Source organism: Euphorbia lathyris, chromosome 2 (assembly GCF_963576675.1).
Source record: "Euphorbia lathyris chromosome 2, ddEupLath1.1, whole genome shotgun sequence".
Lineage (NCBI taxonomy): Eukaryota > Viridiplantae > Streptophyta > Magnoliopsida > Malpighiales > Euphorbiaceae > Euphorbia > Euphorbia lathyris.
In genome coordinates, this window is record NC_088911.1 from 13,529,920 (window position 1) to 13,602,008 (window position 72,089).

The window sequence follows — 72,089 nt, forward strand, 5'->3', positions numbered from 1 at the left end:
CCGTTTGAAGGCGGCTAGGGTGGATCCGGATGTAGGGAAGGTGAGCGGCGGGGATCTGGTGGCGGATGGGGAGATGGGAGGGGGAGGAAGGGGAGCGTCGGACTGCGTGTGGCGAGGTTTTGGCGATTCGGGTGGTGATGGGTGTTACCGCCACTCGGACCGGCAGGGAGGTGAGGGTTTTGTGTAGGGGTTTAGCGGCAGGCGGGATGGGAGAGTTGAGGGAGGAGGGCGAGTGGGTAGGGAAGGGATGGCGTTTGTCCAGGGGGATGATTTTGGGAGCCATGGGGCAGGTAGCGCAATGACTAAAAGGGGGGAGGAGTCTGCGGCAGCAGGTGCTGCCTGCGGGGCTTCGGGCTTGCCCTTGGCTGCCGAGGAAGATCGTTTGAAAGGGTGTGCAGCGGCCGTCGAAAGGCCAACTGTTCTGAAATCGATTTGTAGGCCTGATGGTGATGTAGTGAATAAAAATAAATATGAGCAAGGATTGGGGAAAAGCTCGTGGAGAGATACGGCCATGGGAGTGGTCGAGGAGGATCCTTTGGTAGACGAAGGATTTTTAGAAGGTGATTCGGATGAGGTTTTTTCAGATTCAGATGAAGAAGATGGAGAGCCTGATGATCCTTTATGTCCCGTGATTCGGCTTTCCTCGGCCGATAAACGGGCCCTTAGGGCTAAATGGAAGTTATCCTTAATAGTAACAGTGCTTGGGAAAAGAATTAGTTTCAACTATTTCGCTCAGAGAATTCAGGCACAGTGGGCAAAAAAAAGGGAAAGTCACGATTACTAACTTAGAAAACGACTATTATGTAATTAAATTTACCCGAGCAGAGGACTATAATGCGGTAATTAATGGGGGTCCATATATAATTTCTAATAATGTCCTGGCTTTAAGGCCGTGGGTCCCTAATTTTAATCCACATGATTGTTCAGTGAATAGAATTCTGACATGGGTGAGATTCCCGGGCCTCCCAATTGAATATTATAATGAAAGTTTTCTTAATAAGATTGGTGGGATCGTGGATAAAGTTCACCACGTGGATAAAACTACCATTGGGGCAATTAGAGGTAAGTTTGCAAGAGTATGTATTGATATCGACCTTGCTAAGCCCTTTTTGTCTAAATTCTGTGTTCAGGATACTGTTTATTTTATTGAGTATGAAGGTATTCATAACATTTGTTATGAGTGTGGTATGTTTGGTCATACTTTTGAAGGTTGTTCTAAGAGGGTGAAGGTGGTTGAAGAGGTGGTTGAAGCTGTTAAGGTGAGAGAAGAGGGATTCAAGGAGATGGGAGGATTTTCAGCCCTTGGATGGTTGCTAAGAGGACGGGAAGACGAAGGCCTCGTGCTTCTATTGCTCAGAATCGGCCTCCTGACATCAACAAGGATATTGTGATGGTCCAAAGCAATCCTGGTGTAAAGGAGAGGCTAGACCCAATGATGAAAGAAGGTTCAGGTGTTGCCTCGGTCGTCAGTTCAGGGTCTAGATTTGGGGTTCTTTCGATTGAAGATGTTCATGACTCCGACCATTCTGATGAGCAACTTGAGCTAAGCATGCCAGGTTTAGAGTCTGTAGAACCGGCGGCTATTAATGTGGAGGCTATTAATCCTCTGTTTGAATTCAAAGTTGAGGTCCAAGGTTGCTCCCAGGCTCGGGCCTCAAGTGTGAAAGAGAAAGACAATGAGGTTAACATCCCAAAAATCTGTGTCGAGCCTAGAAATGGGAAGGATATGGGTGTCAATAAAATGAATATGAAAAAACCTAAGGGTAATCAGAAAAATAACCAAAATTCTTTGGAATCTTTGGCAAAGAGGGGCCTGCTGGTACCTCGTCTAGGCTCATAGGAGCCCCTAATAAGTATCTAGCTTAGGTTTTGGGCCTGGGGTCAGTAGCTTTCCGTTTTGATGGATTTGTTTGTCTGGAATGTTAGAGGAGCGGCTAGCAAAGCTACCCGTATCCATGTTAAAGATTTAATTAAGCAGTTTCACCCTTCTTGTTTTGCTTTATTGGAAACTAAGATCAGTGGAGCTAAAGCTGATGAGGTGGTTAAAAAGTTTAGAAGCTGGAATTGTGTCAGATCGGAGGCTACTGGCCGGGCTGGTGGGATTTGGCTTTTTTGGAAGCCAGATCGTGTTCATTTTGATATCATTAGTATGGATAAACAGTTTATTCATAGTAAAGTTATATTTCCTCGTAATAATCCTTTCTTTATTACTTTTGTTTATGCTGATCCGATCCTGGCCAATCGTAAACGGCTGTGGGAGGTTCTTTATACTATGAGTGCCAGTATAGCAGATTCTTGGTTTGTGGGTGGGGATTTTAATGATATTGCCCTTATGAGTGATCAAAGAGGGGGTGGTAATCACTATGTAAATCATTGTCTTAATCATAAACAGAGTATGGACTTATGTGGGCTTTCGGATCTGGGTGCCGCTGGTCATAAGTTTACTTGGAAATAAAATAGTACTTTTGTTCGTTTAGACAAAGTTTATGCTAACATTTCAGCTCAAAGTAGATTTCCTGAAGTGTCGGTGTTAAATCTCCCTTTCCGTCACTCTGATCACTGTCCTATTTTAGTCAAGCTGGTGAGAGGTCATCGCCCTAGAGGGGATATACCTTTTAGGTATCAGGTGGCTTGGGAATCTCATCCCGAGTTCAAAAACTTTGTTAAGGATAATTGGAAACCTCATTCTAATGTCTTACAAGCAGCAAAAGGCTTTAGAAGTAATGTGGTGGGTTAGAATAAGAATATCTTTGGCCATATTATCAAAAGAAAGAATAAAATTTTGAGAAGAATGGAGGGTATCCATCGTATTTTGGAGGGTAGGTTTGATCATAGCTTGGATGGTCTTCTCAGAACTCTCCAGAAGGAATTGGAAGCTGTACTTAGGCAGGAAGAGTTACTTTGGTTTCAAAAATCGAGGAAAGCTTGGATTAAAGATGGAGATCGTAATACCAGGTATTTTCATCTTTCTACTGTTATTAGAAGACAGAAGAATCGGATTGATGCTATTACAGACCCGAATGGAGATTGGGTTTATGAGGATGAGGATATTCGTCACTTGGCCCTTAATTTCTATAAAGAGTTATTCAAGAAGGACCTTGTGGAGCTGGAAAAAGCTCTGTCTAGGTCTATGTTTCCCATTTTGGGAGATGATAAAGTTCTGGAAGCTTTCCATCCTATCGACCAGAAAGAGATTGATCAGGCTTTCTTTAGTATTGGGGCTAATAAAGCTCCTGGAGTGGATGGTCTGCCTACTGGTGTTTATCACAAACACTGGGAGACTGTTAAAGAAGGCATTTATAGTTTTATTAAAGGAGTTTTTAGTGGTTCTGAGGATATTCGGCTTGTGAACAGAACTCTTCTGGTTCTAATTCCTAAAGTAGAGAAGCTGTATTCTTTCTTACAAATGAGGCCTATTAGTCTTTATAATGTGCTTTATAAGGCTATTACTAAAATTGTTGCCAATAGACTCCGGTGTATTCTCCCTGATATTATCAGCCAGAATCAAGGTAGTTTTGTTCCTGGGAGACAGATGATGGATAACGTGGTTATAGCCCAAGAGATGGTCCACTCTATGAAAATCAAAAAGGGAAAGAGGGGTATTGTGGCTATGAAGTTGGATCTGGAAAAAGCTTATGATCGCCTTGACTGGAGTTTTCTTCTTGATAGTCTGAAGAGAGCAAGGATTCTGGATAATTGGAGGAGTCTAATTGAGGTCTGCATTTCTTCGCCTGTTTTTCAAGTTTTAATTAATGGGGATATGTCGGAGGAGTTTTCTCCTTCCCGGGGTAACCGTCAAGGGGATCCTATGAGTCCCTTCTTATTTGTTATTGCGATGGAGAGAATGACTCACCTTATCCAAGAAGCTGTTGGTAATGGGAGTTTCCATCCGGTGTCCATCAATAAATTATGTCCCCAGATTACTCATTTGTTCTTTGCTGATGATGTTATGATCTTTGTGGAAGGCAATGAGGAGCAAATTGGTGTGATTATGGATATCCTTAACTGTTTCTGCTCTGCTTCTGGACAAAAGCTGAATATCCAAAAATCCCGAATGTTGTGTTCTAAAAACATGAGTCAGAGAGTTTGTAAAAGGTTGAGTGAAATTTCTGGTATTCCTCTGACTAACTCTTTGGGTAAATACCTGGGGATTCCCCTCCATAGTGATAGAGTCTCTAAAGCTTCCTTTAAGGAGACTTTTGATAAAACTAATAGTAAATGCGTTAATTGGAAAGCTAAATCTCTGTCACTTGCTGGCCGCCTTACTTTAATTCAGTCAGTCAATTGTGCGGTTCCTAATCAGATTATGCAAGCTTGTCGCCTGCCTGAGCCTGTGCTTAATGATCTTGATAAAATCAATCGTCGGTTCCTGTGGGGGGACTCTGATAGGGGTCAAAAACCCCTATCCTCGGGTACGGTTTTAGGACGGGTTTTAGCATTATTTAGTTAATAAGCGAGCATTTCTCGCATTTAAATGCTTTTGTGTGAGTTAATTAGGAATTGGAAACGTTTTATTTATTTTTCGTTGTTTAGGCTCGTTTTATGACCAATTTAGGCAATTATGGCCAAAATAGCATGCATAGTGTAATTCCGTTATCTTTTGAAGCTAATTGGTCCGTCAAAAGTCGCACCAAACGAAGCGTTTGCTCAAAATAAGCGATTGACGGATCAATTTAGCTTTTGGACTAATGTTATCTGGAGTTTCTGTACGTGCGCAGGTGTAAGTTCGGGCGAAAAAGGACATCGACGACATTCGGCAAGCATCGAGAACATGCCGGGCGAAAACGCTCGACGAGCGGGCATCCGTGGGCCATTTCTGCTCGCCGAGCAGGCCGCCAGGCGCCTGCTCGGGCAAGCAGGAGCCTGCTCACCGAGCAGGCCACCAGGCGCCTACTCGGCGAGCAGGGGGGCTGCTCGGCGCGAGTAGCCCTGCTCGCCGAGTAGCTCGCCCTGCTCGGTGAGCAGGCCTGCGGGAATTGGTCAAAAAGACCAATTCCGCCCCCACGAAGCCACGATGGACCCCACGTCTTCCTACACCAATAAGGACACGAAAATAGGTCAAAAAGAGAGCCAAGACACGCCTATAAATAGAGTTTTTCCAATGTAATTTAGATATCTTTTATCTTTGTAATTTTCTTAGTTTTTCCTCTTGAGAAATCCTCTCCACCTCCTCCATATCCTTCAAACCTCCATTGAAGACACCTCCGAAGCTCCGTTCACCGAGGATTGCTCAAGCTCCATCCTTAAGTCCTAGAAAGACGCCTGCATTGGTAGACAGGTTCCCTGAAAGGGATTTTTCTTCTTTTACATTCTGTCTAGCCTCTGATACATGTTATGAATTCTAGGCTTATTGTAACTTCGTGACAATATTCTCCATCTTTGATATATATTATAGTTCTTGTTCATTCAATTGTTTTAATGCTTTAATCTTTGTCTTACGCTTTGTCTGATTGGTTTAACTCATTCGATAATCCCAAAATCAAGTTGGCACATATTGCGAGCTGAATCTGACCTAGTCAGTACCTATAGGATTGACGACCCTATAGAAGATTAAGCCCAAATTGCTGAGCCTTAGAGCTAGTTTCGGCCTTACAAGGGAATCACGAACTAGGAACTTTAGGAGGATAGGTCGGGTTAATCGCCTCGGACACAAGTGACTTAGATTTTAATTCAATTACTTAAACATTCTATTTTCATTATCATCGTATCCCTTCATGTTCCTTCAGATAATTGCATTGGTAAAAGATCACTTATGAGTAGTTTAACTTAATTAGGGGTAGAGTAACTTAATTAGGCGTAGAATAACTTAGTTAGAATCAGATAACTTAGCTAGGAATAGTATAATTCAACCTAGGAGTAGATTAACTTAGAAAAACCAACTCAAAACCCCCTAAGCCTAGATAACACCTGAAACCAAGTAACTCGATACTTGCAGAAATAAATCCTGTGGACGATAACCTGGACTTAACCAGAAATTTATTACTTGATAACGACGGGGTACACTTATCCCTTAGTGAGTTCTCATCTCTAACTTAGGTGAGTGCGCATCAAGTTTTTGGCACCGTTGCCGGGGATTGATTTCTTCTGCAATATCGAACCAAAGGTCGATTTGTTAGTTTAGGCATTCTTTGTGTATATTCTTTGTTTATATCGTTTATACTCGTTTATACTTATACTTATATATACTTGTTTATAATAAGGCTCTGTTCTTTATTACTGAAAAAAACTGAACTGAACTGAACTGAACTGAATGCTACTGAACTGAACTGAACTGAACTGAATGATACTGAATACTGAACTGAACTGAATTTAACTGAATGCTACTGAACTTAACTGAATGATACCGAACTTAACCGAATTTAATCGAACGTAACAATAATGATGATATTAGACTTTAAAATAATTTAATGATAATATTGGACATTAATAAGCTTATAATAATAATAATAATAATAATAATATTTCTACCAAAAAAACAATATCAATAATAAATAAACATATTATTAAAGATTAAACTAAATTAAATATCAAATAAAATCTAGGCTCGATAAAATCCTATGACATTAAATAAAAATGAGTCTAATTTAAATTAAAAATATAAATTACATACAAACACAAATTTATATATAATTTAAAGCCTATGAAATTAAATACAAATTTTTATATGAATACACACTCTTAACTTTTTATTACAATTAAGTATTAAGGTACAAAAATACCTTTAACGTTTTGGGTCCGGGGTTATTTTACTCCTAACGTCTAAATATGAATTTTCATATGAATACAAAATCTTGACTCAATTTATCAATGTTAAGGGTAAAATTGCTATTGGCTTCTAATATTAGGGATAAAATTGCACTATTTGAGATATTAAGGTAGTTGAGCCAGTTAATTTTTTAGAGCATTGTAATGTAAACGTATTAATATAATATTTATTTACTTTTCGCAAAATTTGCAAATAAGTTGCACCAAATAATTATAATTATAATAAATAATGATAATATATATAATGACAAAGCATAAATTATATATAAATATAATTATAATGAAAATAGATAAATTAATATATAATAAATTATAATAATTATAATAAATTGCTGAAATTATAAATAAATAATGATAATAATAATAAATTATATATAAATAATAATAATATATAATAATTATAATAAATAATGATAAATTATTGAATACTGAAACTGAATACTGAAACTGAATACTGAACTGAACTGAACTGAACTGAACTGAACTGATTACTACTGAACTGAACTGAACTGAACTGAACTGAACTGAACTGATTGTTACTGAAATTAAGTAATAAAGAACAGGGCCTAACTATACTTGTTTATAACCATGATACTTGTTCATACGCATCAATACCATTTATACTTGCTTATATACATTTGTTTATATATACTTGTTTATGATAGCCATCCTTGTTTATACTTACACTTGTTCATATTCGTTTGTACGAACGTGTAGTTATACTTGTCAACTTCATCTATACGTGTCTATATGTTTTCATACCGGTCTTATACTTGTACAAAATTGTGCAACCTTGTATGATGTGTATGATTTTCCTTCCGCTTTCATTTATTTCTGTATTTATCTTTTCTCAGCGTATGCCTACGAGATCAGCGAAAATACCGTGTGTCCCTCTTAACCCTGAACTTGAACGTACTCTTCGCAGGAGTAAACAAATCGGAAAGCTGAAGCAAGACGAGATCATCGAGCCTATCAAGCCTATCAAGATGACTGACAATGAACGGAACAATGAGCGGAACACTGAGAACACCGGACCAGAAAATGACACTCGTCTGATGAGTGAGATCCTGGCACCGCACCGACACCAGCATCTGTCCGGCATTGCTGCTCCAAATATCCTGGCCCACACGAGAGCCCGAATGATCATCTGGATCGCTTCCTAATGTGCGCAGACACTGCAATAACAAATGGGGTTCCCCAAGATGCTGCTAGGCTGAAGTTGTTCCCGTTTTCTCTGACTGGGCAAGCTTTGGAATGGTTGAGAACACTGGAGCCCGGATCAATCACGACTTGGGCAGGATTGGAGAAGGAATTATTGTCCTACTACTTTCCTCCCTCGAACACAGCAATGCTCAGAGGTGAGATCACATCCTTCCACCAACGCGAGCACGAAGCGCTCCACACATCTTGGACCCGATTCAGAAAAATGCTGCGCATGTGCCCTCATCATGACATACCCAAGCATCAATTGGTAAGCGTCTTCTATCACGGACTGACTCCCACCAACAGAGCTATTGTAGACTCCGCAGTGGGTGGAGATTTGTTTAGGAAGACAGCAGCAGAGGCATATGACATGATTAATGAGCTGGCCAGGAAGAGTGTGCAATGGCAAGAACAGAAGCTCGCTGGCCCTTCAAGACAGCGGGTATTTTCTGTGGAAGAACAAGAGCAAAATTCGAGTGTTGCAGATATAAGTAGGAAGATGGACGTCCTGTTGGCTCAATTCAGCCAACCTCCCACCTGTGTGCACTGTGGCGGTGACCACCATGGAAAGGAATGTCAAGCAGGTAGCCCTTTCACTAGAGACGGGATGGAGATGGTCAATTACGTTGGGGGACAACCTAGGTACAATCAGAACTATAACAACTACAACCCCAACAACCACAACTCCTACAACAACAGCAACAACTACAGGAGGCCTCAGCACCCGAACTTGTCTTACGGGAATTCAAATCAGAATGTGCTTCGACCTCCTAGCGGTTTTGTTCAAGAGCATAGAGAGCAAGGGCTTGGCATGCCCCCATACCAACAGCAGAATCAAAGGCCAATGCAACATCCTAAGGAATCCGACGAGGTGATCACTCTTTTGAAGGAGATCTCGGCTAGGCTTGCCAACAACGAAGCCTTCTGCAAAGATTTGAGCAATTAGGTAGCTCAGATCAATAGGGACAGGCAGGAAAGGCCACAGGGTTCTCTCCCGAGCACAACAGAGAAGAATCCAAAGATCCTGAGAAAGGATTGAGTAAGGGGGAGAAATCGGGTTCTCCTCGGTTTAAATTCAAAGCTTGAACAATTTAATTATGCATTCCCTTTTCTTTTGTTTTTATTTTTGTTAATTTTGGTTATTTGAATTCTAACAAAAACTTGATGCGCACTCACCTAAGTTAGAGATGAGAACTCACTAAGGGATAAGTGTACCTCGTCGTTATCAAGTAATAAATTTCTGGTTAAGTCCAGGTTATCGTCCACAGGATTTATTTCTGCAAGTATCGAGTTACTTGGTTTCAGGTGTTATCTAGGCTTAGGGGGTTTTGAGTTGGTTTTTCTAAGTTAATCTACTCCTAGGTTGAATTATACTATTCCTAACTAAGTTATCTGATTCTAACTAAGTTATTCTACGCCTAATTAAGTTACTCTACCCCTAATTAAGTTAAACTACTCCTAAGTGATCTTTTACCAATGCAATTATCTGAAGGAACATGAAGGGATACGATGATAATGAAAATAGAATGTTTAAGCAATTGAATTAAAACCTAAGTCACTTGTGTCCGAGGCGATTAACCCGACCTATCCTCCTAAAGTTCCTAGTTCATGATTCCCTTGTAAGGCCGAAACTAGCTCTAAGGCTCAGCAATTTGGGCTTAATCTTCTATAGGGTCGTCAATCCTATAGGCACTGACTAGGTCAGATTCAGCTCGCAATATGTGCCAACTTGATTTTGGGATTATCGAATGAGTTAAACCAATCAGACAAAGCGTAAGACAAAGATTAAAGCATTAAAACAATTGAATGAACAAGAACTATAATATATATCAAAGATGGAGAATATTGTCACGAAGTTACAATAAGCCTAGAATTCATAACATGTATCAGAGGCTAGACAGAATGTAAAAGAAGAAAAATCCCTTTCAGGGAACCTGTCTACCAATGCAGGCGTCTTTCTAGGACTTAAGGATGGAGCTTGAGTAATCCTCGGTGAACGGAGCTTCGGAGGTGTCTTCAATGGAGGTTTGAAGGATATGGAGGAGGTGGAGAGGATTTCTCTAGAGGAAAAACTAAGAAAATTACAAAGATAAAAGATATCTAAATTACATTGGAAAAACTCTATTTATAGGCGTGTCTCGGCCCTCTTTTTGACCTATTTTCGTGTCCTTATTGGTGTAGGAAGACGTGGGGTCCATCGTGGCTTCGTGGGGGCGGAATTGGTCTTTTTGACCAATTCCCGCAGGCCTGCTCGTCGAGCAGAGCGAGCTGCTCGGCGAGCAGGGCTACTCGCGCCGAGCAGCCCCCCTGCTCGCCGAGCAGGCGCCTGGTGGCCTGCTCGGCAAGCAGGCTCCTGCTCGCCCGAGCAGGCGCCTGGCGGCCTGCTCGGTGAGCAGAAATGGCCCACGGATGCCCGCTCGTCGAGCGTTTTCGCCCGGCATGTTCTCGATGCTTGTCGAATGTCGTCGATGTCCTTTTTCACCCGAACTTACACCTGCGCACGTACAGAAACTCCAGATAACATTAGTCCAAAAGGTAAATTGATCCGTCAATCGCTTATTTTGAGCAAACGCTTCGTTTGGTGCGACTTTTGACGGACCAATTAGCTTCAAAAGATAACGGAATTACACTATGCATGCTATTTTGGCCATAATTGCCTAAATTGGTCATAAAACGAGCCTAAACAACGAAAAATAAATAAAATGTTTCCAATTCCTAATTAACTCACACAAAAGCATTTAAATGCGAGAAATGCTCGCTTATTAACTAAATAATGCTAAAACTCGTCCTAAAACCGTACCCGAGGATAGGGGTTTTTGACCCCTATCAAACCTCCTCGCACTTAAAACTTTACTTGTCCGCAAGTAAACTAAAAATTAAACCCGCCATCACAAGCAAGCTAGAAAACCTCCCGGTTTGACTAGGTGCTTGACACAATTTCGAGCATCTGTAATTACATGCATTCGGAAATACAAAGTAGAGACACGATATCCAAAAGCCGCATTTCAATTATCATAGGTCATAGTTTTAAGCAAAAGGACACATGTTCAATTAAACGAGTTTGAGGGGATCGCTAAGTAAAACACCTCACCATAGGTAGTTCACTCATTCACACAATTTTGGTGGCTAAAGTGTTTACTCTCGGCTTATGTTCTTGCTTAGGATTACGTTGATTTTACACATTCATCCGAGTTCCTCTACTATGCTACATGATTCCAATGATATAAAAAACAGCCTCTAATCGGGGTTGTAATGTGGTTAGAGGGTTAAAGGTACAACAAGGGTTAAAAGTTCTAGCGCTACAAAAACAAAGTTAAAATGGCTTTAGCAAATATGAAGTGACTGAGCTTTTTATTTATATTTTTTTTTCTTTTTGGGATGTTTTCTTGAGACGTTTTTGATTTTTTTTTTTAAGAACTGGGGAATGAAGTTCTTCCCTTTTGTTCGTTTCTTTTCTTTTCTTTTCTTTTTTTTTTGTTTTTCTCTTTTTTTTTTCTTTTTGGGATAGTGATGCTCATTCACTTCTTAGCCTTTTTGGCTTGCTACTGTAATGCCATAAACAAAGATAAAGCGCTAGAAGAAAACAAAGGCTCAATTTGAGCTTTGCAAAAATGTTGGGTTAAGTAGCAAACCAAATTGTGGCTTGCAAAAATAGGTTAGAACGAAAGAAAAATCTACAAACTACAAAAATATAGGCTCAAAGGGGCTTCCTAGAGTGGATGAAAAAGAGAAAATAAGGTAACGAAAAAGGGTTAATTCTACTGAGGCTGATTCATCGTTTATCATCTCAAATCATTGCATGTAGGTTCAACACAGTATTAGGTGCAAAATCTGTAATCTTTCACAAGTCAAAGTATTCACACAAAAATGTCAAGAAAAAGAGCTTTTTGATGTTCGCTCTTAGGCTCAAATTCAACTCACAATTCTTTGGGTTTCAATTTTGTGTTTACTAGTTTTCCCCAAACTCAAGTTTACTGTCACATGCCTTCAATTCTTAAGTTATCTACCTAAGTAATGATTTTAGCATTTCTTCAAAAGTAGGGTCTAAATGCAAACTTTAGCTCATGCTTTTACAGATACAAGGGTTGTGTCCTACACCTAAACTAGTTGTCATGTAATTTTAGATTCGGTTCTCAGCCCTCAAAGACAGATAACGAAGTTTAGATTCGAAGGAGGTTCACGGTTTTAGGTCCTAAGCATGCAAAAACATAAACAAAACCCAAAAACGCTAAACTAAACTAGACACGACGCAACAAAAATTTAAAATTTATACAATTTTTGTAAGTTTGTCTACCCCTCCTCCTCACACTAAAAATATGCAATAAGTTCCAACATTGCATCTCAAATCATAAAGAGCAAGTGAAAAGAGTTAGGGTGGAGAAGACAACTTACTGATCGGCCGGGGGGTATGGCCAAGGCATGTTGTAGCGTTCGCAGTAATCTGCCGCTACGTATTCAAGACCCGAAAGCCTTTGGTCCATACTCTGCTCAAAGTTGGTGAACCGTTGGTCCATCTGTTGAACAGTGTTAAAGGTCCGTAGGTTAAGATCTCGCATTTCTGCCATCATGGAGTTGATGGCTTGGAACTGGGCCTCCGTCCCCGGCGCTTGGTGTTCCCTTTGGTCTCCTACTGTCGCAGGTTCTTCTTCCTCAGGTCCCTCGTCCCTATGCTGTGGTGGAATTCGCGCTCTTTTCCGTCCCCCTCTGCTAGAGCTTGCTCCTCCGGTTGGGTTCCTGTTTAAGACTTCATGAAAAGTAGATTTCCCCAAAAACTTGGAGTTAAGCAAAGTAGGGTAAAAAGCAACTTCTTGATTTTCCAAATTTTTGAATTGGCTCTCAAGTAGGTTGGTAACTAAGTGTCCAAGACCTAGGGAACCGCGTTTCCTACTCGTTTGGCTTGAGAAGCCCTCAAATATGGTCTTGACATTATTCACGTGTTTGTGGTTGGCCACACACCATAGTATGAGCAATTCTGTCTTTGAGACTTTATTGCTCTCGTTTTTGCCCAACAAGTTGTGGGCCACAAATTTATGGACAAGGTTGAGAAGTGGGTCCAGGAGAGCGACTGGGCTAGCAGTCTGGGAGTCAAAGTCCGATATGCCTGTTAATTGTTCCCAAGCCATATCTTTTGTTATAGGTTTCTCAAAATCTGAGATTGCCTCTGGGTTGTTATAGACTCCCATTAGGGCTGCTAGTGTGGTACCATCGAGACGGTAAGGTTTACCGTTTAGTCTAAAAGAATGCTTCCCACCGCCCAAGGGTAGCTCTTTTTTCCAAGTGGTCAAAAATTCCATAGTAAAGTTGTGATAAACTGGGGTCTGTTTTGTGGCTAGTCTATACCAGCCGTGGAATTTGAGGATTTCATTGAAATCCTTTTTCAAGCCTATAGTCGCTAAATAAGTTTGATCAACAACTATATGGGTAGCAAGATCTTGCTTGGAAAATCTATCGTACAATATCCCCTCACGTTCATCAACAAGACCAAAGGGTGGATCATACTTAGCTTGGAGGCTATCGCTGAACTCGACCTCAGACTCGGCTTCATTCTCGACGACGACCTTGGCTTTGCCTTTCCTACCCATAGTTCCTGAGGAATAGACCAAAAATGGACAAGTTAGGATGTTTTTATAATTCTGAACATAAACCCCCAAATAAACCATTCATAGGCATAAGCCATAGTTTTAGGAACTTAGGGACTAAAACCATAAGTATTTGGTCCCTAAGTGTTTTACCCGTAATTCACAAATCCATGCAAAATTGGAGATACCCAATGACTAAAACTTGATGAGAATGCAATTCATAACTCTATTGACAAGTTTTTAACTAAAATTTGAATAGTTGAACTTTGAGCTAAAATGGAGATTTTACCCAAATTGAGCAACTTCTCCAAATATTCACAAATTGAGAATAGAAATCACACCCAAACTACAAATTAATCATGATGTCAACATAAATTGCAAGGAAATCAAGAATTAAAAGCAAACAAGAGATTTATTTGAGAAAAGAGAGAGAAACCTAAAACTTAGGTTTTTCCTTAAATCTCAAAAATTATCACCCTAAGCTAAAATCTAAGCCTAAAAACATGTTAGAAATCAAAAATGGGTAAAGATTCATACCTTATGTCTTGAATTCGGGTTAGAATGGTGGATTTAGGGGGTTAGGTTCTTGAAGGGAAAGGGGAAGAAGAAAGGAAGAAAGAAAGAATGGAATAAGAAAAAGAAAGAAGAGAGAAGGGAAGAAGAAGGTGGGGAAGGGGATGATGAGTCACCCCCCCTTCTTTTTCTTATTCTTTTCTTATTCTTTTTTTTCTTATTCTTTTTTTTCTTACTCTTTCTTCTCTCTTTCTTCTCTTTTTTTTTGGTTCGGGATCTAAAATCCCGAACAGCCCGTGTCGGCCGAGCTGGCTGACTCGGCCGACCAGCCCGGCGAGCTGGGCAGTGCCTAACTCGCCCGGGTTGGGCGAAATTCGTTTTTTTTAATTGGGGTTATTTGAATTCTAATCTCGTTTTTCCTTTTTTTTTATTTACATTGTCAAGCTTTGCTCCCCCACACTTTATACAATATCCCCGGCAACGGCGCCAAAAACTTGATGCGCACTCACCTAAGTTAGAGATGAGAACTCACTAAGGGATAAGTGTACCCCGTCGTTATCAAGTAATAAATTTCTGGTTAAGTCCAGGTTATCGTCCACATGATTTATTTCTGCAAGTATCGAGTTACTTGGTTTCAGGTGTTATCTAGGCTTAGGGTGTTTTGAGTTGGTTTTTCTAAGTTAATCTACTCCTAGGTTGAATTATACTATTCCTAGCTAAGTTATCTGATTCTAACTAAGTTATTCTACGCCTAATTAAGTTACTCTACCCCTAATTAAGTTAAACTACTCCTAAGTGATCTTTTACCAATGCAATTATCTGAAGGAACATGAAGGGATACGATGATAATGAAAATAGAATGTTTAAGCAATTGAATTAAAACCTAAGTCACTTGTGTCCGAGGCGATTAACCCGACCTATCCTCCTAAAGTTCCTAGTTCGTGATTCCCTTATAAGGCCGAAACTAGCTCTAAGGCTCAGCAATTTGGGCTTAATCTTCTATAGGGTCGTCAATCCTATAGGCACTGACTAGGTCAGATTCAGCTCGCAATATGTGCCAACTTGATTTTGGGATTATCGAATGAGTTAAACCAATCAGACAAAGCGTAAGACAAAGTTTAAAGCATTAAAACAATTGAATGAACAAGAACTATAATATATATCAAAGATGGAGAATATTGTCACGAAGTTACAATAAGCCTAGAATTCATAACATGTATCAGAGGCTAGACAGAATGTAAAAGAAGAAAAATCCCTTTCAGGGAACCTGTCTACCAATGCAGGCGTCTTTCTAGGACTTAAGGATGGAGCTTGAGCAATCCTTGGTGAACGGAGCTTCAGAGGTGTCTTCAATGGAGGTTTGAAGGATATGGAGGAGGTGGAGAGGATTTCTCAAGAGGAAAAACTAAGAAAATTACAAAGATAAAAGATATCTAAATTACATTGGAAAAACTCTATTTATAGGCGTGTCTCGGCCCTCTTTTTGACCTATTTTCGTGTCCTTATTGGTGTAGGAAGACGTGGGGTCCATCGTGGCTTCATGGGGGCGGAATTGGTCTTTTTGACCAATTCCCGCAGGCCTGCTCGCCGAGCAGGGAGAGCTGCTCGGCGAGCAGGGCTACTCGCGCCGAGCAGCCCCCCTGCTCGCCCGAGCAGGCGCCTGGCGGCCTGCTCGGCGAGCAGAAATGGCCCACGGATGCCCGCTCGTCGAGCGTTTTCGCCCGGCATGTTCTCGATGCTTGTCGAATGTCGTCGATGTCCTTTTTCGCCCGAACTTACACCTGCGCACGTACAGAAACTCCAGATAACATTAGTCCAAAAGCTAAATTGATCCGTCAATCGCTTATTTTGAGCAAACGCTTCGTTTGGTGCGACTTTTGACGGACCAATTAGCTTCAAAAGATAACGGAATTACACTATGCATGCTATTTTGGCCATAATTGCCTAAATTGGTCATAAAACGAGCCTAAACAACGAAAAATAAATAAAACGTTTCCAATTCCTAATTAACTCACACAAAAGCATTTAAATGCGAGAAATGCTTGCTTATTAACTAAATAATGCTAAAACCCATCCTAAAACCGTACCCAAGGATAGGGGTTTTTGACCCCTATCAGACTCTGAGGAGGGAAAAAAAATTCACCTCGTTCCTTGGAATGAGGTTTGCCAACCTTAAAGTAAGGGAGGACTAGGGATTAGAAAAGCCAGAGATAATAATAAAGTGTTATTGATGAAACTTATGTGGAGGATGTGGCAACTTCCGTCTTCTCTTTGGGTTCAGTTATTATGCGGGAAGTATAAAAAGGATAAGATCTTTGGGGGACCTAAGGAGAGAGTGATTAATTGTTCCTTTCTATGGAAAGGCCTTAGTGCTGTTTTCTTAGAATTTTTCTCCGGGATTGGTTGGGATGTGGGTAATGGTAAATCTATCAGCTTTTGGAATGACATATGGATTGATAAGAAGCCGTTATTAGAGGTTTGTGAGTCCATGCCGCCTTTAGATATTCGGAATTGGAAGATTGCTGATGTGGTAGATTCTGAGGGTGATTGGATTTGGTCAAAGTTCGAATCTTACCTCAATCTGGAAATGCTCCTAAAAATTAGAGGAGTCAAAATTAGTAGCAAGGAGGAAGACAGGGATAGTCACTGTTGGTCTTTGACAAACAACGGGGCTTATTCCTATAAATCAGCATTTGAGGCCTTCAATCAAGTTTTATAGACTCAGCACCCAGAGTTGTGGAAAAGTATTTGGGCCTTGAAAGTTCCTTACCGTTTTAGGAGCTTCATTTGGCTTGGGATTAAAAATAGGTTGCTCACTAATACTGATAGGAAAAGGCGTCATTTGGTGGAGTTTGGAGCTTGTAGTAGATGCAGAGGGCATGAAGAAACCATCTGCCATGCTCTTAGAGATTGTGCTAAGAGCAAGGAGGTGTGGAGGAAAGTTCTCCCTAACCAGTTGTTGTCTGCTTTCTTGTCCCATTCTGATCTTGACTGGTTTGTTGATGGTGTTAGTGGAAAGCTACTGGCTGATCTGGAGCATGGTGTTACCATATTTGTGGTTGTCTGTCACCAGATTTGGAAATGGAGGAATGAGGAGATTTTTGGAGGAGAAACTGTTGTTATTCCTAATTTATTTGACTTCTTCTCTAAAAAGATTTGGACTATTTTTGATAGCTTCAAAGAGGAGTCTTTAGCTGTTTCTTTTCAGAGGAAGGATGTCCATCTCTTTGGATGGAGTTGGCCTAGCGAAGGGGTGGTGAAGTTAAACACTGATGGCTCTTGTTTAAATGACGGTAAAATTGCAGCTGATGGGGTTCTGAGGGATGCTGGTGGTGGTTGGGTGTCTGGGTTTTCTCAGAATTTGGGTATGGGGTCCTCCTTTTCTGCGGAGCTTTGGGGGATTTTTTCTGGCCTCAGGCTGGCTTTAAATCTGGGATTGAAGAAGCTGCTTGTGGAATCGGATAATCTTGAAGTTGTCAGAATGATCTCTGATAACAATGTTATTTGTTTAAATAGCCGAAATTTAATCAAAGGGATTAAAATGTTTTGTTCTTCCTTTGATTCCATCAGCTTCTGTCATATTTTCAGGGAGCAAAATAGGGTGGCGGACCGACTGGCGACTGAGGGCCATGAGAGGATGTTGGGAGTCTCTACTTTCTCTTCTCCTCCTAGTTTCCTTGCTTCTCTTCTTGTGGATGATTTGGTGGGGGTCAGTTTTCCTAGACTGATCCCGGGTTGAGCTGTTTTGTTTTGTTTTGTGTTGTTTTTTCTTTTCCTTTCCCACCAAAAAAAAGTTTGAAAAAACGATTAAAGACACTTTTTTTTTCCCGAAAATAATGTTTATTAAAAAAAAAACAGTTCTCGGCTGCCAATGTCAAATTTGTTACAAGTGTAGAAAGAGATAAAAGAAAAAAAGTAGTTTGAATATATCCGAATATTAACTCGAAGTCCGTTTAAACTCATCGATCAACCTAGTCACATACTATCGTCATAACCCATTAATTCATTGATTTTTGAAAACATAAGAATAATTCATTCATTAATTAGTCAACAGTTTACATAATTAATTAATTAATTAGTTGTATCAAGTTTCATCACACATTAATAATTACTCCATATATGAATACCAATTTGTTGGATTGAATATTTTCACCTTCTTTTTTTTTTTTGGTAGAAAAGGAAAAGAAAAACGAATAACAACAAACTACCCAGGAATTAGCCTAAGGAAGCTAACCCCAATCCTATCTTCTAAGAGAAGATGAGAGATGAAACTAGGGGAAACAGGAAGGGTAGTAACGCCTAACGTCCCTTCATGGCCCGCCGCCGCCAAGCGATCAGCAACACGATTCTGCTCTCTAAAAATGTGTCTGAACTCTACGAACTCAAAGGAGGAGCAAAGCCTTATAATAGCTTTGATGAGGTTGCGACTGTTAAGACCCATAGAATGATTCTCAGAAATCATTTTGATTGCTTCCAAATTATCAGACTCCACAGAGAGCCTCTTAACACCCAGCCTTTTAGCAAGATTGATTCCAGTAAGAATAGCCCAGAGCTCCGCAGAAAAGGAAGAACCCAACCCTAAATTCTGGGAGAACCCAGAAAGCCAGACGCCCCCTACATCTCTAAGCACACCTCCAGCCGCAATCTTACCGTTACTGAGGCAGGAACCATCAGTATTCAGCTTCACAACCCCCTCTCTTGGCCTGCTCCATCCCACGAGATGGACATCACAACACTGAGAGGCTCTGGCAAGGGACTCTCCTTTGAAACTATCGATAATAGAGAAAAGTTTTTTCGAGAAGAAATCAGCTAAGTTTGTCATAAAAACAGTTTTATCTCCAAAAATCTCCTCGTTTCTCCATTTCCAAACTTGGTGACAGATAATAGCAAAGAAAATGTCACCATGCTCCATGTATGGAAGCAACTTTCCTCTAACACCATCAGAGAACCAGTCGACCTCAGAATGTGCCATGAAGGAAGAGAAAATATGGTGTGGGAGAATTTTCCTCCAAACCTCTTTACTATTAGAGCAATCTCTAAGAGCATGGCACAAAGTCTCAACATGGCCTCTGCATCTACTGCAAGCTCCAAAATATTTTCACCTTCTAATATCCAGACTTGCTCCAATTTTTTTTTTTATTATTTACAAACGTCCCAAAATTTACTACCGTCTTTGTAACATCTTGGCGCAATACTAGGTAGACGTTATTCACTTTGTCCAAATCCAACATCTTAGATCCTATCCTATGGTTTTTAAACGCGTTTGCATGTATTAATTCTAATTTTACGAATAAGTCTCTATCACTCACTCTCCATTTCCGATTTGGGATTCAGTTCATTCATGTCTTCATTGACATCTCTTAGGATCGTTCCTTATTTAGATCTTCTACTACAACTGCACCCATTCCAAGCCGAGTCATTACAGTTTTAAGAATGTTTTAATTTAATGTTGGTTTGATATCAGTGTAGCTAAAATTTCAAAGATTTTCATATAAACTATGAAAATCATTTTTTCTCAAAAACTATATAATTCAATTTATCAAACACTGCTTTTACCTTTCACTCATATCTCTAATTTTAAGGAAAGCAATTTTGTAGATCTCAAACTTCCAACTTTATCTTTTTCGAACCAAGGTGGAGACTTAAACCTAGCTACAAAGAAACTATCGCCTTCTTCATCAAGGTTTGGATTTTTCTTCCAGCTTTTAGCCAAAAGATAAACACATTTTTTTGTTTTATTTTACTTTTTCTTTATTGAATACTTTTTTTTTTTACTGATTTACTATAATAAATTTGATAGTTTGTTCTTTAATCGTAGTTTTCTTTTTCTTTATTCCTTTATGAGTAGTTGTCATCTGTCTCCAAATGTGTATTATCATGTCTTCATTCATCGAAAAACATAAACAATTTGTCTATCAATACATAGATCTGCCTCATTCAAATATCATGAAACCATTCCTGAAAAAAAAAAAAAGACTATTAAGTCAATTCTGAATAAAGTGTGTTCTTGTCATTATGTAAAAAACAGTCTCAAACAGTCTAACCCTTAATATTAAGGTGCATAATGATCTATGATAGTGAAAATGTAGATTTACACTTTTAGAATGTACTTCTAAAGTGTAATTTTTTACTCCAATACTTATATCCAAATATATCATTTTTTTTCTATGAATAAAACAAATATTTTTAGAGGGCGAGTCTTGGCGCAACGGTAAACGTTATTGTCGTGTGACCAAAATGTCACGGGTTCGAGTCTTAGGAGCGGCCTCTTGCCAAATAAATTGGCAGGGAAAGGCTTGCTCCCAGTACACCCTTGTAGTGGGATCCTTACCCGGACACTCGCTCAGCGGGGACGCGTAGTGCGACCGGGCCGTCAAAAAAATAAAACAAATATTTTTCTTCTAACAAAACAATTCTATATTTACCAAATACTGATTTAATTGGTTGGTAAAGTTGGGAAAGCCAAAAGCTATACAAAACTCGCACTTTGCATATTAAATTCCTGAATAATGTAGTAATTAAATTGAAAGGGTATTTAGGAATATGTCAAGTTAATTAATTAAAACTGTAACAAATAAATAAAGAGGTCATGGTTCAAAAGGGTATTTAGGAATTTGTCAAAGATAAAGACTTTTTGGTTGACAACTAGTACATACGTACCATAGGAAGTTTTTTTTTTTTTTTTCTTTGGGCTTCATTAGTACGTACTGATAACAACCCAAATTATTCTTGAATAAGGAATAAGGGAAAATTAATAAAAATAATGGCAAACCATTATTCCTTCTAAAAGAGATATTTATACATAATTAATGTGGAATTAATGATAATTAATGCAAGGGAGAATATGCAAATAATGAGGAAAAGGAATGAGTTTCTAACATTATGCCATACCACGTGGACCATGGCGAGATACGCCATAATGAGATACGCCCGATGAGAGCGAGTAGCGGAGACCCGCCATAGCTCTCAAGGAGAGCGTACATACGCCTTGACGGATCAAAGAATACGAAAAGGGATATTCACCTTGAGAACGCCGCAAGGAGAACCGGATGGCGGATCTCCACGGTTCAGCTCAGTGAGATCCGCTGGCGAACCTATGAGGCGAATCTCCTCTTTCACCTGATTTATCACAGTAACGGCTAACCGCCGACTCGGCCATAAAGACCATTAATGAGCTATCAATTAGCTAACCGCCAGGTTAAAGATAACCTGTAACCGCCATTAATGGAGCATTAATGGAGACCTTCTAGTTTCTGAAGGTTACGACTTCCTAGCTATATATAGCCTACATCCCTAGGCTATCAAGGTACACTTTTACTTACCCTTTGTCAATTCAGTTTGCTCTCTTGTTCTTCCTTACTGACTTTGGCATCGGAGCTTCCCCCCGTCGAACCCAACGACGCCCCCACAGGGACGGAAGACAATCGGAAATTCTCCACTAGTTATCAATTGGTACGGTGAGCGTGGATCTCTAACAAACAGAAGATCACAAAATCTTGATTGTATAGAGTTTCACAAAGAACAAAACAATGGAGTCAACGGAATAGAAATCACAATCTCAAACTTTGGCTCAATCAGTACAACAAATCTATCCAAATATACAGTTCTCCATATATTGGTGGGAAAGAGTTTTCTACATTGAATCTGGAATTTTATGATGAAAAAGATAAGTTTCCTCCCCTTTCTTATTCTATTTTTAATTAAAGAAAATTGAGATCCCTCACTCTTATAAAGTGCTATGAATATCATTACATGTTATTAAGATAAATCTAATAAACTGTGAAAGATGAAGTCATGGACACAAATCTTTCATTAAATCTTGCATGCTTACTATGCCCTCATATTTTTATGCATGACAAGTATAATATGATATTATCATTGAATTAGTACAAACGCATGTATAAGACCCGTAATCTTGGGATTTACAAAAGAAAAAAATCATCCATTCAATGTGATTTTGTCATTTGATATTAAAATATCATAAAAGGGCTCATGTAATTACAAATGATTTAGATCTGGTCGGTCTTTTGGATGAACATGCATATAACTATTAGAAGAAATTACAAAAAAATCATATTTGGTTTTTCCTTGTACAATTCACCATCTATATATGGTTTTTCTCCCATATAGTACTTTTAATATCAAAAATTCATATTTTTTAATATTGTTTTGTCAAACAGTTATTTCATTCCCTTTTTTACAAGGATGTGTCTATTCATATAAAAACTGTTTATTTGACATTGTTAGAATTTCTGTTACCAACACAAGAGACTTGAAAATATTGAGTATATTTGTAATTATCCTGTAATTGTCCCTAACTATTAAGACCGTTATGGGCTGATGAATTACCAAATTGGATAAACAAAACTTTCATGTCGTGAGCTAACTACAAAATAGTGCAAGTGTCGGTTTCGGATCAGAACATTAATTTATGCAAAATTCTTAGGATATACATGAGAATTCCTTAAAGATTGGAGGATTGTATGTGAAGGTAAGTGAGAGCGGATTTTGAGTAATTTTCCTTACACTCCAAATTGGAGGAGAATCATGGTACATGTATTTTTCTTCCAAAATTACCCTTTCTCTTTTATTTTATTCGTACAAATGAAATGATATAAGAGTAATTTTATATGTAACTATATTATTAAATCATCACTTACCTTTCTTTAATTACACCTCATTCGAATGAGGCTTTAATGATCTCTGAATGCCATTAATGTATAGATGCATAATATTAATTGCAAGTAAATAGCAACTATGTAAGATATCTTGCCCAATATAGAATGTCATAACTTTTATGACGTTTAAAATAAATATGCTATCTTGGATATTAATGCGCATTGAAATACAAAAGGACATTATTCTTAAACCATTCTCATTATGGTTATTTATTAAGAATTCATTATGATATTCATGTGCAGTAGCAATCTTTATGGTTATGACCGTTATACGTGATATTATTATTAAAACAAGCACGATTAAAATTCTATTATGAATTTGTTTGACATATAATATTTACTCGGTTTTATCCTTTGACTAAGTTCATTCTAGAGTCAGGGACCGACGAGAAGGAATTATTAAGTTGATTCCAAGATGAACTAAAAATTCCATAAAGAGAATTGCATCATACATGATATTTGCCAACAAGGCCAATGCAAACATTCTTTTGCTATGAAGTATGTTCCATGGATCAAGCCATTGATCCCCAAGGTAAGTGAACATAGCTTTTATGCCTTACCACAATCTTTTAATAATAGACAGAGTATGCCCCACTTCTGGAGTTCTTTCAGTGCTAACCCACAGGTACAAGGGAGTTGCTAATACTACAACCAGTGCAAACACTGATATGAAAAATAAAGCTCAATCCAAAGAAGTGTATATGCAGAGCCACTTCAGAAAAATTCCTTGACTATGTCATTGGCCAAAAAGGTGAAAAGAGCGCCTAAATAAAAGCCATGCGAGGAAAAAGGTGAAAAGAGCGCCTAAATGAAAGCCCCACTATGGGTGAGAAAGATCCAGAGGTTGAACGGGCGGATCATCGTACTAGAAAGATTGTCAACAAGCATATCAAGGTATAAAACAATTCCTAGCAGAACCACCATTGATGAGCAGACCAATCTGAAGGGGAGACCTGCATTTGTATCAATCTGTCATGGATAAAGCTATATGCACCGTGGTTATTCAAGAAGAAGAAGGTCAGCAGTTCTCCATCTATTATGTTAGCAAAATGTTGAAGGATGCGGAGACAAGATATCAGAAGCTAGATAAAATGGCTCCCACGGTTGTGACAACATCCATCCGCGTTAAACCATATCTCCAAACATAACCTCAACATGATCGAGATCAAGATCAAGAACCGGCTTCACCATCATGATTCAACATTGAACACACGAATGATGAGATTGAAAGGCGAGTGCGTGCCGCTCTATATAGACAAGAGAACAATGCAGAAAGGTACGCCATCAAGTTAACATGAATTCGTCATTCACAGCACGGATCCTGGGGTACGAAGCGGACAGAATGTTTAAAGCTTCTAACTTGCCACAATATAAAACAAAAGATTCAATATAAGCGGGACATTACATATCCCGAACCCAAAGGAGGGGAGCATGTAACCGTTTGAAGAAACGCCAAAGCGTACTACAGGTTGGCCACCACATTGGTTGACCACCACACTGAAGCTTGCTGGGAGCTGGCAAACTAGATAGCTTTGTCCAGAATAACAAATAACAAAGACGACAAGCAGAAGACAGATCCCAAAAGTAAATTCAAAAGTGTCATTAATGTCATAGCAGATGGACCAGTGTATCAGCCACCCGTGGAAAAAGCAAAAATATCAGCTCTGGATAAAACATCCCTCCATTGCTCATTTTGCAGAAACAGGTCTAGTAATCTCTCCACATGCAGATGCATTGGTAGTAACAATGGCGATTCAATGATGGGAGATAAAATAAAGCGAGTAAAGACACGGGCAGTTCTCGCAATGTCATCACCAAAGGTGCATTCGCCAAACCAAAGGTGCATTCACCAAACTAAAGGTTGATCACGAAGGTGAGAAATATTAACTTGTCACTACAGCTTTGGGCGACACAGAAACGCTCCTTATTGCTGATGGAAAGCGGGTGCGGATCGCCAAAGGATTAAAACTTGAGATCAAAGAGGATGTTAAAAAAGTTATCATTGAGTCTGAAAGCGTATTTACATAGGAGAATGAGATCCCCACAGGAGTAAGCCCAGATGTGATTACTCATAAGTTAAATATCATTGAGGATGCGGTTCTAGTTGCTCAGAAAAGACGGAACCATGGGCCTAAAAATCAGTATTTTTTACATATTCTTATATGTGCATTAAACTGTTATAGTATCCTATATTTTATAATTTATTCTTTCTCGCCATACTTCTTATATTCATTTGCCTAGCTTTTAGTGTTGATATATGCCCAGTGGCTGGCGAATGAAAAGTTCCACAGGCGGATCAATTACCTCAAAGATAGGACAATTGATCCCATCATGGGCGGATCCCCTTTCCATAAAGATAAGAAGCACAGACCCTCAGGAGCTTTCAAATGAGCTCAACTCTCTCCTCAAAGACAGGAAAAGGATTGACCACCATCAAAAGCGGGTTAAAATCGTCTCAAACATGAGATCATTACACCCTCAACTTTCTCCTCAAAGATAGGAGAACACTCTCATGGGCGGATCCATCTTTAGATGATCACCATTCGAGAAAGAGTTAAAACATTCCTTGGACGCAAGGACTTTACACTCTCTCACTCCCTTCCCAAAGAAGGGTTCACAAGTCCTACGGGCGGATCGCTTCACCTCAAAGATAGGTAGCAAGTTGATCCCCTAGGCAGCTTTACTTCCTCTAGAAGGAATAGAACAGCTTCAAACCTTCACAAAGGTTCACACATTGGGGTACGGCTGGCCACCTACCCTAAACAATCGGAGAAATCCCAAACCAGATTCTAGAAAATTACTTGCTAAAAGATATAATGCATTAGTAAAAATAGTTCTGGAAAGCAAAGGGTTCATCCAAGTAATGAAGCCTCGTCTTCATCTCCAAATAATGAAGCCTCGTCTTCATCTCCAAGTAATGAAGCCTCGTCTTCATCTCCAAGTAATGAAGCCTCGTCTTCATCTCCAAATAATGAAGCCTCGTCTTCATCTCCAAATAATGAAGCCTCGTCTTCATCCAATTCATGAAGCCTCGTCTTCATCCAAACAATGAAGTCTCGTTTTCATCAAAGTAATGAATCCTCATCTTCATCATAGAAATAACAAAGTCTCGCCTCCACAAAATGCACAAAAGTCCCTGAATGGCTGATCATTCTTACTGATCCCTAAGGGCGGGTCATTCTCCTCAATATGGCAGAACTGAAGAAAATAAGTCCCTAAAGGCGAATCATAATCCTATGCGGTAGGAACAAATGGTCCCATAAAGGGCAGGTTATTCCTTTCTAAAGGAAATATAACTCTCAAGAAGCCCCTAGAGGCTAACAATGGATACGGTTGGCCACCTATTCACGAAGAAGCAAAATCCCCTAAAAGCGTATCATATCCATATATGATCCCACATAGGGCGGATCTTGTTCATAAGATCCCGCATAAGGAAGCCCCAAAAGGCGCATCATTTCCATATATGATCCCCCATCTAGGGCGGGTCCACTTTCCTCAAAGATAGGACAAAGTGATCCCCCATCTAGGGCGGGTCCACTTTCCTCCAATATAGAAAAATAAAACACCATTTAGACAGCCCTAAAGAGCTTTTTATACCTTTTGGGGGGCTTCTGATAACAACCCAAATTATTCTTGAATAAGGAATAAGGGAAAATTAATAGAAATAATGGCAAACCATTATTCCTTCTAAAAGAGATATTTATACATGATTAATGTGGAATTAATGATAATTAATGCAGGGGAGAATATGCAAATAATGAGGAAAAGGAAGGAGTTTCTAACATTATGCCATACCACGTGGACCATGGCGAGATACGCCACAATGAGATACACCCGATGAGAGCGAGTAGCGGAGACCCGTCATAGCTCTCAAGGAGAGCGTACATACGCCTTGACGGATCAAAGAATACGAAAAGGGATATTCACCTTGAGAACGCCGCAAGGAGAACCGGATGGCGGATCTCCACGGTTCAGCTCAGTGAGATCCGCTGGCGAACCTATGAGGCGAATCTCCTCTTTCACCTGATTTATCACAGTAACGGCTAACCGCCGACTCGGCCATAAAGACCATTAATGAGCTATCAATTAGCTAACCGCCAGGTTAAAGATAACCTGTAACCGCCATTAATGGAGCATTAATGGAGACCTTCTAGTTTCTAAAGGTTACGACTTCCTAGCTATATATAGCCTACATCCCTAGGCTATCAAGGTACACTTTTACTTACCCTTTGTCAATTCAGTTTGCTCTCTTGTTCTTCCTTACTGACTTTGGCATCGGAGCTTCCCCCCGTCGAACCCAACGACGCCCCCACAGGGACGGAAGACAATCGGAAATTCTCCACTAGTTATCACGTACTAATATCTATTAGAGATGTAAAAATAGGTTCACCTATCATAAACAGGTCTTGTTGACATATTCTGATAATCCATTAAGGATTAACATGATACGATTCATTTATTAAATAAATTGACATAAAATGATTCATATTTTAACAAATTGATTCATTTAACTCGTTTAACTAAATAAATAAAAAATAGATAAAAAAAGTATAAAAATAATGCATGTGATTTGGCCAATTTGCAAAGAAAAGCATGTGGTTTAAAAGTTTGTAAATAGAGGTCTATAATATGGTTTAATTTACAAAACAATGTATATTTATTTTAATTTTTTATGTATCTTTCGCATGATTTGATCGTGCTCTGATGTATTTTGGGTGCTTACATGATGATTCTTGGAGTATAATATGACTGAACCAAGGGACGGAGCTAAGGAGGGTCACAGAGGGTCGGTCGACTATCCGGTCCTCCGGAAAACCCCAGGGTAGGGTGTTCCGCCACTATTCAGAACAGAAGCTGCCATGCCTGAGAGCCCTCCAGCATGTAAGGGAGGGAGTTTGACCAGAGGCAAACTCAACCCCAAGCATTAGCAAAGCTACGAGAAGGTTTCAGCATCGAGTGGCGAATGAGACATATCAACACAGGCTGATGGTAGAGGCCGAGTTGGTATAAGCAACACTATAGGGGACATGGACTACCATGGCGTTGGATCTCCGCCACCCCTTGGATCAGTAGTCGGAACTGGCTTAAGCGATCCGCGCTCGTCTACTGGAGACAGGAGAGTCGGACATTCGTCCTTCGTAAAGGGAGGCGGATGTCTCCATAGAGAGGAATACTATGGACACTATGGGGCCGGCGAGAGCCCATAGTGCACACTCATTCTAGGGTGAGGTTTAATCACAGGGAGACCCTCTAGGACGGAATACCGATAGACCTATTGATGGGACGCTAAAAAGGGATAGACCCATTCGGTAGGAGTTGGCTGGCCGAGACTTGGGGGAAAGTTGAGGCGCCCACAAGGTTTTAGCCTGGGTTAGACCTGGCCCCGTGACACTTGGTATCAGAGCCTAAACTAAGCAAAGGCCTTGTGAAGTATGTGGTAGTCTCTTAACTGAGCAAGACCTTTGTAAGGTGGACGAGTAAGCTTTAACTAATCAAGTTCTTCGTGGTGTAAGCGTGCCAGCTTTAACTAAGCGAGTTCTTCGTAGTGTAAACCAACAGTGCTTTAACTAAGTGAGTTCTTCGTGGTGTGAGCCAACGTTGTTTTAGCTAATCGAGTTCGTCATGGTGTGAGCGAACATTGCTTTAGCTAAGCGAGTCCTGCGATATGTGGGCTAGCGATACTAAAGATCCTAAATTTCCCCAACGAATCGACGGATGGAAATTTGCAATGCTTTTTTGAAAATATTTTGTGATGACTTTTGGTTCGAGTAATGCCCGTTGTTTACCAGGGCCTTTGTTGCGAGTCTTTTACCCAGTGTGTGGGGGTGCAGAAAATAGCAAAAGAGACTGAGATTGCTAATGCATACGAATGCTAGAAAGTGAATGTATACTCCTCTATAGTTGTAGGGGATGGAATTCATTCAATCCCTTTAAAGGGGGAGAATTCGTAGGTGACATTCGGAGTTCAACGCTCATGTGAAGGAGCGTAGAGATGATCTATCGAATTGTTGGTTGTCATAGCCAAATTATTGAAGCGTAGTTTGTGCTTGAATCCTTCTAATTCGATTAGAAATTGCTTGGTCTCTTCCATGAACCGAGAAAATTAAAACGGAATACCGACAAGCGTATTGATGGGACGTTAAAAGGGGGATAAACCCCTTTGGTAAGAGTTAGCTGGCCGAGACTTTGAGGGAAAGTCGAGGCGTCCACAAGATTTTAGTCTGATTTAGACCTGACCCCGTGACACCATGGCGATAGAGATGATATCTCTGTAATTCTATTTTTTTTTTCTACAACTAAAATGATGTGGTTTTAGTTGTATTAGGGTTTTTTTAAAATTAATGGAAATGATTTATGTGTTCTTCATTTAACTTAAAACATTTAAGCATGTGTTTTTTTATGTACAACAATTATAATTCATATTTAGCCCGAGTAAATTACACCTATGATCAGTGAACTTTATCCATTTTAACATTATGGCTATTAAACTTTATTCATTTTAACATTGTGGTCATTGAACCTTAATTTTTAACGGTATAATCACTGAACTTTACACTTTTTGACACTGGTGGCCACTCAATTTTAACTAACTCATCAAAATGACCGTTAATAACCTCAAAATGAAAATATTCAAGAATTAAAGTTATTCAAAACGATATTTACCATGAAACTACAGTTTTTATTTTCCTAAATCACATTTTTTAAGTTTTCTCTCTACTAACCAAACAACACCTAAATGATCTCAAAACGAAAATTTACAATAACTAAAGTTCTTTAGAATATCATTAACTCATTGAATTTTTTATTTTGAGATTATCAAATGTCCTTTTGACGTGTTGAGTGGCCACCGGTGTTAAAAAAGTGTAAAGTTTGGTGGCCATGCGGTTAAGAATTGATGTTGAGTGGCATGGGTATAATTTACCCTACTTACTCCTCCACACCACTCCAACATTCGCGAATCGCAGCCTGCTGGGAAAGGAGAGGAGCTGCTGCCTGCCGCCATTTGAAGAACCTTCTTGCTGCTGCCGGCCGCCGTTCGTTTGCTGCTGCCGGCCGCCGTTCGTTTGCTGCTGCCGGCGCCTCCATTCGTCGCCATCGCCGGAAGTTGGGGGAAGAGAGATATAGAGGTAAGTTTTTAATTTAAGGTTTTGATTTTAGGTTTGTGATTTTAGGGGTTTTGATTTTAGGGTTTTAATAGTTAGTGTCTCTATTTGAATTGATGATATTCAGGGGTTTTGATTTTAAGATTTATTGAATTGAATGTGATATTTTGAAGGTTCAATTGAATTTTGGATTAAATTGAGATGTGATATTTTGAGGTTCAATTGAATTTAGGATTGAATTAAATGTGATATTGAATTGAAATGTGATATTTTGAGGGTTCAATGGAAGGATTTTAATTTGCGTTGTTCTCTGTCTATGCTGATTACATAGCTTCTGGCTTCTAGCTGAGATTAGATTGCCATTTATGTGAATTTTAAACTTTAACTCTTTCAAGCATCAGTTTCCCCCATGCCAATTTCTATTCACCAGATTACCGAAACAAAACCATCTCTCAAGCATCAACTATTCTCTATTTCAATTTACCTCTATCCTCTTCAATTTTTCGATTGTGCAATTTTGAGTTCTAAAGCAGTGAAGCTTCCACTGGTGTTTCTTTCCGACATGTGTTTGATATTTGAACTTTTATTTCACATTTGCGTAGCTTTTATGGTTTATTATAATTAAGAAGCTGCGTTATATTATGTATCTTATTAGTATTTAGTAGGATAAGAATGAAAATCATCTAGTTTACCTTAGATATCTATCAAGCTATAAGGGTTTGTATTAGAGTCCTATCCATGATATTTTTGTTTTCTTCTTATTTTGAGGGGAATAAAAAGGTCAGGCAGGCAATTATGCATACACTGCTTGTTACAATTTGGTTCAGGATGCTAAGGATAGTAAAACGTTTTAACATGTTTGGGAATAGAGAGTAGTTGTGCTTACTTGTTCCTGTAAAATGAATAAGCCTCGCTTGTCCAAAACTATAGCGATGATTAGCGGTGACATTGGCATTGGTGTCTAATAGAAATAAAAATGTGTAACCTCAGATTGCGGCTCTTCCAAGCACTGGCGAGGAGGTTCCTGTTTGTTCCCACTTGCTACTGCTGCTTATGGAGAATTGGCGCAAAAAGATTAGGTTCTTTGGTTTGAACAATTTTCCCGGATTCCTTTTCTTATGCTAATTAGTGTGAGGCTGTGAGCGCTGGTGAATAGACAATCCTAAACAAGTCACTTCTAGGACGAGAAGGCTCTTTTTGGCAAAATGAATCAATTGTTGAGAAAGATAATTGAAAACAAGAAAGAATTAGTGTTTGATTAGTATAGGGGGGATTTTATTATCAATCGAAAGACTACGTATCTGTTTAGAATCATTGGTTCAATCTCAATTTTGAATTTGCAGTGCTGAAAGCATGAATGGATGATAACTAATTTGAGGTCTTGAAAAGGGGAAGCACCAGATATTAGCAATGCCTCGATACAAAGATGAGCCCACAGCAGTTCGTGTTTACACAGTCTGTGATGAATCGAGGTGCGTGTTTGTCTCTAAAGCCATTTCATTTCCAACAATTTAACTCTTAATCTAAAGCACTTTCTTCTTTTTGGGGAGCAGATATTTGATTGTAAAAAATGTTCCTGCTTTGGGTTGTGGTGATGATTTGTTGAAGCTTTTTGCTTCCTATGGGGATGTTGAAGAGTAAGTAAGTCTTTCCTCTTCCTCTGTTCTTCTAACTTTTTCTATAGGCGTTTTGTATATTCATTTTCTTTTTGTTAATTTTCTTAGCTTTAAACCTATGGATGCTGAAGATTGCGAGTCATTTACTGATGTTTATTGGATCAAATTTCGTGTGGTCAGCAATGCCAGGTGATTGAAATTTGCACTATTAATGAGTATTTCTTCTTCTTTTTTTATTTCTAAATCTGATTTTATACGTGTTAATAATTGGGTGAGTTTGTTTACAGGTTCGCAAAGAGAAAATTGGATGAGTTTGTTTTTCTAGGTAATCGATTGCAAGTCTCTTACGCTCCTCAATTTGAGACTCTGTCTGATACTCAGGACAAGTTAGAGGGAAGACGAAAGGAGGTGCTTTCCCGATTGAACTGTTAGTTTCTGTATCCATTACATATTTCCATGCTAAAGAAACAGTTATGTTATGCTTAATTTCTTTGTGATTTCAGCTGGAAGATCCAATGGCCCTAGGGTTCATAATTCCGGTACTTCAAGTCAGACTTTGCTGCGGGCACCTGCTCCACAAACAGACTACGTTACTCATCATCTAGACTGTAATCAGTTTGGGTTGGTTTTCCGAACTTGTTTTCATGTTCTTCTTCTCTATAGGATTATGGTTCGTAAGTTTAGGTTTACTTAGATATATTGGATTTACTCCTTTCAGGAGCTCTGCAGAATCGAATCACAAGTCTCGGATAAATGATCCTCCTATTGCACGGGTTTCCTCTGATCAGGTTTGTTTCCGTGCTTCTCTTGATGGAAAAAACCCTCCTTGACTCTAAATTTCCTTGTATTGTGGATGTTTGCAGGAGTATTTTCCTTCCAACTCAATGAATCATACTGTTAAGTTGGTCAGAGAAAAGCTCAATAAGGTGAATAATCTTGATGATATACTTTCAAATTGTGAAAAATGTAATATATAAAGAAAGTAATTAATATTTGTGTTTTTCAGATCGAATCAAGCGCTGAGCATTTACAAGCTGCGCCAGCGTCCAAGAAAACACGGGTTGATAATAGACGACGAATCTAGCGAACCTCATCCGACTGCACTTTCATATGACATTGATGTTCTCCTGGTGCTGCTCAAAGTCAAACTGAAACTGCAAATGGAAGCCAAACAGAAATCAAGGTTTATAACTTGCTGAAATTTATTTATTTGCTAGTTTTCTGTAGTAGTGTAAATTTAGCCGTCATATAAGATTATTCAATGCAATGAATTTTCTTATCCTTGCACTAATTTTCAAGAGCTAAAAAGAATCCTGTTTCTTGTTTTCGGCAGAATCTTGGAAATACAATAATCACTATTACGGGTAAATTGCATCAATGGTTACTGAAGTTTGGGCAAGTTTTACAAAGGTCACGAAATTTCATTTTATTTTAATAAAGTCATACTTTTCTTTTATTTCAATAAAGTCATTTTAGACAGAAAAAAATCACTAGAATAGTAATGTGGCAGCCACCTTGGTAATAACAACATTAGAATCAGCACACATTCTCATAAGCACATTATTTTCGTGTTTAAACGGGTTGTACATGGAACAGAGTGAATTCTTGCACCCCCACATAAAATGAATAATTTTTGGTGCAATTTTGACTTTCGAGAGATGTTTCCAAGTTGGTTCCGGACTCCCCGAGGTGGATCCTAACCTAGTCAGGAAACGGTTGCTTTAAAGAGCAATGCGTTATCCAAATCAGGCTTCGTAATTTCCCCTCCTACATTCCTGCCAGAAAATATTATCAAGTGAATTTGAACCTGAAAGGGGGTTCCAAAGTATCCAAGCAGCGTCGTTTGGGTAGCGTCGAAAATTGACTAAATTTTCCTTCCATTTCCGTTGGTGTTGGTCCTCTTGTATGAAGGTTGAAACATATTCTGAAGCAGTTGGGTTCCTAAGAGAAAGAGGTCGTAGGCATGGAAGTCCCGACACCCATCTTGAAGATAAAATCTTAATTTGATTCTTGGAACCCACCCGCAACATGCCACCGTCCACTAGGATTTTCCGGACACTCAATAAGCTCCGCCATACAAAGCTATCTGTCCCTTTACGCAAGATGCCGCAAGTATTTATTACTTAAAATAGATGAAGTGTAATTAAAGTAAGGTAAAATAAGTGAAGTGTATCAAATAACTTGTTGTGTTTGGATGGGAGGTAAGATAAGTGGTGATTTAATAATATAATTGTATTTGTTTTAATGGTTAAGTAATGTAAGGTTATATACAAAATTAATTTTATATCTTTAATCTTATAACTTCTATTTCTCTATTAACTAAATTAATTCTAATAAAAAATTAGTTTTAATAAAAAAATTAATTAGATTATCATATGTTGTATATGCTAAGAATAATTACAAATTTCTAAGAACAATTCTAAAAAGAAGCAGACACATCATATTTTATGGTTAATTGAATAAAAGAGCCTATATCAAGTAATTGGATTAATCGAATAAATTTAGCAAGTTAGGGACTGAATTATGAAAAAAAAAAGTCACATGGTCACAACAAGTAATGTCTCTGTGTTTTGAAGATTCCTTCACACACCACATCTGTATAAGATCAAAAAAAAAGGGCGGCCCGGTCGCATTACGCGTCCCCGCTGAGCGAGGGTCCGGGGAGGGGTCCCACCACAAGGGTGTATTGGGGGCAAGCCTTCCCTTGCCAATTTAATTGGCAAGAGGCCGCTCCTAAGACTCGAACCCGTGACCTCAAGTCACACGGCAACAACGTTTTACTGTTGCGCCAAGGCTCGCCAACGTTCTGTATAAGATCAAAGAACAAAAAAAAGAAGTAAGTTTGAAAATAAATAAAAAATAAAGGATAATTTTGGAAAAATAACATCATTCACTATGCTTACCTTTCGATTTGGAGTGGAAATAAAATCGCTCAAAATTCACCCTCACCTATTCTCAATTACTATTCTGTTCAATTACATCTCAAAATAAATAAGGTTATTTAATTACATTTACCCTCGCTTACTTTAAAATACCCTATCCAAACAAGCCCTAATGTCAAAAACCTAATCCTCTTTCGGCTTTAGGAGCACACAGTTTACTCTAGCTTTGCCAATGAATGCTTTCTTGTCCATCTGTTTCCCCCACTATGGATTCACCATGAGGGATTGAAGCTCATCACATAATGTATTTGGTAAAAGGAAACAACTTATTAAGTATTGAGGGATAGCTTGGATCACCGTTTTTATTAAAAACTTCTTCTCGATCCGAGGGAGACATTGTTCACTGCACCCCCTACTTTTTTCAGCACATGATTCGAGAGAAAATCAAAGATAGTCTTATTTGATTTGCTAATGACCATAGCCATTCCACGATATTTTGGAAGCACCTCTACCTCATTTACACTAAGGAACTCATAGAGCTTTGCTTTGTTTTGTTCCTTCACATTTGTACTAAAATTGATCTTTGATTTTTCAAAATTAACCCTCTGACTTGAGGTTCCTTCATATATACTTAGAATATTTTTTTATCACCCTTTATTCATCACAGTCAACTCTGGAAAAGATCATAGAAACATTTGATAAAAATAAGTGAGAAACCGTTAGGACAAGTTGGGCTAATATTGATACCATGTAGCTCATCCTCTTGCATAGATAAGAAACAAACAAGGTGAAATAGGGTCTCCTTGGCTAAGATCCCGACTAGGCTTTATATACCATTTTGACACCTTATTTATAAGGAAAGAAAATGACATTGAAGAGAGACACTGACACTTTTTAATTAACCTGATAAATACCTCTAGAAACCCCATTTTTTGCACAGCTAACACAGGAAAAACCCATCCTGCCATGTCATAGTCTTTGCTCATATCCAATTTTAAGGCATAGTAGCCCTCCCACCTTCTGATTCTATATCTCACGGAATGAAATATTTCAAAAGCATTAAGTGAACTATTAGTTATTAGTCTCCCCGGAACAAAAATACATTGTGTTTGATTAATGAAAGAGTTTAAGATGGACTTAAGGTGATTTGTTAGAGTTTTGGACACTAGTTTATAAATCACGTTACAGAGACTGATATGCCGTAAATATTCATAATACACGGAGCCCAAACTTTTAGGATCAAGGCAATAAAAGTGTGATTGATATCATGTGGAAGAGAATTACCTTGGAGGATGTTGAGCACTACAACCATAACGTCCTCACCCACAATGTGCTTTTTGAGATGCATCTGATAAAGAACTGCCTTCATCTCCTCCTTACATAATGGAAAAGAGAGATCATAACGTTGAGAAGGGGAGATGCAGGCTTCTAGTGCTTTAACCACCGAATCTAAGATGTTAGGATTAGAAGTTGAGAACAAGTCGTTATAGTATGTCAGTACAATATGCTCAATGTCTTCTTCTTTCACACCAAATCCCTTTTGAGTTCTTCATCTTGGTAAGGCAATTGGATTTTTTTTTTTTTTTTTTTTTTTTTTTTTGCGCACTGGCCTTATCATGGAAGAACTTGGTATTTTTATCCCCTTAGAGAGCCACATTTCTCTAGATCGGTGCCTCCACAATGTTTCATTTTTATCTTGAAATGAGAGAAGTTTCTTTGAGAGGTTAGAAATCTTGTTCTCGACATGGAGATCTAGTAGTATACCTTGTAGGGAAGAAATTTTATCATTGTACTGACGAATTATATGCCCAATGTTCCCTATGGAGTCACGGTTCCAACTTCATAAATGTTTGGCACAAGAGTCAAATTTTTTGCTGACACACTGATAGTTCCCTAAGCCGCATTCCTCCCACACCCATTCAATCACTTTTTTGCAATTAGTTTTCTTAACCTAAAAAGATTCGAAGAGGAATGGACGCATTTCAGGTTTCCTTACACCCTTAAAGTCTAACATAACAGGAGCATGATTTGAGCTGACACTAGCGAACTGGTGAACGAGTGACTGGGGAAACAGAACGTCTCATTCCACAGTTCACACAAATCAGTCAAGTCACTCTAGAATAAAATCTTTACCTCGCAGAGCATTAGCCCAAGCAAACTTGACTCCTTTGTACCCTAAGTCAAACAATTCATAGTCATTTGTGGAAACAACGTAACTCATGAAGCATTCGGCCAAAGGGGTCCCTCCCTCATTGATTTTCGAAAGTGTAGAAAATTTGTTGAAATCAAAAAAATATATCCACAGTAGAGATTCTCTAGCACAAATATCCCTCATCATACCTCATCATAGCTCAAGTTCTCTACTTATTTGAGGACTCGCGCCATCCGAACAGACAAATTGATCTCCATCTTTGTCTCTCATTTAATACTTTCAGCACTTAAAACATTTAATTTCCAGTACTTATTTTTTCAGCAATTAATTTTCAGTTTTATCAAACGACATCTTAGTCTAAAAAGTCGGCTGGCCTCCTAAACTTATAAAATGTCTCATTATCGCTTGAACTTATTTAAAGCGTCTTATTATCCATCCGAATTTATTTAAAGTGACCTATTAACTCCTGAACTTACTTAAAGTTATTTATTGGCCCGTTAACTTATTTAAAATGATATACATTTCAGTTATTCTCCCTTATTTTTAGTTAATCATATTATTTTAAGTAAATTTAAATAACCAACGAGATACTTACTGTACCGTGCCAAACCTATAGTAAAATCTATAATGAGGAGTGCAGAATTTCTATTGGTAGTTTGATATGAAAGCTTATAGCACTCGTAACGGCACTTTTAGGAATTTTGGCTTTAAATCAGCAGAAATTATTGTGGTTTTGAATAAAAGCCAGAAAATGTGCAATATACTAATATAAGACATTTCAGGTAAGAGTATGCAACACGTACGTACCCAAATAACTTCATTTGCCGACACACTATATATCCTTTTTTAATCATTAATTCTAACAAGTTAAACACACACTTCTGAATAATAGATTAAAGAAATAATATATTACATCATGTTTAGTACTAGATGTCACTGGTCCAAAAAGTGAAAATATGATTTAGAAATGTATAAAAATACTAAAATATAAACATTGAAAGTATCTGAAATTATTTTAAAATAAATGAAACGTTGAGATGGTATAAAATGCGTTTAAACTTTTTATGTGAATTGAAATATGAGGCATGTATGAATAGTTATTTTTAGATAGATTTTATAGCTATTGATAATAGTCTCTCTAATATAATACGTGGGTAAAGTTTAAATGTGTGTAGTTTGTTATCATCGGAATAAGAAGTAAGAACAACAAAAATAAATTAACATATATGTTTTTATGGAAAAAAAAAATTAGATTTTGTTTGTGTACTTTTTTCTATAATTTGAATTAAAATAAATAAACACGAATAGTTGTATCTGTTCAGGAACAAGGTGACTGTTCAGGAGCATGGATGACTGTTGGAAATATTTTATTGAATTAATTGTAAAACTTAGTTCATTAAATGAAAATTAATTATGTTAAAGCAGCTACAAAAATAAAAACTTAAATTGTTGACAAATAAAGACATCGGCCAAAGCAAAAATAGATAAGCTCAAATGGGTCTATTTTAGTTCGGTATTTGTGTCACCTACAACATGCGGGTGTGCTCCCAATCCGATAAGACTTCGACTGCACGCCTTCTCCTGCCCATGAGAGAGCATCGGCCTATTATTAGTTAAAGTCTCGTAAAGGCCAACTATATATAAACACAATAACATTAATGTTCTATGTGGGAGAGGGGAATTTTTTTTTTTATTATCAACAAAACGATTCCAAGTGGTCTATTTAAGCCCTTTTTTCATTAATCACTTATCCGTATTGAGCTGATAATATACCTTTGGAAAGATCACATGGTTAAAATACATGAACAAGCTTGAAGTTATCGAAATTCTAGTTGTATAGAATTGGTAGGCTACAAACATTGAATATTCTATTGTGAAAGTATATTTTACTCTACCGGCTAACTAGTATATGTGATGTTCTTGAACTATTTTGTTATTTGTCTATACAAATACCAACATAACACAGTTTTAGTTCTCATGGTTATGTTCGTTATAGACACGAACATCGGCAAGAGTTTTAGAGAACTGAACCTCATTAGTCTCCTTTGAAGTAACTTCACTTTGCTCTTACATAGGTGATTTTTTTTTTCTCAGAATTCCGATGCAAAAAGAATCGTTAAAACTGTAGCTTAGCCTTTCTCATTTTATATCGTTATTTTATGGGTTAATTTCAAATAAAACATTATGGTTTCACATTTTTTTTTTGCAGATCAGTACATGTAGTTGACAAAATTTTTATTTTTCCAAATTTGATAGATAATGATCTCAAAATGAATTTTTTTCAAGAATTAAATGATATTTTAAGCAACTTTAATTTTTTAACTTTTTAGGTTTGAGGTCATTTAGGTGTTGTTTTTTTATGAGAGACAAAGTTGATGTTTAGAGTGTCCAAAAATGATGATTTTGAAAACTAAAAAAATATGGTTCCCTAAACAACTTTAATTCTTGAAAATTTTCATTTTGAGATCATTATAGGCCAAATTTAGAAAAATTGAAAATTTTACCAACCATAGGTATCGATCTGCAAAAAATGTGAAACCACAGAGTTTTATTTGAAATTAATCTTTATTTTATTTACATCACATGAATGACTCGGGTTGACCCCATGGTGACTTTTGAAGGTTTATACAATTAGATTCCTCTTAAACCTAGATCTTGGAGTCTTCAGTCAAAAAGGTTGAATATTTCTTCACATAAACCCTTAAACTCTATAATGGGGTTCAGTCTCATACCTTTTTCGTTGTTTTTTTAACTTGATCTTGGTTTAATCCTTTGGTTAACAGATCTGCGGTATTATCATTTGATCCAACAAAATCAACAGAAATAATACTCATTAAAATCAATTGTCTAACGGTGTTATGTCGACGATATATATATATATATATATGTTTACTATTATGTATCATTTTATGTGCTCTTTTAATCATTGTTTTGATTATCACAATGTATACAAATTGTAGATATAAGCATTGACTATATATATATAAGAATATCCTCTAAAACAATTCGTAGCCACTCGGCTTTTCCCTTTATTTTATCTAAGACTACAAACCCATATTTCATAAGATCTAGATAATAGTTTCTCTTTGAGAATTTCTAGGACATTGCTTCTCCTATCTAGATTAAACATGTATCCACTCGTGTATTTGGAATATTTTATATATGATATCCAACTTGCATTAGAGAATTGTTCTAATACAACATGTTCTCTCGTATAGTGTAGTTTGTAATCACGATTCTTAGAACAGCTTTTTAGTATATTTTCTCTATATTACTCGTGTATCAACTTAACTGACACTAAAAGCAATATCTTGTACAATGCAAAAGATATACCAAACTACCTATAATCCTTACATATTTCACTTGGTCCACACTTTCACTTTTATTTTTTTAGATAGATATTAACTAAAATCGATTAGGGTTCTGACCATACCAGAATCATTCTTACTAAACTTGCCAAGAATCTTATCCATGTAATGTGACTGAGTTAAGACGAGACTCTTAGGTGAATTATAAACTAGAGGTAACAATTTCGTGTTTCGTGTCAAAATTGTGTTGTCTCATATATATATGTTTGATATTATTTTATATGTTATAAATGCTAAAAAATTGATTTTCGTATCAATCGTGTTGTGTCAGTAAGATTGTCTCTATAAATCGTGTTTTCGTGTCAGAAATCCTCACCCTATTATAAACTCTAAACTTCAATAGTTGTAATTAAGGTTAATTAGATTCGTTGTCTTCTTCCATGCATGCATCATTCTATAGCATTGAATTGGAAAGGAAGCTAGCTGTGTTGAAGTTCAAAACATGCACACGAAGCCTTCGACACTTGGCCACCACTAAATATCTACGTGTTCATTTGCTTATTCACCTCCTCATTTCCATTAATAACTCCTTTTCCAAACACTTCAGTCTTCATCCACTTCCAAATCAAAATGTTTCAACTTGCTTTCTTCTTCACCTTCTTCTTTTACTCAGCCGCCATGGCTGTACCTGAAGCTGGAGCTACCTCTTCCACGTTTGGATTGGACAAAATCCAAATGGCTCAGACTCAAATTCTACAAGCTAAACAATGGGCTGAGTCGTCCATTTTGGGGTCTGGATTGAACGGCGAGGTTTTGGAATTTCATGGATTGAATGATTGTGTCAAGCTTTACAGGTAGGTTTCTAAATTTCTGATACGACGGACAATATTAAGACAATCTACTTAACACGACACGTTTGATACGATTATCATATTATAAGATTATAACTCACATTGATACACATGACATGAACGGAACTAAAGGGGTTACGGAAGCAGGGGTTGAACCAGCCCAGGGCGCCGAGGGCTCTGGCCCTCGGCCGTCGGCTCCACTCTTGAGTAAAATATGTCTGGTTGTTGATAGTCCTCCTAATTATACTATATTAATACGGTTATAACAATATATTATATTATATTAATGCGTGTTATAACAGTATATTGAGATGGTTGAATAGGTTAAGAAACTTGTTTTTATTGTAAAAGGTTATCATTTCCAACCCTTTGAACCTTCTTTTTTTTCTCAAGATTTTGAAAAATTACCACAAATTACACGATTAAATTTAGCCTTCGGAATCTCAAATCCTAGCTCTGCCATTATACCGAAGGTTTGATGACCCTGGAATTGGGAGAAAATAACAGAAAATAATTGGTTTACCGACGCAATATTCTCTTCTGTCGGTAATTTTGTTATTTTTCAGAATTTGGGACAATTTCGGTGGTTTTGGAATTAGCGACTTTTTCCGTCGTGAGTTTAAGAAAAATACATTCTGGCTGTTATTTAGTTATTTTACAGAATTTAAGACAATCTTACAAAAAAAATTACCGTTAGGTTCTGGTTCTACTGATGATACATTTGTATACCTCTATATACAGGGAAAGTGAGAATCGCCTCTCACAAATGGTTGCCGGCGGAGAAAAGTACAGCCAGGACGATGCTCGCACGTGGCTGAGTGGTGTGCTTGCGAACCATCGGAGTTGTTTGGATGGGTTATCGGAGAAAGGATTTGTTGATCAAAATCATACAATTTTTTCCAGCAATTTTACGTTTCTGATTAGTGAAGCTCTCGATTTCTATGGCCAGCAAAGTCCTTATTTTACAAAGGGTACGATGATTTTTACTTTTTTATTAATTATTAGAATTACAGAAGAAATTCATAATTTTTTTTAGTTTGTTGATACTTATCATTACTAAAACCTTATAATTAGAATATTCTGTGTTAATGTTATTTAGTGTAAGTTGAAATATTCAGTTTCTTCATGCGGAAGCTTTTTGAAGGCAAACGGTGAGTGGAATCTTACTAATATAGTATGTATGTATACTAGCAAAAGCATCCACTTGTACCTTTTTTTCCGAGGAAAAGTACAAAATAAAAGTATTAAAAAATAAAATTATGGATTTTAACTTAATAAAATATGAAATTTAATAGTGTTTTTTTTTAAAGAAAAAATTAATACAGTGTTATATAATTGGTGATGTAACATATTGATTTTATTGATAAAAACAATTTATTTTTTTCTTATGTAAAATATGCAAGATATTTTTTATAATAAAAAATACCATATTTATATTAAAAAAATTATCATAAATATGTAATATCATATGTTTTTTTAAGTAAAGACTAATAAACTCAACAAACATTTATATTTGTGTTTTAAAAAAGGATTATTTATATATATATATAGGATTATTTATATCAATAATTATATTATTATAGTATACTAATAAAATATAATTATATTATGTAAAACATGTATTTCAGATGGTTAAAGTATTGAAAATGTATCTATGATTGAAATATTTTTTTGTGGGAGAGTTTTGGTTAAAGTATTAAAGATGTATTTATCATTGAAATATTCCGTGGGAGAGTTTTGTTTTCTGAAAATGATTTATTACGTTATAAAATCTTTTATATTATGTATTAGGTAAATTCTTGAAATTCCATTAAAAAAATTTTGTTATTAAATTAGCCTATATATAAAATAGGTATATTTATCATTAAATATTTTTGTCTCCTATTTTTTATTTTCATCAACAATTAATACAATGTACAAATAAATCAATAGAAGAAATGTTAAACATGTGATGATTTAGTTACACGGGAATTTATAGTTGTTCAAAGCACCCTCAATCATCGGAATCCATTGTTGTGCAAAACACCCTCAATCATCGGAATCCATCGTGGGTTTGCATCCTGAATCATCGGAATCCATTCCTCAATTGTCGGAATCCATTGTGGGTTTATATCCTCAATCATCGGAATCCATCATAGGTATTTTGCACCTTCAAGCATCGGAATCCTCATATTTGTTATCCGTGGGTTTACACCTTCAATCATCAGAATCCATCATGGGTCTTTTGCACCTTCAAGCATCGGAATTCTCAAATTTGTTACGAGAGATATGGTTTCAAGTTTCTAGAGGATCTAAAGATTCTCTGCTAGGAAAGAGGATAGAAGGATCTGAAAATGTTGCAATAAAATAACTCCAAAACCCATTATTTGAGAAATTTTAGTATACTCCAAGAATACTCTGGAGTATTATTACACTTAACGAATAGGGTCGTACTGAGCCAAACCAAACTTTCGCCTGTGAGTTGAGCCAAGCGAGTCAAGTTTTGGTTTCCTTATGCTCGGCTCCTAAGAAAATTACAAGCCCAAACTCTGCACAACATCTTGTTTGTGAGTTGCTCGCGAACTTGTTTACGAGTTTTGCTAATTCTGTATAATTTCATTGGCGAACAACTCATTAATTATCTTTATAAGAATTTTTTTTAACATAAAATTACATAGTTTTGAAACCTAAACAAAATTAAATTTTACACAAAATTACAATGTTTTACACATTCCTTTTTATAAAAATCCTATTATTAAAAAAAATCGAACAAAGTTTGCTCACGAGCGTGTTCATAAACATTATAATTGACCTTGTTCATAACAAACCTAATTATAACTGAGTCTGATTGTATTCGAACCAAATTTCACCGTGTTTAAACTCCGCTCGTTTATAACTCGAATTGAACACGGTCGAACTCGTATCGAACCGAACACTCATTTATACTCCTACTAATGAATCAACTAATGTGACATGAACCAATTGCATGTAAATTTCATTTTCACTTTTTCATAAAGTTAGATCCTCCTTCGCCTCCTTCACTTTCTCTTGTGCAGAGAATATTCCAGCACAGAATCAAACAGCCGGAGGAATCCTAACATCATGGAATCCAGGTTCATCCAGAGCAAATTTCATAGTAGCCAAAGATGGTTCAGGTACTCACAGAACAATCAACGAGGCTGTATCTGCAGTCGAAAGATCAAGGAACAGAAGAGCCAACAGAGTAATAATTTACGTCAAAGCAGGAATTTACAATGAAAAAATTGAAATCCCACAACACATTAAAAATCTAATGCTCGTCGGAGATGGCATCGATAGAACTATCATCACCGGTAACCGCAATGTCCCCGACGGCGCCACCACCTTAAGCTCCGCCACTTTCGGTACGAAATTTCCTCTTAGAACAACGAATTAATCAAAGTACAATTAATTTCTCCACTGATTTTTTGTTCATAATGGCAGGGGTATCGGGCGATGGATTTTGGGCAAGAGATATAACATTCGAGAACACAGCCGGCCCAAACAAACACCAGGCGGTGGCTCTCAGAGTCAGCTCCGATCTCTCCGTCTTCTACCGTTGCAGCTTCAAAGGTTATCAAGACACTCTCTACGTACATTCCTTGCGGCAATTTTACCGCGATTGCCAGATCTATGGCACAATCGATTTCATCTTCGGCGATGCTCCGGTAGTTTTCCAAAATTGCGATATTTTCGTCCGCCGGCCGATGAGTAGCCAAGCTAATTTCATAACTGCACAAGGTAGAGACGATCCGCGGGAAAACACGGGGATCTCCATACACAGATCGCGAGTGCGGCCATTGCCGGAACTCCTTGCTGCAAGAGGGGAAATAAGGACCTTTCTCGGTAGGCCGTGGAGGAAGTATTCGAGGACGGTTTTTATGGAAACGGAGCTGGACGGTTTCATTCATCCGTCTGGGTGGGGTGCATGGCATGGAGATTACGCGCTTTCAACTCTGTTTTACGGAGAGTACAGGAACACAGGGGATGGCGCGTCGACTTCACGGAGGGTTAATTGGCGTGGGTTTCATGTGCTTAACAGTCCTCAAGAAGTTGCTCCGTTTACTGTTGGTAGATTCATACAAGGAGAGAATTGGATTCCGGCAAGTGGTGTGCCGTTTTCGCTTGGAACTTAATTTTGTAACACTCCGACTATATACTTAACGGAGGGTTAAGAGTCCTCAGGAAGTTGTTCCGTTTACTATATACTTAATTATATTTATATGTCTTAAGTAATGCCATGATCCTTATAAAATGTTTGGTTAAAAATAATGCATAATGTAATGTTTTCGTTTCGTTTGCTATGGTTAGTTAGTGATAGAATCATCGGTTTAAAAATAATGCATTATAATATTTTCGTTTCGTTTGCCATGGTTAGTTAGTGATAGAATCACTGGTTTAAAAATAATGCACTATAATGTTTTTGTTTCATTTGCCCTGGTTAGTTAGTGATAGAATCACCAGTTTAAAAATAATGCACAATGTAGTGTTCGTTTCGTTTGCCATGGTTAGTTAGTGATAGATGCCATGGTTAGTTATGATAGAATCACTGATTTCAACTTTTGCAAAGACTCTAATTATTAAAAAAAATCAGGGTCATAAATAATATATTTTTATCGAGAGTGGATAAAATTAGGGTCATAGATATATTTTATCGGGAGTGATCAGATATCAGTTAATGAAAAATTGGTGTCAGTTGTGTGCGAATCTCCTCTTAATTGGGAGTGGATTAGATATCAGTTAATAAAAAAAATCGGTGTCAGTTGTGTGCGAATCTTCTCTTACAGAGGAGCAAGGTGTAATGGGCAAATTTTAATTTTATCCTTTTAATTGTAACTTTTCTCAATTGTTATCCCTATTCAATGTCTCGGGTTTCACTAACAAATACATGTGCACTTTCATTCAAATCTTTTTCATTACGGTATCTACAAATAAAGTGTGTAATTTAATTTACTATAAAATTTTGTTATTAATCTAATTTTTATAAATTTATATACTTGTATTATTTCTGTGCAGTTTAATTCATTCGGTGTTAAAGGAGCGGAAAAATAAAAGATATTTTCTTCATTTCCTTATATAAGTCATTCTAGTATTTTTCACAATACAAAATAAGAAAGAACATTAATATAGGTTGAAAGTGTTAATTTATCCTTTGATCCATTAATTAACTCAAGAAAAAAGAAAACTCTCTCTAATTAATAAAACAACAAAAGAATTTTGGCTTCCTAAAAAAAAATCTCTCTCAATAATTCATCATTTCTCTCTTCAAACTCATAAATATTCCACTTTCTCTAAATTTAAACTTCCATTTGCTCTAGTTTTGAATTTTGCCACCAAAAATGGAATTGAAGAGTCGCAATTTATGTAGAAATAGATTACACATCTTCAACATTACGTTCTCTGTTCAAAATTTCTTCAGCATATATCTTCTTTCTTTTCTTGTTTTTTATTCTTCTGTGACGAATTTCCATAGATGATGTGGTAACAGAGATTAGTAATGGAGACTTTAGATAAGAGGAAACATGGTATATTTTGCTAGACCTTAATATTGTTTCAGAAAATTTGTTTTTTTTTATTTAAATTCCAGATATCTCCATCAACTCATCATGATACTTATTATGACATGGAAAACCTTAGTATTGCTCTTAGTTTGATCCATTCTAGTTTTTATTTTTTTATTTGATTTGATAGACGATTGTGTGATTGATAATAAAATCTTGTGTTTTTATGGTTTAGATTAATTAGAAACAAACCTTACTTCACTTAATCACATTTTGAGTATAGATACCAAGGTTCATTTGATATACCATTATTTGATAAACAATGAAACTAAAAACAAAATCGTCTTTTCTGAATTTGTATTTTCATGATATCCCTTTACAACAGTGTACAACCTTTAGTTCTTTAGATTTTGCTATGAAGATGACAAAGACCATAATGTTTAGACGTTTACAAACAAGAGATATATGACGACATTCAAATGCTATAAAGCCTCTTTTAAAGGAAGAGAATAAAAGGTCTTGTTTGCAATTTTGCATATCAATGCTTCAAGAAAATAGCATATCACATGATCCAACATTTAAAGAGATGTACAACATTATCCATATTGACGACAAATGGTTCTAGATGACAAGCAAAAATCAGAAATATTACTTACTGCCAGATAAAGAATATCCATTATGCACTTGTAAAAGCATAAATTTTATTAGGAAAGTCATGTTTCTAGTTGTCTTAGCTCGTCCGAGGTTTGATACTAATTATAATGAACTTTTCTCTAAGAAAATTAGTGTTTTTTCTTTAGTTACACAAGTTCCAACAAAAAGAAAAGGTGTTAATAAAGCTGTTGGGACTTCAAAGACCAAGCCAATAACTTCAATTACTAGAGACGTTATAAGGTCTTATTTGATCGGAAAAGTACTACCTGCAATTAAGGAAAAATGACCAAGAGAAGATTGTGGATATCCAATATTTATTCAAAAAGACAATGCAAGAACACACATTGATCGGGATGATGAAGAATTTTGTCAAGCTGTTTCCCAAGAAGGTTTTGATATTCGTTTGATATGTCAACCTACTATTCTCTCGACATGAATGGCTTGGATCTCGGGTTTTTTAGTGCAATTCAAGCTTTACATCACAAGGAGACACCAAGTGATGTTGATGAGCTTGTACAAGTTGTGGTCAAATAGTATGAGGATTTTTCTCCATGGAAGTCCAAGAGAATATTTTGACATTGCAAAAGAGTGCGTGATAGAAGCAATGAAAATTCAAAGTTCCCTAAAATACAAAATTCCACATATCAAAAAGGCAATCTTAGAAAGAGAAAGGATGCTTCCTACTCAACTAAAATGCACAATTGAGTTAGTACAAGAAGTTCTTAATTATTTTAATACTATGGCTTGATTACAAATATGTGGTTGTAATGTTTTTTTGATGAGCATTAGTTATTAATTAAGTACATTTTGACTGCTTACTTTAGAAAATTTAAATTAACTAATCCTTTCATATTTTTATCAGATACTTGCATGTATCAAAACTGATGCATCTGACATTTTTTACCCACCTGGTGGAAATTGTTGTGATTGTTTTGATGATAAAAAAAGGCAAATTTCAATGTGTACTTACAAATGTTGCTGCTATTGTAATTTGGTTGTTTTATGGATGTCTAAAATATTTGATTGTTTTATGGATGTCTATAGTATCTGATTTAGCACATGGGTTTTAGTAATTTGATATCTTATGGATTTTAGTAATTTAATTGTTTTGGATTTATAGCTGAGTAGAATCTTATCTAGGATTCCAAGTTTGGAATATGCTAATGTGGGTGAGGCGAATTAGTTTTGATAGTGCTGACATGGTTTGGAATATGTGGTATGTATATATTTAGCCTGCACTCACTGCGCCATAGATGGCCTATTGCAACATCATAAATGAGTTACAATAGACCTTAAAAATGCAATAATTTGGGCGCCCACTCATTTGCTTTCGCTTTATTCCACCTCCATAACCAAAGACACGGTTGTGGGACTGCGGCCCAAAGCATTTGTCAATCACCTCCATCGTAGAAAGTGATGGGTCAAAATGTGTGGTCTTCACAATTTCATCCTACAAATGAGTCAAATGGATTACATGTGGTATAAAAAATAAACAACATACAATAAGATAACTTTAGATAGCTAATTAGAAATGTTTACATATTTGTTTGTCGTTTCTTGGTCTTACAATTTTCCATTTTTCTATCGAGTCTCGAAGAAAAGATTTGGAAAATTAGGTGGATTTCCATCTTTGCCTCCCTAGTTTGATGTAAATGAAGGTGTAAATTTGTGTAAGTGATTAATGAAACAAATGAAAAAAAAAAGCATTGTAAACTTGTTTTTTTACCAAATCATAAATAATTGCTCGATGTGGCTTACTTCCACTACGATGAGGTATCACAGTCTTGTCTCTGTTTTTCATATTTCGTTTGCTTATTCTCTATAAACATTTCAAAACATCAGCTTTCTTATGAGTTTTTTGGTTGTAGTATACAAGCAAAATACTATACCTGAAATTCTTCAGTAGAGAACTTCTCATTCACAAGCCACGTCCAATCTCTAACATTAATAAGTGAAGGACAATTTTTCAAGGCTTCCCCTTTGGTTTTGCAAGGTTTCACATAAGTAAGGTACAAATTTGATCTCCATGTTGTCTACAAATAACCCATATACTCTAAGGTTTCTTCGCGATAAATGTCAATGTTCTCGTTTTCAAAGCAGTCCTACAACATATGATTATAATAGATGAATACTATTATTTAAAATTACATTTTTCTAAAGCATTTAAAATTATATAAGTTATTTCAGCAATGCATCTTAAAAAACAATTAAAAATAAAATAAATGGCTACTTCAGCAATGCCACTTTTGACTAAAATTGTACAATAATGAATAACATTGATTTCCATTTAAAATTACATAAGTTATTTCAGCAATGCATCTTAAAAAACAATTAAAAATAAAATAAATGGCTACTTCAGCAATGCCACTTTTGACTAAAATTATACAAATAATGAATAACATTGATTTCCATTTAAAGAGGTTATTAAAGATGCAGTCATCGTCACTCACAAGGTTGTTTAGCCCCAAAACAAATGCAAATACAAATCAAGACCCTACAAAATTTGAAGTACCCTATAAAGGAAGACACACTTGTTTTCATACCTTTTCTAACGACAAGCCCAAATCAAATAAAGATACTTTTGATCAATTTAAAGAGAAGCCAAAGGCAATTAAATTAAAACAATTATCTTTTAACTACAGAGATAGGATTAAAATCCAGGAAGTGTAACCTGTTGTGTAACATATTTTCCCATCATTTTCTTTTCCTAATGTAGTAAATGGGAATGTTGAAAATAATATATTTATGATGGAAAATAAAGTTATCTGATTCGAATCCAATTTTAGTTAACAATTTCCCATTGGAGAATCCATCTTTACAAACCAATCCTAAATTTTTAAGGGATTAACTTATGTAATTAATCAAAATAGATTTACCTTTACTGAGACCCATAGATGGTTCTTGACTTCTTTCATCACACCCTTCCATGTTTGAAATTGTAGTGGGCAAATATTGATGTCACGAACAAGTCTCCCCAAGTGCATTGACCAACATTTTTTATTATCACCCACTGCACGATTACTGTAGAATTCGATCTTAAGCTTTTCTCCAGTCGTGAGAGATATGCAACTTTCTTATTCATGTTCTTCCCCCTGACTTTTCTCTTCTCTTGAAGTGTAGAATCTAACAACATAATATGTTTAAATTCAATGTCTATAACGAATTTATAGCATGGAGAACACAAAACTATATGTTTTAACATGTGGAAAATACATAGCACATCATTAACTTACCTTTGACATACTTTTCTGATATAGTATACACTGAGCTGTCAAATTTACCATCTTCCGTAATTGGAGTATATTTTGCTACAAGACAGCTTTTGATGGTATGAGAAACACCTTAAATACATAAAAGAATATAAGAGTTAGCACTAAATTACATTAAGAAAATAAATATTACCATCAGTATTTTCACTTGGAATAAGGTAAATAACTTGCATTCTTAGTCTGAGCTAAACTAATAGATTGGAATAAGGTAAATTACATAATTAATTAAAGAGGTATAGATGCAAAAATACCATTCATGTTTGTATAATTATACTTCTAACATTTATAACTTTGGTTCTTAACATTTATAAATTTTGTCATTCACAATAGAAGGAAAATAAGGAGTCAAAGAGCAAATATAATATGTAAGGTTCTTAATTGTTTCTTGTGGTAGCCAACTTCAACTACCAAGTATAAACCAAATTCAAACAAGGCTAATAAGAACTACACATGCTTCCTCTATTTCCTATAACAAATGTTAATTCATCATAAATAGAATCCTTAGTAGTAGTGAACTCTCAAATCTGTTTAATATCACAGCTTTAGTTCTAGGACTAAAAGACCCCACATATTTTCATGAATTAAAAGCCCAATTAGGAGAATCAACGGATGGATACATAAAGTTATATATACATATATAACTCTCAAAATTAATAAAGTGGAACAGGACAAATAGTTGGTTACCGAACTGGTAACCCAATTCCATAAACAAAACTAGTTCCAGCTGTAAACAGAACTGCCTGGGTTATCAGTTCTGTTTACAGAATTGGTTCCTTTCATTGGATTTCTCACATTAATTCATATCAAATTCAGGATTTCTCACATTAATTCATATCAAATTCAACACTAGCTTTTATGTTCACATACGTGTAGGCCCATCAACTTAAGTATGGGTTTGATGAGAAAATAAAAAAGAATAAAAAAACAAGAAGATTAGTGCAACACATAGAAACAAGTAATGCATATATAACTGGTCTATATCCAGACATGTAGGTATTGCTATGTTGAGTGGCAAAGCATATAGAAACAAGTAATGCATATGTAATTGGTCTATAACTTTTGATTCATTACATTTTGATTAGTTAATTATATCATAATAGACATAGCATGAGGCAAAGATCACACAATAATTAAAAGAAATGATGACAATCTTAGATTTTAATTACTCATGGAAGTTCCAGATAATGTAAAGAATAATCAATCGAGGATGGTATAGAAGAAAGTGAAGCAAATTAGGGATGAGGATGAATTAATAAAACCTGGAGAGTGATATATTCTCCACCAGTGTCTAGTCTTGACAAGTTGAGGTATCTGGTAGATTGTCTTCCGGTCTTGCAAAATAGAATGGGGTATTAGTAACCTCTATTTAATTATAAATCCCTACTCAAGTATAAATCCTATGAATAAAGTATCAATAATAATAAAGTACGATCCAACAATCACTGCTCAAGCATAAATCCTATTATCATTGGGACTGTAGTAAAAGTTCCAATCTAAACCATGAATTGTGCATTCAGAACAACATCTAAAGTTTAATTAGAGATTTTACCTTTGGGTTATCTATTCAATTTCAATCAGTCCAAGAGCAATGAGAAAGAAAGAGCATAAGCATTTGAAACAATGAACACCTGTAAAACTAGCATTCTAATACACTCCTAGTACGTGAACAACCAAGATATAAAATAGATGGTTATAGGTCGAAGAGAAAAACTTACAGTGAAGATCACAGAATCGCATAGAGAACTAGTTGCAATTAGAGAGGAGTTGAGATGTCAAATGAGATGGCAGAGACGAGTAGCAACTTAGGTCGATATGAATTTCATCTGAGGCGAGATTTGATTTTAGCTTTTGTGAAATGGATTGTATATGCGTTTGATTTGGGGCAAGTAGGGTTTTGTCTAAGCTTTTAATTTGGGGCAAAAAAAATTGGAGGGATTATTTGGAAAGATGGCGGTAACTCAATATTTGGGGGAGGAAAACATTTTTTTTAGAGTAAATAGTGAGAATCAAATGTCTTATTAATACTATAGTTAAATACAATAATAAGAATAATGAAAAATGAAATATAATAAATTGGTAAGAAATTGATATTAATGAGAATAAAATAAAAGAAAATATAATAAATAAATTATTTTATCATTAATAATAAAATATATAATTTATTCTCATTAAACTTATTAAAATTATGATTTTAATGAGAATATTTTTTATTCTTGTTAACTTTTTTCTCACTAATACCCACTTTTCTTGTAGTGAATAACATTACAAATCTACGGTTTCTTTGTTTGGTTTTCAGTAAGAAGCAGATAGACAACTATAGTTTACTTCCAAGTAGAGTCTATCCTATTTGGATGGCATGTAAGAGTCTTACTACCCTTTATTCTCTTTCGACAAATATCTTCTATAGTTATTCAGAAAAAAAAAAAATCAATTAACTTTTATTGGCTACAACCAACAATAACAATACAGTAGACATGATCAACTAAAACCAAATAGACTCTTAAACAATTAGAAAATTAAGTATTGTGGGTATTGCACTGATGGTCACTGAAATTCATTTTCTTCCAATAAAATCATTTGAACTTTCTTTATGTTTCGATTAAGTCATTATGTTCAATTCAGACATAAAATACCACTAAAACAATGACATATCAACCACGTTGAAATACATTTACTTTTACATATCATATGGTAGTTAAATCACATGTACGTTATGTGACAGTTTCATGAAGTTCATTTTAAGTAAATAAAAATTGATTTTTTTTTCAGTTAGCCAGAATGATCATTGACATAAAAGTGAAAGTTCAATAGTTCAATGACCTTTTTAAAATGTACCCCAAACTTCAATCAACGCCAGTATAATGTAACCCAAATTGAAGATCTACATACAAAGAAAAAAGAAAAAAAAGCAACTTTATGTTTTCATGTTCAAAATCTCACCATGTTATGTTGTGTTTTACCTTACCAAATGACTTTGGATTTGACCCACTAGGACTATCAGACCCAAAGGAAACAAGAGGGTTCATAGAGCCAAAATGGTTCGCCAATGGAGAAATCATCAACGAAAGATTTGCTATGTTAGGTGCAGTATGAGCCATAACACTAGAAATTAATTCCAGCAGAAACAACCTTCCATGGTTCCAAACCGGTGTGATCCCGTCAGTCGGGAGATATAACTACTAGGAAGACAATCACACACTCTTTGTCCTAGAGATGGCTTTAATGGGATTCGCAGAACACATGAGATTCCAAGATTGGGCAAAACCAGGTTCAATGAGCAAGCAATATTTCTTAGGTTTTGAGAAATCCTTGGGCGGATCGGGTAACCCGGCCTAGCTAGGAGGACCCTTTTTTAACCCTCTTGGGTTTGGTAAAGATGAGAAATCAATGAAGGAATTGAATTTGAAAGAAATAAAGAATGGAAGATTGGCTATGTTGGCTATTTTGGGTTACTTCATACAAGGTTTAGTTACAGGTGTTAGACCTTACCAAAACCTGGTTGATCAATTGGCCGATCCTATTAACAACAATATCTCCACATTATGTTTTAAGTCAATTGAAATATAAAAAGCTCCTCCCATGACATGTTATATGTTCAATTGCTAAAAGATAAAATTAAAGTGTGCCAGGATATTAATTCATTAAACTAAAATCTCTTGGATTTTCTGAAAAGAAAAGGCATCCTCTCAAAAAACGTTTAAACCAAATTTGCTCTTAACCATGTGAGAACATAAAATCAAATGGAACTGGTTTGTGTAATTTATTTGCATATGATATAGATAGATTAATTGATTTGGATGAGATATAAATAACTTAACAAATTCAAATCAACTTAACTAAAATTTAAACTAATCAAACAAAAAATAATGCAGATGCAGAACATTTATGTACCTTGGAGCAATCCTCAATAATTTGAGCAATCAGCAACAGACAATCCTAGAAGCTGCGAAGAAAAAACTATAAAGGCTTAATCTGGATTAGAATACAGCTTATTAGAATCATGTAAGGCTTAAAAAGTTGAAGTATGTAATTAAAACAAGGAGGGATAATGAATAAGCTGAGGATAAGGTTCGTAAAAGGTTTCATCCAATGAAAATCACACAAAATTCACACTTCAACGACAACTACATAATTGTAAGCAATAGATACTATTAGAAAATCTTGGATCCTTATATTTGTAAGACTTAACCAAACTTCAGAAGTTGTTTGAACATAAAAGAATTGAAAAAAATTTACAGCTACTGCTTCAGTAATGGCAAGCCAGCTCAAGAGCAACTTTGCCTCTTCTTCTTTAACATAGGGACTTGTTGTTCCTAAGGGTATTTCTAGTTCCTATTTAGACTAAAAATGCACCTAAAAAGATATTATGTAATAGAGTTGTATTGTTGCAGGGGAAACTCAAGGATAATGAAAATAGATACGTGTTCATGCTTGACAAGATAGAAACAGTTCTAGGTAATCATCAAACATTTGAGTCTGCCATTTCAATTCAAAATGATTGATTATCGAGTAAACAATGTCAGCCAAATTGTCTCAGAGCAACTTTTGAACGATTTTTTTAAAGTCATAAGTTGTAAGCAAATCTTCCTAAGACAACTTTGCTTAAACGTGAAAAAGTAACAAAATCTTTACTTTAAAATGAAAGACACTTTAAAATGTTTGCCTCATCTTCTATCTTATTCTATTTTTCTTTTTATTTACACTTGAACCTAATGGCGTTGTATTACACACTATCTTAGAAATTTGTATAAGATGTGAATCAAAGGCTTTTATGCCTTTATTGTACAAATTGAACTATTAAACAATAAATCGATCAACTTTAAACTGTTTTAATAAGATAGCATTTTACAAGAGATATACCAACTCTGATATTAGGAATCTAGAGTTTACCAAATAGAAAACTCCGTTAAAATATTCAGGAAAGCAATTTGAATTCTATTTGCACTAAAATAAGTAAAAAATAATAATATACTGCAAAGATAACATGAAATGCATGATTCAATCTCACTGATTAATCATAATAAGCATTGCTTGTCGAGTGTTCACCACAAATCAATGTAAATCTCGAACAAAATTCATGTAATGTTGAGCTTCATATGATTCCCTAAAACCCACAAGAGTAACTTGGAAACTTTTCATCAACCCAACCCTATTTTTTTCCCCATGTGAAAGCAAAAATAACAATTTACAAAAATACACAAACCTTAGTCGTGAAGTAAGAACAATTGAAGAACCCCTAAATTTGAGTTCGATTTCATCGATTCATACCACCAGTTACGCCATAGCAAGAGCAAATAATTTTTTTTGGATCGAAACAGGAAGGGTCGAACCTTGGAGGCAGCTATCGCTATGAGGGGAAAGGATGAGAGAGAAAAGTGAGGAAAAAGTAGACATAGAGATATCATGAGTAGACTTAGAGACTTGGAGCCTAAAAATTTGGTGAAATTTTTGGCAATTAATTGGTGTAAATTTTAGAGCTGAATTAATTGAAAGGAAAATTTTAAAGCAAAAATAACATAGAATAATGAATAAAATTATTAATTAAATATAATGTATTCTTAATCAATACATTTCTTATCTAAAAATTAGGCATACTTATTTATTATTGCAACATTTGAATATATTTTTTTACATTTGTTAAATATTGCTTTATCTAACTATCAAGTTCCTCCACCCCGTGGACAGTTCTAAGATGTGCCTTTGTTTCTTTTATTTTGGTTGCACTTGTCAGCCTAGTGATCTGTATCCCCAGAAATATAAAATATCCTTTTTTGTGGGACGGGCAATAAGAGTATGATTATCAGATCTGGTACTGATATTGGCTAGGGCTATGGGCCCAGGGGCTTTCCCTTTCAACAAAATTTCATGGGAAACTAATTGGTGGATAACTTATGGAAGTCAAGCTCAACATCAGTTTTTGATAATAGGGATGCAATAACATGGTGAAATTCTCATGCACATGTTGAAAAATCAAGTCAAGTAAAAGATTAAAGGGATAAGGGTTACCTGAAGCAGCTAAGTCGTCAAGGATTACCTTAAGTTTATGAAGATATTTCTTAACGAAATTACCATCCTACTGTAGAGTTTGCACTTCAACTATAAGCTATAGACGCTTGCTACCAGAGACAAGACTATAAGTTTGTTCCAAAGCCCCATGAATAGCATGTGATGTTTGCAGATTATTAATGATGGGGTAAATTTCTTTTATGATAGAATTAAGTAACAAAGAATAGCATTATTTTCTATTGTGTTCCAATATGTAAATGAAGGATTTAAAATATAATCCATATGATTATTCTGTTTGTGCAAATATTTTAGTGGGGGGGAACCGAACTACGCACATGATCATACAATCGATGAGTTTGCAGAGTAGTGCTTATGTCCATTTTCCATGAACAATAATTCTTTGATATTAATTTGATATAAACAGTGATATTTGTTGGATTATACAGAAAATGGTAATGGATGGATGATATCATAACCAAATATAAGAAAACCTGAAGTGGAATTGGGTTTAATAAATACCTCATTAGAATGGAGATGTGAATCAAAATTGGTGTGCGGAGTTGTGTAGCCAAAATTGGGAAATTGAGAATGAGATGGATTGACCGTGTGTTGGGTGGGCATATGCGGCTGCTACGACATAAAGCCCGGGAAGACAAACGGTGGTTGCAACAATAAGGTCGCATGATTTGGCAGACCATACGATGGAAGAGAGATGTCAGACAAATTCGACTCCGGCAGGTGTGTAGTCGCAGACGGCTGAGGAAAGGGCGAAGGTTGCTAATGATTATTTGGTTGCCACGATGAAATTGATTGGGAATTATTCGGTAAATTTCCGAATGGCGAATTGAATATGTATTGAGTGACTAGCGGGGTGATAAACAACGATGCATCATCAGATATCATCGTGTACTCTAGCGAGGTAGGGGTGGAAGATGATGGAAAAATGGTGGTGGCAACGGAGGTATTTGCGGTGGACGAAATAGGATGAAGGCCGGAACCGGTTCTGATACCATGTTGCCGTGTTTGGATTTTGAGAGTGTAAAATAATGTATTATCACTTATCGTAAAGTTACAAATACTGAAAGCATAAATACAAATGGCGATGCTTTCTGATATTCAGGAGCAAATAATGGTAATTTGAATTTAAAAGACTAGCTAACCATTTGTAGAGTATATTTGAGGTTACAACTAATTGTAGAGAAATAGTGAAATTGTGAATTATTTACTTTGACTGAGTATTATTAACAGTGTCGTAGCTATTTGTGTAGTTGGAGAAATTAAGCATTATGATGCTTTTAGCTACAGAAAATGAGATTATATAATAAATTAAGAAACTAACTGAGGATTTGTGAAGTAGTAGGAGGGTGTTTATTATATGGGATAAATAGGGTATGGTATGGATAAAACTCCAAAGTTCATTTATCTCATGTTTGTTTAGATACATGACAGGAAGATAAGGGGTGATAAGAGTCTCATCTCTCAAATCTTATACCTAATGAGAGATGATATAAAGGGGTGTGATAAGCTCCTACGAGGTGTCTGTTAGAGGGGATATAAGAAATGAGATAGAGATAAAAAAAAATGAGATAACTTATCCTATGTTTGTTTGGAAGATAAGAATGTGAGACAATGGAAGGATAAACCTCTTATCCCACTAAAATTATACCTAGAGGAGTATAAAACATATTAATAGCTTATTTAGATAAAAAAAGTCTAATTTCTCCCTACAAATTTTATTATTTATTCTATTTGTTTTGTTTTGAAAATTTAGTGGAGTGTTCAAAATATTTCTCAAATTAATTTTAATTTTTAAACTTTTAAAAACTTAAATTTGTCTATATATTGTTGTAGTATCAATATGGAATGAGATTAATTAAATTTAATCTATCCTCTTAACTTAAATTTGTTCCAAATATTTCTCAAGATAGATTAAATTTAATTAATTTCATTCCACTTTGATACTACAATAATATATGAGTTTATTTAAATTTGGATAAGGGTAATATAGTAAAATCAATTATTTTATCTCTATCTTTATCCCACATACAAACATAGTATAATAAGTCTTTTTATCTTATTTTTATTTATATCTGAGTTTTTATTCCTCTCATGGAATACCAAACACCGTCCAATAATTTGAAAGAAATGAAAAAGTCAATTTTATCCATCAAATAATATTATATAATTTAAGTAAAGATAATATTGTAAAATGTATGTAGTATCTATCTATACAATATACTAAATGAGTAGAAAAATAGATGACGTGTCATGTTTTTAGAGTATTAATTGCTGAGGTGTCTTTATGTTAGTAATTGCTTATTTCCTTATTATCGTTTCAAATTTCTATTTCCCCTAGAGTTCTTCTCACTATTACGGTTTCTCCTTCCTACGGTTTCTTCTTTTCACGATATGCTTAGCGGTTTCTATCACGTATTCACACGTTCTACTTTATCTTTCCACAACTGCACGGGGTGATTTTCATTCAATTTGTTTCTCATCTCCTAGGATTCATATGCTTAGTGAGTGAATTTCTCATCTATCATTGTTCCAAATCTGTTCATGGAGTTGCGATTTTCATGTTTTTGTAAAGGTTATATCAGTATAATTATAATTCTAATTATCGACATATGGAAGACTGAATCTCTTCCATTTCCCAAATCCCTTTCCACCTCTTCCTTTCTCCTTTGTATTTTCCTCTGCTTGATTATGCACTCGAGATTGATCCAGCCTTGAACGGAGATGTATTTTCGAATCTTGCTGATACGAGATCGCGGCAGCAGCGACCTGATACCTGAGGCTGAGGATAATTGAGCAGGTGCTGGTTGAAGGGCGTGAGCAGCGTTGTATACACAGGAAAGAGTGCATCGATGACAATCAGCAGAAAGGCTTAGGAGATTTATTGGTGATTGTTGAGAGCAGATAAATCCTAAATGGCAGTACCTAAGGGAAAAATTGGCTCTCTCTCTACCCATCTTTATCTTATTCAAATCTTGGGTTCAATTAGAATCCTTAGGGTTATACCAAGTAATGGTTTTAGCACTAATGCTCCAACCAGAAAGACTAGCTAAAACTTAAACATTTGGGTGACTTTGTTTAATGGTTGAAACTGAATCTGGAGTTAGTGTTTTTGCCCAATATGGTGAAGGAGTCTAGTTGTAGCTGTAGATTTGTGGCTTTCCAAATGAGTTTATGGAGTTCATTATAGATTCAATTTGCATCCAATGATGATTTTCCAGGTTTGTGAGAGGCTTGATGCAAAAATTCAGGATGTTGTTGTGAGCCTGGTCTGTTGAAATCTTTTTTACTACTTTTATGAGTTTTTTTTTAAGTTTATATGCAATATTTTTTAACAGTAAACATGAATTTTATGATAATCTCACATTTTACAATTGGAGAGTGAAGGTCAAATGCTTAGAATTTGAGATGTATGCAGACTTATTTGATGGACTTATGGGGCAATTGTTTTGATTTTGAATTTATAGTTCATATATTACTCTGTCATTAAACTCATATATTTGAAGAGAATGAATAAAGTTGAGGAAAAATCTTAAGGAGAAAGTCAATGTGACTTCCTTTTTTGTTATTTTTTGTTTGTTTGTTTTTTTGTTAATTGCTGGTTTTCCTTTTCAACTATATGGTGTTCATGTGTTCCTTAATCCTTATGTGACAGATTTGCTATCAATGAGGGACCGCTCCATCGTTTAAGGTTTATTTCTTTTCTCACATTCTTTATCTCTCCCTTCTCTCATGGGTATTTCTTCTAATTGTTTTCTTTTCTATTGGAATTAGGTTTGGACGAGGGATTCTGCTCTGAGCTTTCTTTTCAAAGGTATTGTTCTTTTTTTTCACTTTTTTTTCCTTTTTCAATCACTGCCTTCTATTTTTGTTGAATATGTATTTTCACTTTATGTTGTGTTTAGATATGTCCTTTCACTGTATCTTCATTTTTTAATTTTCCTAATTTTCATTGTCATTATGCATATTCATGCTTTTGCTCTGGATTTTTCAAAATAAGCTACTCTTCTTATTAGTTAATTGAAAGATATTGCTAATGAGCTATTTCAGATTTCAGGGACCCAACGGAATGTAGTATGAAGAGAGCATTATGTGGTTCTTATCTTATTCTCTTTTTTTCCTGATTGCAAATGAAAATACATATACTCCATTTGGTTGTGTGCAATATTTCTATCGTTTCTACTACTTGGTTGTCCATATGAGCTTTTAATCCTCTCTGATTCCATCTTTGGTAAGGATTTTATGATTTCCTTACTGTGTTTTGTTTATTCTTTTGTATGGGTTGCATCTTAAGTTGGTGGGTTGCATATTGAGACACAATGTTTCTTTCTTTGATAAGGACACTAATACTGGAGAAAATGTTAGTAGAATGTCTGGTGATACTGTTCTTATACAAAATGCAATGGGTGAAAAGGTCTTATCTGTTCTTTCTTATCAATTCATTGTTATTTTCTCATTAATTAGTATTTCAACCACTGGAGCTTTTGGTCCAATTCCTTTATGATTCTGATCTTTAGATTGTCAAATCTTCTTCATCAGATTTCACCTCTTTTATGTCCATTTTGCTTTTGTGGTTCGTAATATTATTCTCAATCTGATTTCTATTTTCTTCTTAGAATGTAATGAGGGGTCAAAGAAGTGGCAAGTCTGACCAAACGTTGTTGCCTCATATTCCAAGACTTAGGCATGATCTTTTTGGCTCAACGGTTTTCTAATTTCATTGGGTCAGATTAGGATTTAATCCTCCAATTTCGAGAGGCTCAATAAATTTAAGAAATTAGATATTTTAATATTTAGCGATTTACTATTGGTTCCTCCAGAAAATAATCCATAATGCTTATTGAACATTAATTGAACATTAGTAGCCAATGTATGATCTTGCTGATGGAATTGGGACTGCATTTGGATAGTCTTGGTGGTTGTTGCTTTGTTCTACTGCAAATCAGATGTTGAACATCTCAGTCCATATTGGGACTATTATCTTGCCTTACCGTGATCAGTGTCTTATATTTCTGGTGGCAACTTGACAACTTTGTTGAGTTTAATAAGTTAGAAAAGTAGGTAGAGTTAATTACTATTATTTAATAAATAAGAGGTTTATTTATTTGGTTGGATTTGAGGATACTTTAAGACTTCATTAGATTTTTTTTTCACATTTTAAATATATTTTTAACATTGTACGCAACGTTTATGAATGCAAGTTATTTTTAATTTATGAATTATTTTAAGGTTTTAAATAATTTATGAATTATTTTAAGGTTTTAAATAGTTATAATTTGATTTATCAGTGTGCATAAAGATATAGCTATAACTGATAAAATTAGATGATAATGTAGTTGCTCCAATTTTTTTTTATATACATGATGTTATTAGCAAGCTTATATTTAATTATAATTTTCTATAATTTTTATTAATTATATTTAAGTTTGAGTTCTTTCTTCTAAATAGCTAAATTAAAATTTATTAGATATTTTTAATAGTTAATTAATTTCTTGCAACTTCTTAACTGATATTTTAATCTGTTTTATAACTTATTTATTATTTCAATTTCAATTTTTTGGTATATCATGTGCATTGTACGAGCCAAGATACATTACAACGTTATAAATCTACTAGATTTTCAGATTTGTCATTTTATATATTTAAAATAAATAATAAACCAATATATTTAAAAAGATAGGTAATGCATTTTCTTTTAATTTAAAAACTAATGATATTAAATTTTAATACTTATATATTAATTGAGGTTTTATTCTATAAATTTCTAGACATGTATAGAATCGATAACATAAAATAAAAAGGATAAATTCCAAAAACAACCCACGTGGTTTCATGTTGTTCAAAAAAAACCCCTGTGGTTTGGTTTTACAAAAAAAAGGGACCGTGGTTTACGCCGTTACCCGAAAAACGGAAAAAGGCTTAACACTGTTAAAAGTGCTGACGTGGCAAAGGGTAGAGTTGGAAAAATATTTTTTTTTAATTTTTCTTTTTTCTTTTTCTTTCTTCTTCTTCTTCTTCTTCTTCTTCTTCTTCTTCTTCTCCCTCTCTCTCTCTCTCTCTCTCTTCTCTTCTTCTTCCTCTCTCTCTATTCTCTTCTTCTTTCTCCTCTTCTCTTCTTCTTCTATTTTTTCTTTTAAATTTCTAAAACCCAGACGTTGAACGTCTGGATTTCAGACGTTCAACGTCTGGATTTCAGAAGTGTTGAACGTCTGAAATCCAGACGTTGAACGTCTGAAATCCAGACATTAAACGTCTGGGTTTCAGACGTCCATTCCAGAATTCTGGAATTTTCTAGAAATTTTGGAAAATTTCCAGAATTCTGGATTTTATCCATCCTTGGAACTGAAACTCAAATTAATTAGATGATATATAGAAATTAATATAAATTGGAAAGAGAGGGTTTGAACTTTAAAGGAGAAGATAAATATGAGGGGGCATTAATCAATCAAATTGTAAAGAGTGGTTATGGCTTACGTTGCTTCCTTCTTTTTTAGTTAATTAGTAGGAGTATTACTGTATGCAAACATGATTGCTTGTTAACTATAAAATAATTAAAAATTGAGTTTGGTGTAATAGATAATCATATTATCTCCCATTGGATCTCGGCTCATTTCTGTTTTGAAGGAACATATAACCGAATCTTTATTGAAGAAGACCAAATTTATCTCATGAGAATATTATTTTCCAGAAATTCTGGAAATTTTCAGAATTCTGAAAAATTCCAGAATTCTGGAAATTTTCCAGAGTTTCTGGAAAATTCTTCTGGAAAATTCCAGAATTCTGGAAATTAAAAAAAGAAGAAGAAAAAAAGATGAAAAAAATAAGAAGAAGAGAAGAGAGAGAGAGGAAGAAGAAGAAAAAAAGAAGAAGAAGAAGAAGAAGAAGAAGAAGAAGAAGAAGAAGAAGAAGAAGAAGAAGAAGGAGGAGGAGGAGGAGGAGGAGGAAGAATAAGAAGAAGAAGAAAAGGAGGAGGAGAAGAAGAAGAAGAAAAAGAAAAAAGAAAAAAAAAATTCAACTCTACCCCTTGCCACGTCAGCGCTTTTAACGGTGTTAAGCCTTTTTCCTTTTTTCGGGTAACGGCGTAAACCACGGTCCTTTTTTTTTGTAAAACCAAACCACATGGGTTTTTTTTAACAACATGAAACCACAGAGGTTGTTTTTGGAATTTACCCAAATAAAAGCTGTGCAAAGCACAGATCTAAAACTAGTTATTTATCTATATCCATATCCTACAAAACTTTTAGTGGGTTACTAAACCCAGCCCCATATTCACACTTCCAGCCCCGGAAAAAGACCTAACCGCCCTTTGAACAAAAACTGAAAATTTGAATCCCTCCCAAACTCTCTCAAAGTCTCCCAAATACATTTTCATCCGAATCAAAGACAACACGTTTGATGGAAGACAATCCGTTATCACCGAGAGTAGACGGGAGTGATGCTACGTCCGAATTCGAGATATTTTTCCGATTTAACTTCCTTGCATTTCTATAATTTGAATTGAAAAAAAAATTCTGGTTCGGCACTCGGGCGTGTGAGCATCACGCCTCACCTCATGGTGGGGCATATGAGTATCACGTCCCACCATGTGGTGGGGCGTGATAGCCACACGCCTCATCATGAGGTGGGGCGTGATGTTCATACGCCCCACTATGAGGTGAGGCGTGATACTCATACGCCCTACCATGGGTGGGGCGTGATGCTCACACGTCGAGCATATTTGTGGCTGTTTTTCGGGTTTAGACACCGAAACGCTGTAGAAATGTCACGTTTTGGAATGTAATGTTCGTTATTTATCATTTACAGGAGGTTTTGTGGGAAGAATTTGGCGGAAACGGCATAGATTACAGCTCGCAGTTTTTTCCCAAACAAACATTTCAAACATATCATGAAGCTGTTAACTGGGCAAAACAGACGGCAATTGGGATCGGGTTTGAGTTAACCACAACGTCGCACAAGACGGGGCGCAAGTCAAAGTGGATATTGGTTAAATGTGCTCGTGGTGTTAAGAATTATAAAAGGAAAAAGGATATGGATATGGATGTTATACTATGGAAGAATACAAAAACAAAGTACTGTGGTTGCAAATTCCAGATAAAGGTTATGGAAATCGCTGAATTGGGCGGTTGGGTGGTGAATAGGATTCCTGGAGATAGAGGACATCACTGTCATTAGTTGGCTGTATATCATCAGGGCTACAGAAAGATGAGCGGACTAAGCCCGGCTTCCAAAAAAACTTGTTCGTGAAATGAGTTCAGCTCAAGCTAAGCCTTGTGCTATTTTTGCTGCAATCAAAGAAAAACATCCGGAGGATTGCCCGACACAAAGACATATCTATAATTACAGGGAGAAAATCAGGACTGAGAGCTTTGAGGGTCGGGATGTAATCGGTCAGTTTTATCGGCTTGCTATAGATAAGGACTACATACATTGGACGTAAGCGGTGCCGGGCAGCAATGTCGTGACTCACTTATTTATGGCACATCCAACATCGATCACATTGTTCCGATCTTATTACTTGTTTGTTGGTATGGATTCAACATATAAAACAAACAAGTATAAGATGCCATTCTTTGAAATCATTGGAATGATGCCTTCAAACAAAAACTTCTTGATCGCCTATGCAATCATGAAGGATGAAACCGAGGGTAGTTATATGTGGGTGTTACAAAAATTGAAGCTTTTGCTCCAACCTGATGTGCATCCGACATCCATTGCTACAGACCGGGAGTTAGGACTGATGCGGCCGGTTCGTGAGGTATTTCCTCATTCTCATCATTTATTGTGCACATGGCATATTAATAAAGATGTGGAGGATAGAGTTGGCAAGTTGAGTGGAATGAAGAAGTTTGGTGAAATTTTTAAGAATTCCAAATGGAAACGTATAATTAAAGCCCCGACATAAGCCGAATATGAGGCGGCAGTGGTAGCCATGAAGAATACTACTGGCAACTGGCCTGGTGTGATTCAGTACGTGGAGACCACGTGGCTAGTGCATAAAGAGAAGTTTTGTCGAGCATGGATGAACAAGGTGTTGCACTTAGGAAACACCACAACCTGCCGAGTGGAGAGTTCACATGCACAGTTGAAACAGTGATTGAATTCATCTACTGGTGCACTCGATACAGTGTGGGCGAAGGTGCACAAGGACATTGAGGCTCAGATCGAGGCGATCAAGTAAGACATTTATTCTGTTATTTGCTTTAATCTTTTAAAATTTAATACATTAGTTTTGTAATCCTTCATTGTATATAATCAGATACTCACTCGATGACTCGAGAAGAAGATCTGCGGAGAGATAGAAATCCAAAACCCGCTTGTCGATTCTGATTACAAAAATAGAAGATCTGGAGCTTCTCCCATCAATTGTTCTTAAATAAGAAATAAAAACTGAAAATAAACCTAATCTAGAAAGCTGGAAATCTAATCTAAAAATATAAATTACATTGTGGAGGCGAGAAAGCCCTAGCGGCTCTCCGATTTTATTCAATGGCTAATCCCCCTTGAAAGATTAGGATTAGCTCCCTATTTATAGAGTTAGGGAGGAAACCCTAATGCCTCCAGGGTAAAATAGGCATTTACAAAGTGTTTAAATGGGCTTCTGGGCCCTGATCCGCGAATTTTAGCAAAGGGGAAGGCGCTGGTGCGCCTTGCCCCGCCTCGTCTCGTCGAGACAAGGAGTGTCTCGACGAGACGAGGGCATGTCTCGACGAGACGAGGGCCTGTCTCGACGAGACAAGTATTATCTCGACAAGATAGATCCTAAAAGGGGCAATTTTGCTCCGATTTTTATCCGTTTAGGTCCTTGGGCTTCCGAAAAGTGCTCTAATGGTCCCTGATGAATCCCAAAAGTGCTGTGACGGTCCCTAAATAATCCGAAAATGCTCCAATAGGCTTGGGTCTGGTTCGGAAATGCACGAAAGGTCCCTGAAAATCCATGAAAACACCAAAAATGCAATAAATAAAGGAAATTACTAATTTTAACTAAAAAGTAATAAAACGATACTGAAATTAAATAGAAACAAAGGGAAAACGATCTAAAATGATCTTAAAAACACTATACAAATGAAAGATATCACTGCTAAGCAGACTGATGAGCAAGGAGTTAAGTCTCCCGTAAAGGACAAGGTCGAGGAGAACCTCTACACTGACTTAGGCCTCAACTTCTCTTCTGAGTCACTTGACTCTCATGCAACTGACCCTTGAGGGACTCCATCACAGACCTAACTGGGCTCTAGTTTCAATTCTTCACCACCATCATTGAGCCTACTCCAGTCCAAGCAAAGGAAAACAAGCCTCTGTTTCTCAAGCTGAGGAACAAGCCACCAAAGGTCCCATTTCTGCCGACACTTCTGCTCAACCTTCAAATGAGCAAGTGCTCGAAGTTCATGCTGCTTGATGCGCCTTCGGTGAAGAAGACTCACTAAGGGATAAGTGTACCCCGTCGTTATCAAGTAATAAATCTGGAAAGTGTAGGTATCGAATCCACAAGACTTATTTACCACAAGTATCGAATTACTAGGTCTCAAGTGTTATCTAGGCTTTGTGGGGTTTGAATTGGTTTTGATTAAGTTAATCTACTCCTAGGTTGAATTATGCTACTCCTAGCTGAGTTATCTAGTTCTAACTAGGTTATTCTACGCCTAATTAAGTTAAACTACTCCTAATTAAGTTAAACTACTCCTAATTGATCTTTCACCAATGCAATTACCCGAAGGAACATGGTATGAACGATAATAATGAGGTTAGGTTATTAGGCCTATTGGTTAAAAACCTAATCTAAGTCACTTGTATTCAAGGCGATTAACACTACTTACCCTCCTAAAGTTCCTAGTACGTGATTCCCTTGTAAGGCCGAAACTAGGTCTAAGGCTCAGCAATTTGGGCTTAATCAACTAAGAGGTCGTCAATCTCCTAGGCTCTGACTAGGTCAGATTCAGCTCACAATATGTGCCTACTCGATTTTGGGGCTTTTGAATGAGTTAAACCAATTGAATAAAGCGTAAGACAAAGATTAAACAATTAAACATAGAACAAAATAAGAGCTAAAATATTATTAAAGATGAATGATAATGTCACAGGATACAATTAGCCTAGGATTCATAGATTGTATCAAAGAGTAAAAACAAGGAAAAGTAAAAGGAGATACGAAAATCCCTTTCAAGGAACCTGTCTACTCTGCAATCGGCTTCCTAGGTCTTAAGGACGGACCTTGAATATTCCTCGAGGATAGCTTTGAAGGAGCTTCAATGGAGGTTGATGGAGATGGAGAGGAAATTCAAGGGGAAAGCTAAGATAATTTACAAATAATGAAAGATACTAATTTACATTGGAAAAACTCTATTTATAGATGTGGCTCGGCCCTCTTTTTGACCTATTTTCGTGTAATTTTTGATGTAGGAAGTCATGGGGTCCATCGTGGCTTCGTGGGGGCGGAATTGGTCTTTTTGACCAATTCCCGCAGGTCTGCTCGCCGAGCAGGGCGAGCTGCTCGGCGAGCAGGCGCTACTCGTGCCTGGCGGCCTGCTCGCCCGAGCAGGCATGGCCTACGGGGGCCCGCTCGTCGAGCATTTTTGCCCGGTATGCCCCCGCGTGCTTGCCGACTGCCGTCGATGCCCTTTTTCGTCCGAACTTATACCTGCACACGTTCAGAAACTCCAGATAACATTAGTCCAAAGGCTAAATTGATCTGCCAATCGCTTATTTTGAGCAAACGCTTCGTTTAGTGCGACTTTTGACTGACCAATTAGCTTCAAAAGATAACGGAATTATACTATGCATGCTATTTTGGCTGTAATTGCCTAGATTGGTCATAAAACGAGCCTAAACAACGAAAAATAAATAAAACGTTTCCAATTCCTAACTAACTCACACAAAAGCATTTAAATGCGAGAAATGCTCGCTTATTAACTAAATAAAGCTAAAACCCGTCCTAAAACCGTACCCAAAGATAGGGGTTTTTGACCCCTATCAAACCTCCTCGCACTTAAAACTTTACTTGTCCCCAAGTAAACTATAAAACTAAACCCGTAATCACAAGCAAGCTAGAAAACCTCCCGGTTTGACTGGGTGCTTGACACAATTTCAAGCATCTGTAATTATATGCATTCGGAAATACAAAGTAGAGACACGATATCCAAAAGCCGCATTTCAATTATCATAGGTCATAGTTTTAAGCAAAAGGACACATGTTCAATTAAACGAGCTTGAGGGGATCGCTAAGTAAAACACCTCACCATAGGTAGTTCACTCATTCACACAATTTTGGTGGCTAAAGTGTTTACTCTCGGCTTATGTTCTTGCTTAGGATTACGTTGATTTTGCACGTTCATCCGAGTTCCTCTACTATGCTATATGACTCCGATGATATCAAAAACAGTCTCTAATTGGGGTTGTAATGTGGTTAGAGGGTTAAAGGTACAACAAGGGTTAAAAGTTCTAGCGCTAGAAAAACAAAGTTAAAATGGCTTTAGCGAGTATGAAGTGGTTGAGCTTTTTATTTATTCACTATTCTCTTTTTCGGATGTTTTCTTGAGACGTTTTTGATTTTAAGAACTGGGGAATGAAGTTCTCCCCTTTTTGTTCGTCTCTTTTCTTTTCTTTTCTTTTTTTGTTTTTCTTTTCCTTTTGGATAGTAATGCTCATTCACTTCTTAGCCTTTTGGCTTGCTACTTTGATGCCATAAACAAAGATAAAGCGCTAGAAACGACAAAGACTCGATGTGAGCTTTGCAAAAACTTTGGGTTAAGTAGCAAACCAAGTTGTGGCTTGCAAAAATAGGTTAGAATGAAAGAAAAATCTATAAACTACAAAAATATAGGCTCAAAGGGGCTTCCTAGAGTGGATGAAAAAGAGAAAATAAGGTAAAGAAAAGGGTTAATTCTAATGAGGCTGATTCATCGTTTATCATCTCAAATCATTGCATGTAGGTTCAACACAGTATTAAGTGCAAAATCTGTAATCTTTCCACAAGTCAAAGCATTCACACAAAAATGTCAAGAAAAAGAGCTTTTTGATGTTCGCTCTTAGGCTCAAATTCAACTCACAATTCTTTGGGTTTCAATTTTGTGTTTACTAGTTTTCCCCAAACTCAAGTTCAACATCACATGCCTTCAATTCTTAAGTTATCTACCTAAGTAATGATTTTAGCATTTCTTCAAAAGTAGGGTCTAAATGCAAACTTTAGCTCATGCTCTTACAGATACAAGGATTGTGTCCTACACCTAAACTAGTTGTCATGCAATATTAGATTCGGTTCTCAGCCCTCAAGTACAAATAACGAAGTTTAGATTCGAAGGAGGTTCACGGTTTTAGGTCCTAAACATGTAAAACATAAATAAAACCTGAAAAACGAAAAACTAAACTAGACACGACGCAACAAAAATTTAAAAATTATACAATTTTTGTAAGTTTGTCTACCCCTCCTCCTCACACTAAAAATATGCAAGAAGTTCCAACATTGCATTACAAATCATGAAGTACAAGTGTAAAGAGTTAGGGTGGAGAAGACAACTTACTGATCGGCCGGGGGAGGTGGCCATGGCATGTTGTAGCGCTCGCAGTAGTCTGACGCTACATATTCAAGGCCCGTGAGCCTCCGGTCCATGTTATGTTCGAAGGTTGTGAACCGATGGTCCATTTGTTGAATGGTGTTGAATGTCCAAAGGTTTAGGTCTCGCATTTCTGCCATCATGGTGTTGATGGCTTGGAATTGGGCCTCCGTCCCCGGTGCTTGGTCTTCCCTTTGGTCTCCTGCTGTCGCAGGTTCTTCTCCCTCAGGTCCCTCGTCCCTATGCTGTGGTGGAATCCGTGCTCTTTTCCGTCCCCCTCTGCTAGAGCTTGCTCCTTCAGTTGGGTTCCTGTTTAAGACTTCATGAAAAGTAGATCTCCCCAAAAACTTGGAGTTAAGCAAAGTAGGGTAAAATGCAACTTCTTGAGTGTCCAAATTTTTGAATTGGCTCTCAAGTAAGTTGGTAACTAAGTGTCCAAGGCCAAGGGAACCGCATTTTCTACTCGTTTGGCTTGAGAAACCCTCAAATATGGTCTTGACATTATTCACGTGTTTGTGGTTGGCCACACACCATAGTATGAGCAATTCTGTCTTTAAGACTTTATTGCTCTCGTTTTTACCCAACAGGTTGTGAGCCACAAACTTGTGAACAAGGTTGAGGAGTGGGTCCAAGAGAGCGACTGGGCTAGCAGTCTGGGAGTCAAATTCCGATATGCCTGTTAATTGTTCCCAGGCCATATCTTTTGTCATGGGCTTCTCAAAATCTGAGATTGCCTCTGGGTTGTTATAGACTCCCATCAGGGCTGCTAGTGTGGTATCACTGAGACGGTAAGGTTTACCATTTAGTCTAAAAGAATGCTTACCACAGCCCGAGAGTAGCTCTTTTTTCCAAGTAGTCAAAAATTCCATAGTGAAGTTGTGATAAACTGGGGTCGGTTTTGTGGCTAGTCTAAACCAGACGTTGAATTTGAGGATTTCATTGAAATCCTTTTTCAAGCCTATAGACGCTAAATATGTTTGATCAACAACTATATAGGTGGCAAGTTCTTGCTTAGAAAATCTATCATACAATACCCCCTCACGTTCATCAACGAGCCCAAAGGGTGGGTCATACTTAGCTTGGAGTGTATCGCTGAACTCGACGTCAAACTCGGCTTCATTCTCAACTACAACCTTGGCTTTGCCCTTCTTACCCATAGTTCCTGAGGAATAGACTAAAAAAAATGGACAAGTTAGGGTATATTTACAATTTTTGAACATAAACCCCCAAATAAACCATTCATAGGCATAAACCATAGTTTAGGAACTTAGGGACTAAAAACATAAGTATTCGGTCCCTAAGTGTTTTACCCGTAATTCACAAATTCATGCAAAATTGGAGATGCCCAATGACTAAAACATGGTAAGAATGCAATTCATAACTCTATTGGCAAGTTTTTAACTATAAATTGAATAGTTGAACTTTGAGCTAAAATGAAGATTTTACCCAAATTGAGCAATTTCTCCAAATATTCACAAATTGAGAATAGAAATCATACCCAAACCACAAATTAATCATGATGTTAACATATATTGCAAGGAAATCAAGAATTAAAAGCAAACAAGAGATTTATTTGAGAAAAGAGAGAGAAACCTAAAACTTAGGTTTTTCCTTAAATCTCAAAAACTATCACCCTAAGCTAAAATCTAAGCCTAGAAACATGTTAGAAATAAAAAATGGGTAAAGATTCATACCTTATATCTTGAATTCGGGTTAGAATGGTGGATTTGGGGGGGTTAGAATGGTGGATTTGGGGGGGTTAGGTTTTGAAAGGGAAAGTGAGGAAGAAAGGAAGAAAGAAGGTATGAAATAAGTAAAAAGAAAGAAAGAGAGAAGGGAAGAAGAAGGTGGGGAAGGGGATGATGAGTCATCCCCCCCCCCCTTTATTCTTTTTCTTTTCTTGTTCTTTTTCTTTTTCTTCCTTCTTCTTCTTTTTTATTTGGTTCGGGGTTTTAAAAATCCCGAACAGCCCGTGTCGGCCGAGCTGACTGGCTCGGCCGACCAGCCCGGCGAGTTGGGCAGTGCCTAACTCGTCCGGGTTGGGCAAAATTCGTTTTTTTTTTTTTTTTTTTGCAGGAGTATGGGGGAAGGCAAAACTTGACAATAAAAAGGGAAAAGTGAGATTAAAATTCAACAACCAAAAACAAAAATAAAAGAAAAGGAAATGCAGAAGTAAATTGTTCAAGCTTTGAATTTAAACCGAGGAGAACTCGATTTCTCCCCCTTACTCAATCCTTTCTCAGGATCTTTGGATTCTTCTCCATTGTGCTTGGGAGAGAACCCTGTGGCCTTTCCTGCCTGTCCCTATTGATCTGAGCTACCTGATTGCTCAAATCTTTGCAGAAGGCTTCATTGTTGGCAAGCCTAGCCGAGATCTCCTTCAGAAGAGTGACCACCTCGTCAGATTCCTTAGGAGGTTGCATTGGCCCTTGATTCTACTGTTGGTATGG

At 36.5% G+C, this 72,089-nt stretch overlaps 2 protein-coding genes and 1 pseudogene across 4 annotated transcripts; all 3 read left to right on the forward strand.

Annotated features, from left to right (window-relative positions):
• The first annotated feature begins 29,687 nt into the window (after window positions 1–29,687).
• Window positions 29,688–33,762, forward strand: LOC136216722 (uncharacterized). 3 transcript variants are annotated; one of them, XM_066003279.1, is made up of 11 exons: window positions 29,688–29,865; window positions 30,832–30,920; window positions 31,185–31,313; window positions 31,395–31,482; window positions 31,566–31,646; window positions 31,745–31,884; window positions 31,961–32,078; window positions 32,176–32,245; window positions 32,321–32,383; window positions 32,464–32,640; window positions 32,791–33,762. In XM_066003279.1, the coding sequence occupies exons 4-10, from the start codon at window positions 31,463–31,465 to the stop codon at window positions 32,539–32,541; spliced, it is 570 nt and encodes a 189-aa protein (XP_065859351.1). In that variant the 5' UTR covers window positions 29,688–29,865; window positions 30,832–30,920; window positions 31,185–31,313; window positions 31,395–31,462; the 3' UTR covers window positions 32,542–32,640; window positions 32,791–33,762. The 3 variants fall into 3 exon arrangements, with proteins under 3 accessions (XP_065859351.1, XP_065859350.1, XP_065859349.1); XM_066003278.1 differs by having other exon boundaries at window positions 31,395–31,478; XM_066003277.1 differs by lacking the exon at window positions 30,832–30,920 and having other exon boundaries at window positions 31,395–31,478.
• A 6,640-nt stretch (window positions 33,763–40,402) lies between these two features.
• LOC136216725 (probable pectinesterase/pectinesterase inhibitor 36) lies at window positions 40,403–45,018 on the forward strand. The gene is made up of 4 exons (XM_066003281.1): window positions 40,403–40,653; window positions 41,392–41,621; window positions 43,686–44,012; window positions 44,092–45,018. The coding sequence occupies exons 1-4, from the start codon at window positions 40,430–40,432 to the stop codon at window positions 44,781–44,783; spliced, it is 1,473 nt and encodes a 490-aa protein (XP_065859353.1). The 5' UTR covers window positions 40,403–40,429; the 3' UTR covers window positions 44,784–45,018.
• A 6,739-nt stretch (window positions 45,019–51,757) lies between these two features.
• On the forward strand, window positions 51,758–53,638 carry LOC136216674 (chlorophyll a-b binding protein 8, chloroplastic-like; annotated as a pseudogene).
• Window positions 53,639–72,089: the final 18,451 nt, after the last annotated feature.

Coding starts and splice junctions, on each gene's coding strand:
- LOC136216722 (XM_066003278.1), top strand. CDS start 31,252: ATGCCTCGATACAAAGATGAGCCCACAGCAGTTCGTGTTTACACAGTC. Junction 32,246..32,320: donor CACGGGTTTCCTCTGATCAG/GTTTGTTTCCGT, acceptor GGATGTTTGCAG/GAGTATTTTCCTTCCAACTC. Junction 32,384..32,463: donor TCAGAGAAAAGCTCAATAAG/GTGAATAATCTT, acceptor TGTGTTTTTCAG/ATCGAATCAAGCGCTGAGCA.
- LOC136216725 (XM_066003281.1), top strand. CDS start 40,430: ATGTTTCAACTTGCTTTCTTCTTCACCTTCTTCTTTTACTCAGCCGCC. Junction 40,654..41,391: donor GATTGTGTCAAGCTTTACAG/GTAGGTTTCTAA, acceptor CTCTATATACAG/GGAAAGTGAGAATCGCCTCT. Junction 44,013..44,091: donor CTTAAGCTCCGCCACTTTCG/GTACGAAATTTC, acceptor TCATAATGGCAG/GGGTATCGGGCGATGGATTT.